General features: G+C 41.2%; 1 protein-coding gene and 1 pseudogene across 1 annotated transcript; both read right to left on the reverse strand.

Annotated features, from left to right (window-relative positions):
* Positions 1-1,880: 1,880 nt before the first annotated feature.
* Positions 1,881-5,742, reverse strand: IL6 (interleukin 6). Its single transcript, XM_069461637.1, is given in 6 exon segments — positions 1,881-2,060; positions 3,307-3,453; positions 4,202-4,315; positions 5,382-5,584; positions 5,587-5,671; positions 5,674-5,742. Coding segments are annotated over 6 exon segments (798 nt in total).
* Positions 5,743-19,524: 13,782 nt separating this feature from the next.
* Positions 19,525-57,961, reverse strand: LOC138376971 (large ribosomal subunit protein eL30 pseudogene; annotated as a pseudogene).
* Positions 57,962-72,089: the final 14,128 nt, after the last annotated feature.

Genomic DNA, 72,089 nt, shown 5'->3' on the forward strand with positions numbered 1-72,089 from the left:
TCTCAGTGCACCCCACATTTCTTTTTTGTAAACCTCATCATACTCACATTCTTTGTTCAATCTCTGTTTTCCCTGCCACAGTATGTACTGCACGAGGACGGGGCCCATTTCTATCTGTTCACCTCTTCATCACAAGCATTCCCTGACTTATATATGGTGCCCAACACATTTTTGTTTAAGGAATGGAATAATTGGTCAACTGCTGTTTCTCTTTATTCTTTGATTTGACCCTAATTTTGGGAAGCCCACTTGTGATGCATGGTTTCTAGAAATCAGAGCATGTGGCTCTTTTCTTGCTCAGCTCCTCTGAGTTCTTGGCCTCCGTGGATTTTCCCTTGCCCAGCAGAACTCCTCCCCTGGAGGAAGAAGTCTCTGGTGGTTAGGGTGGGAGAAAAGCTTTGTTAGAAGACAGAACTTTCATATTGCCGGGGTTGGAAAGGGGAAATCTGTACCAAATTCCCGGTGCTGTGTTGAGATGGGGAAGAGGGGCCATGTTAAGTTGTCCAGATTGCCTCGCACCACCATTCTCGATGGGCGAGTTGAGAGGGGAGATGAAGATCATTGTCAGAGAGAAAGGAAGTGGAGGTATTAATGTATTGACTACTCTTTGCCTTCTCTAGGAGTCTTTAGAATCTAGTTTCTTTCTAATTCTTGCTATTTTTCCTTAAGATGAAGCTACATAAGTACACGGAATTAGCAATTTCTCCTAACACTATATGCCCCTAAGAATTGAGGTGTCTTCTTACATTTGAATAAAGTATACATTTACTTTATTGTATACTTTATTCACTCAACAAATGTTTACTGGGGGCTCCTTTGTTCAGGTTCTGGGCCATGAGCCCAAGATACAAAGATGAACACACTAGTGTCTGCTTTCTTGGGGAACCCACATATTGGCTAGAAAGAAAAATCCATCAATTTTATTTAAGGTGTGATATAATGTGGTAGGTGCTGTGACAGAGATATGTACAATGTTTGAGGAACCCAAAGGAGGGAGGCAGACCTTCTGGTCACTATTTGGAAGCTTGCAAATCTCTGGTGTCTTATAAAAGTGGTTGTATGATCCCAAAGTCTTCGATTGCATCTTTAAACATATTCCCCACATTAACATGTTTTGGGATTTTCAGCATCTCTTTCAGTTCCCTGGGAGGCAATGGGACCTAAAGGTTAAGAGTAGGGGGCCTAGAGGCAGGTGGATATGAGTTTCAAATCTGGGCCCCTGCCCTACCTTCCGGTTGGATGACTTAGGTAAATCACTTACTCTCCCACATCTAGGAAGGAAAATGTGAGTGGTGGGATTAAAGGATGTGATGGATGTCACACACTTAGCATGGTGCCTGCCATGTGGTGGGTGCTCTATCGTAGCTTTCTCCAGGCGATTGAGTATAGCTTTTTTTGGGGTGGTGGCGATGACAAGAAACTTATTTATAGTAAGCTTCACACAATTCACAAAGTCTTAATTGCTGATTCAAAAACTACGATTTAATGGTATCAAAATCATTTAAACATTATTATATAAATACAATATAAATATCTCTTTTAAAAATATGTATAAGTTAGCAATTTATCTGAGGTAAGCCTATACATTCCAAGAGATGATCTGGCTCTGAAACAGAGGATATTCAAACTGCATAGCCACTGTATATTTTCTCAGAACGAAGACATAAAACATTTCAAGTGGCACTTCATAAAAATATAAATATCACTTAGATAAATTAACTTGACTTCACATATTTAAATATCAATAAATTAAAAATAATTAAAATAGTGTCCTAACGCTTATACTTTAGGTTCTTCACAGAGAACAACCTAAGTTATGTGCACAGTGGAGTGGTTTGGGACCGGGGGAAGGAATGCCCATGAGCTACACCAATCTTAGTTTAGTTGTCCCCCCTATTCATCCGAATAGCCCTCAAGGTGAACTGCAGGAATTCCTGAAGGCTGCGCAAGATGATGCTAACCGCCGTGTGCTGCACCCACTCATCCTGGGACTGCAGTTCCTCTACCAGTTTGGCATTTGCCGTTGGGCTAGGGGTGGTTACTGCCTCTGCATTCTTTATCTGAAGGGAAAAGAAAACAAAAAGGATTATTTAAATATTGAACAAATCCTCTGCAGTGGAAGGATGCTCTGGGCTGTGGGAAGGTGTTCAAATTTGGGGTGAATGAGACCCATTGGGGCTGCCTGCCCTGACTCGCCCAGGTCAGGGGAGGTGCTTCTGCTCCAAGCCCACCCTGAGTAGGACCCTTTCATAGCAACTGAATTCTAATCATTCCTTTGCTGCTCTGCCTCCCATTAGACCATAAGCATCTTGAGGGCAACACTGCTATCTTATCTGTCTTCTATTCTGTTATCTGAACCAGTGCCTGGCACATAGTTGGAATTTAGTAGATGAATGAGGAACCCATACTTAAAGGCATTTTAATGGGTTCTTCAGTGGCCTCTAACTCTAACACCTTCCTCCAGTTTCTCTCTCACCATCCATGCAACATCTGTTGAGAGTCCACTGATCTGGTGGTGTGAAGAGAACTGGGGAGCACCTTTCCATAGACCCACCCAAATGGGGGCAAGTAACCGTGGAAGGCCTTACACCTCCGTTTGCATCCCGGAGTGCTGCAGCATGGCCAGGGATATAGGCTTATTAGAAACGCAGATCTAAGGCCCACCCCCAGACCTGCCCAATCAGATTCTGCATCACAAGATCCCCAGGGCATTCCTGTGCACGATAAAGTACTGAGACACTCGGTTTGGCAAGATCAGCACCAGGGTTTCATTCCAGGGCCCTTCTCTGGCACTCTGATTGGCTTTCCCACCCACAGAGCCCCCACAGGGTCTGCCATTTGAATAGGTAGCTGCTGGTGGCCCAGCCTTTAGCCTTTGGCCACTTTTCTGAATTAACTCTCTGGTAAAATGTAGGGAAAAAGAGTTGTAACAACCACAATGAAAAGAATGCCACTTGGCACTAATTAAAATGTTAAAATTATTTTTGTGCTCTCTGTTCTTTGTTATTATGGATCACTGGGTGGGCTTGGATGTGCTTCCTTCTGCCTCTACAAATCTTTTCTTGTTATCTCTTAAGCTGTTAGAAATTGATGTTAAAATCCACCTCCTTTAATATAGTTTTAAATACAGTTACCAATGTCCTTTTGCAGAAGAGAGCCAAAAACAAAAACAAAAGTTTAAACTTTAGGGGACTATTCTTCAGAGCCTTCCATTTACACATAGCCTTGCATCCCTGAATTGTCCAGGCTGCTTCCTTTGAGCCTATCTTCCCCATGCCAAGTGAGGGGAGGAGGGGAAACACTCACCTTTTGCTTCAGGATCTCGATCAGATATTTGACACCCATTTCCAAAGTTCTGGCATCGTTCATATCATCCTCAAACTTGTCCTCGATGTACCCCAGGTATGTGTGATACCCTGCAAGTCCACCAGCGATATTTTGCAAGCAAATGTCCTAAGGGAAAAGATGATGGGAAAATTAGTTATTACTAGGAGATAGAACCAATTTTAATCCTAAGTGAAAGACCAGGGGAAAAAAAAAAAGAATCAATTTTAGAAGTTCAAATTGCTATAATTCAGCATCTTCTCCCTTTGCCTCTCCAGAGAACTTTAAGTACCTCCTAGGCATCACATTTTGGGACATCAGAAAGCATATTTACAATGGTAAATATCTGGACAATTAAAGGCACCACTTAATTAATTTGACCCAAAGCCCAACAGGTGCTCGAATGTGGCAATAGGGATCCTTCCTGGATCCTCTTCCTGCACTCCTGCCCTTGTCAACGTTGGGCTGAAACCTCCTTTTAAGGAATAATCAGGTCAGTGCAGGTTATCTCACTGTGTGGAAGGAGAAGGGTGTGGAGAATTAACTGAGCAAGGATCCTGCCAGGGGAAGTCAGAGAGGAGAAAGGCCCCCCAGACTCCCTTACTCAGGATGAACTAGCTAAACCTGCTGGGGTTTCTAACATTTAGCAGCTGTGAAAATCCCAGCACAGAGGGGCCATCTCAGGCCAAGCCTGTTCAGAGATGAACTGCCTTTGAAAAAGCTTTAGTTGGCATGCTCATGAAATTACATAATAATGTTCTTTACATCTATCCCCTTCTTTGCTGACTGCCTGGATCGATGGGTATAAAGGTACTGTACTGCAAGAGGGAGAATTTTACCTAAGTGATAGCTAAAAGTGAATGCAACGAATTCATACCTGACTGAATCCAGCTTGGAAGCATCCATCTTTGTCTGTCATCTGTGGAAGCTTCAGGTGGTTTCCTGCCAGTGCCTCCTTGGCGTCTCCACATTTGGTACCCTTTTCACACAACTGGGAAAGAATACCAAAATTGTTATCATGTAAGTGCCCCTCAAACAAACACCACTAGAGGGCCAATTCCTGTTCTGCCACGGCCAGGAAAGTCTCTAAGAAAACCGAAGTCAAAACCCACTGGCATCCTGGCAAGCAAAGTCCAGTGAATTTGGGCACACTTCGGTCCAAGTCCAGGCTCACTGTGACTTCAGGTGTGTTACTCATCCTGAGTCTCAGTTTCCTTATCTCCAAATTGGGGATCATTAAAGTTTGCAAGTTTGTTACGAGGATTAGACATACTATTCATATAAAGTGCCTGGCACATAGTGGGTACTTAATAAAGGACAGCAATTTTGATGATAACTGGGTGAATATAATTCAAGCCATTGAATGTTCCAGCTGGAAGGACCTGTGAGATCATCTAGTTCCAACCCCACAGTTTTACAGATGGATCCAGAGGTGGAATTTGCCCAAGATGACAAACCTGGTTTGGCAGAACCAGAACTAGAGTCCCGGCTCCCAATCCCCTCTCCTGTGTTCTTTTCTTTCTACCAAACAGAGCCAAAATATCTTGCATTTAAAGTTGGGAGATGCTTTAACCTACATATGATTTTGCCACTTTGGTGGCCCCTAAAGTATCCACCTTAGCTGGAATGACTTTGGGGAGTTCTAACCACTGAGCTTATGTCACCAAAAAGTATTGCAACTTCCCCAAGAAGCTGAACATTCACTTCAGGTGGCACTTTTCTAATTCTCCTAAAGTCCGAAGAATAAAAATAAGGTTCACAGACCTTATTTTTTGGTTAGGGAAAAGGGAGCTCCTGCCAAGTATGGAGCTGAGAATGGGCCAGGTGGCATGGATTCCAGCCCCATTCTGTGTTTTCCAGAAAGGAAAGGAAACTCCTGAGACCAGCAAGTAGAGGAGATGTACAGAAGACAGTCTAGCCTGTCCCGTTGGCCTCAAGTCTGAAGTGCCCCAGAACCCAGCAAAGACCTCCCAATGCAGCCGCCCTGTCCACACACAGGGGCAAGGAGAACACATGCCCACACCAGCCGTCTTGTCCCCATCGCCAAGGCTACCCACCTGCTCTGTCAGGTCATCGATTTTTCCCAGGAGGTGCTTAATGAGTCCTTCTGTTTGCTCTGGAGTGGTGAGTGATGGCTTGTTTGGGGTAGCATCATCCTGGGTTTCTTCTTCCAGAGGTTCTGGGGTGGGGAATGCAGTAGCCACCACCAGGAGCAGCCCCAGAGAGAAGGCGCCTGTGCAGGAGGGAGGGGAGACTACAGTGAGCCGACGGCACAGCTGGGAGCTCGCCTCTGCTGGCCGCTGGCCAGCCCTGGCGGGGCCACACACCCCTCCCTCGCACAAGCGCTGCCGCAGCCGCAGCCGCCGGCGCTTCCAGGGCTAGGGATTTCCTTCACTTACGTGCGGAGAGGGATTTCATAGCTGGGTTCCTGGAGGGCAGATGGAGCTCTCTTTCGTTCCTGGAGGGCTCAAGGGTAGAATGAGCCTCAGACATCTCCAGTCTTGTATTTATTGGGGCTTGAGACTCTAATTTTGAGCCTCATGGGAAAATCCCACATTTGATAAAACTTTGTTGGAGGGGGGTAGGGGGGTGGGGCCAGAGCGGGTGGGGCTGATTGGAAACCTTATTAAGATTGTGCAACGTAACATCCTTTAGCATCACAAGGAATCATAATTGGGGAAAAAAATGCAGCTTAGGTCATCACTGAGGCTATCTCTAAGTAGTAGTATCACTCTTCCTTTACTTTCTTTCTTTTTTTTTTCTTTTAAGTGACTCAGCACTTTGGCTGTCTTGACAAAGTAAAGCTGAAGGCAAGCACGAAGTTTGACGAGGAGGGGGAAAAAAAGGAAGCTAAAGCTGACTATGTTTAAAAAAAAAAATACTTCAATTACCAGATTAACAGACTAGGATTTAGCATGCCAGTTAATCTGTATTTGTAAAAAACCTAAAATGTTCTGACCTGTTTCTTCAGACCACAGCCCCCCGGCCTGGGGTTACAAAGAAGGTAATACTACCAGTCACCTTAGTGCTTTTATTTCCTGGCTTTTGCTGTGACCAGCTGTTGCAGAGCTGCCTAGCCACCCCAAATCTTGTGCAGTTATTTCTAGGAGTCTCCAGGTGGATTGTGAGACTCCTTTTTGCCACAGTGCCAGGCGTCTGTTGGTTTCCTCCTGGTGGGCTCCAGTCCACATAGGGGAGATCACTACTGCCCTGCTGTCTCCCTTAGTGGCTCTTTGGGGGTCCTCCAAGTGAGGACTTTGGTCTTTATGCCAGAGGGCTCGTGCTGGCCCCACGACCACGTGAGTCCCATCACCACTGCCAGCAACAGGTGGGTTCTGCTCCCCGGGCCACCTGGACGGGCCCTGGGTCTGCTGGAGCTCTCAAGTTACTGAAGCCCACTTCGTTCAGGGCAGAAATGGAGAGAAACACTACTCACCTCTTTGATGGGGATGTTAAAGGAGGACTTTGAGGCATCTTCTAGAGCTTGTGTTCATAGCTCCCTTTCGTCCTGTGACATGATTTGAATTGAAAGGTGGCTGGAAAGAAACTGCTAACACAGGCCAGGCTGTAGCTCTGAATCAGCTTCCCCTCCAATCCTTTCGTATTGGGTCAAGCTTGTACAGAAGCCCTCTTCCCTGAGGATGATGTCTCTTGCAGGAGGGTCCTTAGTAACACGCAAATGGCCTCTAGATCTGGCAGCCCTACCAGTCTTCAGAAACCCAGAGGACTCTGAGGATGGCTAAGGGTGGAAACTAGGACCCTTGCACTGCACCAAAACAGTTATTTACAAAACAGAGTGTTAACATCACTATCAGCTTCTTTGCTTTGCAAAGAGGATCTCTTCAAGATTGCTAAGACAATGACCTCTGATAGGGCGTTTAAAATATGGATGATTTACTCAAGTTTTGTTTTGTGTATAACATTTTTCAGACCTGCCTCTTGTGGAAAGTGAAGTCATCCATTCTTTCACTGATTGTCTAAGCCTAGAGAAGCAGCAGTCCTCTGGGAGTGCTGGGGATTTTTGGTTTGAAAATGCAAATGAGGCTGCTTCTAGCTATTGTAAAGATTTTCATTTTCTACAGCAAAACTGATGAAAGAAAATATCTAATTTTAATCCTGTAAAGTCAAAAAAAGGCTTTAGCACCCTCCAAAACAAAACACACACACACACACACACACACACACACACGCACATACAACCTTCTCAGTCACCTGGCAATATTTTAAAAATCCCTCTAGAAATAATTATTCTTTTGAAAGGAAAAAAAAAGAACAGAAAAGAAAATGAAAATGAGGGAGGGTGGTTGAATGGTTTCACTTTTAGTGCTCTTGGGTCTTAAGCAACTTAGGCACTCCGGAACTGAGTTCTCTTTCCTGCTCCGAATGAAGCCCCCCCTCCCCCCCATCTCCTGGCTCCCGTGTGGTGTGTCAGGCCTTCGTAGTGTGGGATTTTTGCTTTTTCACAAATATCTGTTTTCTAGAAAATATCACTTGGTAAATTTCAAATACCTGAACTTCATGACACAAGACAACATACAGATTTATCTTGTCAAGAACAAGTGTTTTTTAAATAGCAGTACGTGTCCATGAGAAAATGTTGAAACGGAATCTTAGGGCATACAGGGAAAAGTAAGTCTCCTTCCTTTCCTGGCTCCTTTTCCCACAGGTAATGTCTAATCCCCAGTATTTTCAACTAAATCCTCTGTTATTCTAGTCTGGGAGAGGTTTTCTAAGCTACCCAAGTACGCCTTGAAACTGCCTTTTCCAAATTAATAAAGGGGTGCAAGTCGAGAACTATGGTAAGGGCTGGTAGGGGTGGGGAAACTGTGGCCTTGGGGCCACATGTGGCCTTCTGGATCCTCGAATGCAGACTTTTTACTGATTCTAAATTTTACAGAGTAAATCTTTTTAATAAAGGGATTTGTTCTGTGAAGTTTGGATTTGGGGATCTGGAGGGCCACATGTGGCCCCAAGGCCACAGTTTCCCTAGAGACATAGCTAAAAACAATGATAATAACCAGCCACTATCTCCTAGTTAGTTTTCCTATAATTGCTACGCGGGAGTCACATAGCTGATGATCATAAAGATTTCTTAACTTTTCCCATCGATAACATCACCCTGTGAAACCTAAGGCTAGTTTTTGAGATGTCTTCCAGCCCTGAATTCCAGTGGAACAGCTGACCCACCCAGACCAGTGGCCCATACCAAGGAACTGATTCAACTGTCTTGTGACTCCCACCCGAGAACCAACGCAGCAAAGAAGACAATTTCTACACTCCATGGTTCTGCCCCAAACCAAGTCAATTAACAAACCCAATCGCCTAGCCTTTTGCCTACCAAACTATCTTTAAGAACCCTTTCTCCTAAATTTTTGGGGAGGTGGAGTTGAGAAATTCTTCCTATCTCCTCACATGGTGCCTGTGATATTAAACTCTTTCTGTACTGTAAACCCTACTGTCTCCACGTATTGCTTCCTCTTGAGCAGTGGGCAATGCACCTGGTTGGGATGTAACAATCTCTGTATCTACATCGTTGGCTTATGTATGTGTACGCAACACACACACAAATATACACACACTATAATTTTCAGTGGTTTGGTGCCATCAACACAGTTCTCTATGGGAGGGCACATGACGGAGCACAAACACTTGGGTCTTGCAGCTTGGGTTTAAAGCCCAGCTCTAGCACTTGCTAGCGGTTTGACCCTAACTGAGTTACATCAAGGATCTGTTTGTTACACAAAGGATCTGGTCTGTGCCCTTGTTTATTCACCTATAAAACTGGGGTGATAATATTTCTTCTCTTACAGCGCTGTTGTGAAGACTGAATGAGATAGAGTGTGCAAAATCTCTAGCGCACAGTAATCCCACAATAAATGCTAACTCATCCTAACACTCCTTGGCTTAGACCCTTTGCCTCTGAGAACTCCTCCAGCTCTGCTCTGTCAGTTCACCTGATGTCTTGCCTATGAAGGGACTGTGACTGAGCCTGACCACTGTGCCAGTGATGTGGTGTCCCAGTCATCTTCCCTCTGAAGAAATGAGAGTCTGGGTTTTGTTGAAAATGCCTTATGGCACAAAGTAGGGGGCAGGGAGATTTCTTCTTTTTCGAGAACATTAAAATCCCCAAACCAGGTCCCTTGATTTAGATAATTAGCCCAGCTTGTGTCTTGCTCTTTGACCTTTTCGAAGGCTTTCTGCTAAGTTTTTATGTCAGAAGTCCACAGCCTTCCCATACATGGTCATTGTCATTAAACAAACTCCTGAAAATGGCCCTTGAGGGTGGAGGGTCCTGACTTAACCACAGATCTTACACTTTTGGCAGTCAAAAAAGAGCGAGTTGTGTGGGAATGCATGTGTAAAGAGAGGTTGGTGACACTGTCTGCCCCCTGCATGTTGCTAGCATGGATCTTCATTAGTGTCAATGCCTGGGCTGGCATTTGCTTGTGGGAGAAATGGGCTCTCCCTTGCTCCAAAGTGTTAATGCAACATGCCCAATTCCACCATGATAGCATCATTCCTGTGCAGCTCAATTGGTTTTCCACTTGGAGGGCTCATCCCTTGTATTTTTTTTAAGACTCTTTTTAAGGGCAGTTTTAGGTTCACAGCAAAATCAAGAGGAAGGTACAGAGATTTCCCATATACCCCCATCCCAAAATCTTCCCCATATTTTAATATGTATGAATGACCAGGAAGGGCTGTGCTGTCAGCATTTATTAACTAATCTCTTAGTTGCTGGATTGCACCATTGCTGATTTGAAGTGACTGCCAGCTGAGACCAAGAGAGGCAGGACAAATGGGAGTGTGTGGGGAAGGAGAAGGGAAACCAAGGCAGCTCTGCTTCTTTGTCTGCCTTATGTAGGGAGGGCTGGTCCTGTCTGTGTCCCCCAGAATTACTACCTATGATTGCTTTCCTACGTGTTGTTAGAGTCCAGTTCAGAGCCTACTAATACATTCAAGATGAAGGGAAAAAGTGACTTCCATTTGGTACTTAAGCTTGCAGGAGGAGAAGTGTTCTGTACATCTCACCACTCGTGCTTTCTGGCTACATTCTGGGGGTTGGAGATGGATGGGTCTGTGATTTAACAGGATGGAGAGTCTCAAGAAAAAAAGGGAAGTCACTGGGTACTAGGGAACTTGCAGTTGCTGTCAGAATGTAGTTTCACTTGTCACCAAGTCATAAAATGTTTGCAAAATGAAACAGTGGGTGATTTAACACCTTCTTCTGGGACTGCGTCCCACTGAGCAGATACCAGGCCTGAAGGCTCCGGGAAGTATCCTGCTTTGGGAAGAGTGGTGGTTTTACTTGGACAGGCAATATTAGGGACATGTGGAAAGAGCCAGTGGAAATTGTAGGGGAGCCAGGTCTGGTGACCAAAGCTCTTGACAATTCCCAGCCTGGTTCAGTCTCAGTCCTGGCTTTATAGCCTCAGCTCTGATGTCCTGTTGGACATCTTGGTCTGGCCTCGGCTTTTCTCAGGGGGAAGGTATGCTCTGGTTGGACCTTGATGCCGCTGTGCCAGGGAAGGGACTCATCTGCCCTGCTGTGTTTCTGATTAAAAACTGTGTAGAGAGGTCATCTGTTCTGTGCCCTCATCATTTTGCTATGTGCTGAGTTACCTTCCCCCTGCTGAAGTGGAAAATCTCAGGAATATTAGGAGGGAAGTGGCCTCTTTTGGGGCAACAATATAGACTCCCCCTGCTTAGGGACACCCCTGCATCCCCTTCACCCTGGTCTCTAGGCCTGGAAGAGAGTGTCCCGATCTCAAGATGTTGATAAGCAAGTTGCTCTGAAGCTAGTTTGGGGATGTGAAATTGCTTTGCTGATCCTGAGGGAGTCAATTTCCCTGGCTCTCCATGGCTGGGGAGATCCCTCAGGCTGAGTTTCAGTGCTTTGTCTCTTCTCCATCTGTGGGGAAGGCCTTCTATGTTGGTGGCTGCTGGTTCTGCTTTATAACTAGGAACCTTCAATTTGTCAGCTAGGAGCAATAAGTTCATTCATTCTCACGAGTCATTTAAAGCATCTTTGGTTTCTCTGAAGATCTCAGTTCTCTGAGTTCAGTGTCATAGGCAGAAACTAAACATGCAAAGCATTGGTTGGTTTCCTCTCCTCTTTTCTCTCAAAATTAAGGTACTAAGAAATCATTTGAAATCATCACATGTAATAGTAAGACCAGGGGATTCTGCTGGCCTGGCTATGACGTCTTTCACCTCCCTTCCCTGCCCTTTTGGCTAGTTATTTGCTAAAAAGAGAGTGTCTTAATCCATTTGAGCAAAGCCTCATGTGTGTTCTCCTCAGCAAGCTGAATTCATGAAGTTAGGGAAGGCCTCTCTAATCTTCATGGTGGAATAATGTCTATGAAATGCTTTGGACATGTTAAGCACTCTGTAATTCTGAGACATTGGGTTCTATTATCCCTGAAGAAGGACCCACCTGGATTGATTTAAAATGTTACAGAAGAATTCAGATTCAAGTAAGCAGGTTAAAGAATCACAGGTAATTTCGTCAAGCTATTGACTTCTATGTTATATGTAGCTATGCATGTGTATGGGTGTGTGCGGCACAGAGCAGAGTCCTTGACCTGCAGACCTACCATAGACATGGCTCCAGTGGGCGCTGCCTCCTCCATGTGAGGGTGGCCTTAGAGGCCTGTGTACACAGGAAGCCTGGGCTGGCCATCTGCTGTCACTCCCTGTAGCTCCCCCTGTGCTGCTGGGTCACTAGCAGTGGTCCATGTCTGAGCTGCAGTGTTGTGTCCCCCAAAGGCTCTGTGGGATGACTTTCCTAGATCCCTTACCCTGGAGGCCATGTTTCCTATGTGCTACTTTCCTATGAGATGGGGATGGAGGAGAGGTGGGGGAGACGTGGGGACAGGAGGGGGCATGACCTGCTTCGCTAGTCGGCTTGGTAAGTGATCAGGATGTGTGGAAATGGCTTCCTATTCCCAAAGGTTTGTTTGGGGGCTTGGTGCATAAGTGACTGCCATTAAGTGCCTCAGATTCTCCCATCCTTCTTGGACAACCAGCAGAAAGGCTGTCATATATACTCCTTCTCTGTGTTATGTTTGTTCACTGTGGACCCAATAAAGCTATTGAAGATAGCAGGGCAGGGCAAGGCAGGTGTCAGAAGGAGATTTGGTCCTGGGCTGTTTTTGTCTGATACTGTATGGGCACTCTCTTGGCCAGGCTTGTAAAGGCCCTGTTGGCCTTCTGGACTTGACTTGGATTACAGGATTCAGAAGGAAGCTGGCGTTTTATACTGCCAGCAAAAATTTTGGCTGAGTGTAGGATTTCCCTGAATTAGGCTTGTCTTTTTACTGCATTGCTAAAACCTTGGTTTCTTGTGTTTTGCAAGTGTAGCTCTTGGCAGATTTGAGTGTTGAGATGACGACTAACTGGAGGATTCTGGGCAAGGTGCTCTCCCATCTCCGGGCTCGATTAGAGAGATGCTCTCTAAAGTCCCTCCTAGCTCGAGCATTCTGTGTTTCTGTGGATCTTCACTGGCCATACTTAGTAATATAGAGTCTACTAAGAACTTTAGGAATAGGAGTCTCTAAATTGAGAAATAGTTCTTGAAAGCCCAAAAGTCTCATGCTGTCTTCTAGTTCTCACCCAAGGACTAGTTAGTAGACCTGTTTTGGCTGGTCACAGTGCCACCCATTTTGACATGCCCAGGATCTTGGTGGCCTCACACAGGACTAAATTGATTCAGGAGATGCCAGAGCCCAGCATATCAATGCAAGGAAGCAGCAGATTTCTTAGTTATTATACAAGCAGGAACAGATCAGTATTCAAAATTAAGTGTTTTTAACTTAAAAAGAATTATACAAGTAATACATATTCAATGTAGAAAACAGAAAATAGAGATAGGCAAAAAGGAAAAAAATTTTTGAAAATATATAATCTTACCACCCAGCAATAATCATTGTTATGATTATGGTATAATCATTCTAGTCATTTTTCCATGTAGATATATATGTATATATGTGTATATACATGATATATATACATATATATCTATATGAAACAGGAAAATATCATACCCTGCTTTTCTTTTTTATACTTCTTTGTATGCATAACATTCTGTGTAACTCTCTGGATAGAGGTGGGGTAAATAATGGCTATAGATATAACAGTCCAGAGTTCAGAAGGAAAATATCAAGTGAGGTTTATAGGTGATTCTTGCATATGCACACTATTCACATCATAAGGCACGGGGAAGGAGTTTATATTTTAATGGGGATAAGACACATTTAAAATAATCACTGGGTTTCCTGGGAGGTTAACTTCTCAGTTGTTCATGGAGAAGTATAATCTCTAAATCAGTAAGTTGTGCTGGTTGCTGGGCATCATGGAAATGAGTTTTCAGTTCAGCTGAAGCTTGCTTTCATCTGGGTCTAGACATAGACAAGCTCTGGTTGGACTTCACAGTGGGCATCAGTAGCTCATTTTGCTCTTCATTGGTGGCAGTACGTATGGAGAATTGTCATGGATGATGGTGTCATCATCTCTCCTCATCTTGTGTGGTTCATTACCTCTTGTATCTTGAAATTTCTTATCGGGACCTGTTTTTACAAAGCCAGAAAAAAAAATATGTATTTCTTGATAAGAATTTTCCACTCTTGCAACATATCTCTTCTTTCCATCTCTAGTTCTGGCTGTAGCCCTTGGGTGACCTCTCACCTATTGTGATTGTGTTGCTTGTACAAGGGAAACTGTATTTCTTGTGGGAGTAGAAGCAGATAACATCCTTTGATGATAGTCAGGGAAGGTATTTGGGTGTTTGGCCATGGTCTCTCTTGAGGACTCTGAGATTCTGAAATGGGGGACTACTGGATTTTTCAGCATTCTTCCCCCCGACCCCCACCTCCAATCTCTTTAAAAATATAATTGTAAGCACTGATTTGGGATAGTTTGGATGTATTGGGTGAAGTCCTAGGAGGACTCCTGGCCCTTGAATTCTATAACCACAGTATTGTTTTCCTTCTGAGGTACTTTGAGTAATTGAAGATTGATATGTAGGATCAATCAGGTATTTATTGAATGCAAGGTGCTGGGATAGATGCTTTACATACATTAATTCATTCAAACTTCACTCTATGGAGGTGGCTATGTTATCTTCACTTTGTGGATGAGAAACTGAGGGAAGTGAAGGAATAGGAAGCCAAGGAACATGGTTTCAGGACAGTGATACGATGAAAGTATTTAATCTGAGTGAGCAGAAAGAAGACCATGGGGGACTGGAGTTACGGAGGTGGGCTTGAAGGCTGTTGCAATCATCTCAGCGTAAGACCAGATGGAGCCCAGCCATCTGGAGTGTGCAGGAGCTGGCTGGCTCAGGCTCAAGAGAGCCAGTTGTGCCTACTACTTCCCAACTCTGCATTCAGTGACTCCTGATGGTAGCTTGAAATTAGACGAGGTGGAAATATTTATACCACAGAAATTGGCAAACGCTACAAATCAGAGCCTTACCCTCCCTCTGCTCCTCAGCTAGTTTTGAATATTTTCCGCAGATCAGTGGGTCCAAGGAAACAGAGGGATATTTTGAAGGCAAAATCAATTCAATCCAGAGATTAGTTATTCTACTATTTGGGGAGTATAAGGAAAGAATGTATCAAAGGCATTAAAGACCATTTGATCTTGTCTCATTTCAAAGGCAATTTTTTTTTTTTTTTTTTTTTTTTTTTGTTGAGACAGAGTCTCACTTTGTTGCCCAGGCTAGAGTGAGTGCCGTGGCGTCAGCTTAGCTCACAGCAACCTCAGACTCCTCGGCTTAAGCGATCCTACTGCCTCAGCCTCCCGAGTAGCTGGGACTACAGGCATGCGCCACTATGCCCGGCTAATTTTTTCTATATAGATTTTTAGTTGTCCATATAATGTCTTTCTATTTTTAGTAGAGACGGGGTCTCGCTCAGGCTGGTCTTGAACTCCTGACCTTGAGCAATCCACCCGCCTCGGCCTCCCAGAGTGCTAGGATTACAGGCGTGAGCCACCGCGCCCGGCTCAAAGGCAATTTTAAAAAGCATTTTAAGACCAGGTGTGGTGGCTCACGCCTGTAATCCTAGCACTCTGGGAGGCTGAGGCGGGTGGATCGTTTGAGCTCAAGAGTTCGAGACCAGCCTGAGCAAGAGGGAGACCCCCGTCTCTACTAAAAATAGAAAGAAATTATATGGACAACTAAAAATATATATAGAAAAAAATTAGCCGGGCATGGTGGTGCATGCCTGTAGTCCCAGCTACTTGGGAGGCTGAGGCAGGAGGATTGCTTGAGCCCAGGAGTTTGATGTTGCTATGAGCTGACGCCACGGCACTCTAGCCCAGGCATCAGAGTGAGACTCTGTCTCACAAAAAAAAAAAAAAAAAAAAGCATTTTAAGGAAAGAGATTGTTCTCATCAAAGTATGCTGCTTCTATGCCCCCAAATGAAGGCTGCTACTTTTATAAACAGATAGGCACAGGCTACCAGCTGAATTAGGGACAGTTAGGATATGCACAGGAAAAAATTAGATGCCCTTGTGTTTTCCCCAGCCAGGTACTGGATCATGCCTTGGTGGATCCGGGCAGAGGCTGAGCCTAGCTCTTTTGAGGCATGGGCCAAGTTAGGAACTGGAGATTAGTGACTATGGGAATTTGATACAGCAAGACAGTAGCCCAGAAACCTAGGATTTCTGCTTTGTCACTGTCCCACCCCAACCAGAGCTGATGAATAAAGGGGTTGGCTTTGGGCCCCTGAGTGGACAGCATGAGGAGAGCCCTGAAGGGTCCTTAGGGTCTCTAAGGGATTGCTGGTTCTTGGATAATAAGTTTGCTCTTAACTGTACCAGAATGACAGAGAATCACTTTTCTTAATATTATTCTTGGCATGGCACCTTGTGCTGCATCCTCCTTCTGATTCATCTCTGCTACAGTTCTGTTGCGTATTTCTAGGATGTTGCATTAGAAAAACAAACAATGCCATTAAATCCAATCTTCTAACAGTACCTACTGATGACAGGAACTTGGTTGATATTTGGCTATATTACAGCCAAACTTAAGAATATTGAGTAAAATATAAAAATCCCTGATAGAACTTGGTTCCATACATGGCACAGTTCCCAGGCAGGTCACATGGGACTCTATGCTACTTTTTTTTTTTTTTTTTTTTTTCTTTCCAAAGCATGTAAGTCTTTTCCGAACAGTTTCAGCACAGGGTAGAATTACATCTTGCGGATGCCGTGACGTCTCTATGTACTGAACTCCTATCGAGACTCAGATCATGCCTCCATCCTCCCGGAAGCCTCTGTTGATCCATTTCCAGGAATAATGCAGGTTTTCCTCTGGGCTGTCTCAGAGTCATGTACTATACTAATCTGTTTCCAGGCAGTGGTGTGATGGCACAGGCTCTAGAGTCAAACTGCCTGGGTTGAAATACTTGTTCTGTAATTTACAAGCTATGATCCACTGGGAAGTTATGTACCATCTGGGCTTCATTGTTTCCATTTGTAAAATGGGGTTAACAATTATACCTTATGTCATATAGTTGTAGGAACCTATGTAAAGTGCTTGGCACCTGCCTGGCACATTATAGGCTCAATAAACGTGAGCTATTATTATTATTATTTCTTTCTCCACAATTGATTTGAGAGTTTCTTGAGGGCTTCATCTTTCTCATGCCAAGGAATAGCACAGTTTCAAGCACTTGATTAGTGCACAGGCTGAAGAATGAATGAAAGGTGGGGTCTCCTTGCAATTTATGTATTGAAAATAATCATCAAAGATTTAGAAGTAAAGAGCAGCTTAATTTATAAAATTTTCTTTGTATATGCTTTTTAAAAGCCATATAAAATATTAAGCTCATTTGATTTGCAAATTAGAAAGACTATGATACTTTATTCAAAAATTTAAAATATATATATGCTTATTCCATGTCACAGGCAGTATGGTTTACTAGGAAAAGCATGGATTGCAGGGGCGCCCTTGGTTTAAAGCCCAGCTCCATCATTTACTACTTGTGTGGCTTTGGGTGAGGTGCTTCAATGCCCTGTGCCTGAGTTTCCTCATTTGTAAACTGAGGAAAATAAAACCATTTGGGGGTGGTTGTGAGAATTTAATGAAATCATATTCATGAAGCAGTCATTAGTATATACTAAATTGTCAGCTGATGCTAATTGTTGTTGTTTCATTGTTGATATTAGACAGAGGTGGGGGTAAGAGAAAAAAGTGAAGAGAAGAAAAAAGAGAGAAAAGGATCAAAGTAGACAAGCAAGAAGGGGAAAGTTAGCTTAAAAAACCAGAAATGGCCACCAAAAAAAAAAAAAAAAAAGGCCAAATAGATTGGTTCATAGATTTCATTTTGGTTTAAAATGTTATATTTTAAGTTTCTAGTTTTTGCACAGGTAGTACATACCCATGGCACGAAATTCAAAAGGTACCAAAGGGTACTCAGTGAAAAGTAAGTCACTTTTGCCATGCTGGAGCCCTTAGGGGTGACTACTGTTACTGGTTCCTTGTGATTCCTTCTGGAAATATTGCATGCATTTATAAACAAAATATTCATATTTCCCATGAATATTTATTTTTATTCTTCTACATAAGTGGTGGTACACTAACTACACTGTTGTACACTTTGCTTTTTTTTATTGAATGTGTTTTAGCAATTGTTTCTTATCGGGAGATACAGGGTTGCCTCTTCCTTTTTAGCCCTGGCATTTCATTTATTTAACCCATCCCCCACTGATGGAATTTTAGTTTGTTTCCAATCTTTGTTGTTACAGCTAAAGCTACAGTGAATAATCTTGTCCATGTGCAATTTCACACTTGTGAATGTATCAGTGAGATAGTTTCCTAGAAATCAAATTGGTGGCTCAAAGGATATGGGAAATTTTGACAGATAGAGACAGAGGTTGTACCAATTTAATACTCCCTCAAGTGAGGTTGTAAGAACATTCCTCAGACTTTTGTCAGCACATGGTACTCTCAGACTTCCTGATCTTTGCCAGACTGATGAGGAAAAAACATGTATCAGAGTGGTTTTAATTTGCATCTCTCTTATTATAAGTAAGAGGGATATCTGACCAATATCTGGTCAGATATTGAGAACCATTTTTATTTTGTTTTCCACGAACTCTATGTTCCTATCCTTTGTATACTTTTCTGTTGGTTGTTGATCCTTTTCTATTGATTTGAAGGAGCTCTTGATATACTCCAAAAGCAAACTTTTGTTTTTCACATGTATTTTTAGTTTGTTATTTACTTTTCTGCTTCGTTTATAGTGTTTTTTGCCCATGAAGAAAGTTTAGATTTATATGAAACAGACTCTATAGCTTTATTTTATGGGTTCTAGATTTTGTGACGAGCTTAAAAAGGCTTCCCCTCCCCTTGATTCTATGACAGATTTTTATTTTGTTTTGTTTTGTTGTTTGTTTTGTTAGAGATGGGATCTCACTCTATCACCTAGGCTGTGGTGCAGTGGCACAATCACAGTTTATTGCAGCCTTAAAGTCCTGTGCTTGAACAATCCTCCTGCCTCAGCCTTCCGAGTAGCTAGGACTACAGGTGTGTGTCACCGCACCTGGCTATTTTGTAATTTTGTAGATATGAAGTCTCACTATGTTGCCCAGGCTGGTCTCGAACTCTTGGCCTCAAGGGCCCTCATGCCTTGGTCTCCCAAAGTGCTGGGATTACAGGCATGAGCGACTGGGCCTGGCCAAAAAGGCTTATTTAGTCTGCTTTAATATCATAAGAATATTCTTCAAAGTTTTCTTCAAGTGTCTTTAAATATTAGGTTTCAAAATATTGGGCAAATACAGACTATGCTTGTCACACGACAAGAGGAAGTATTCTTGTCACACCCTTCTATAAATGCACCTACACAGAAAAAATGTAGATCTCTCTGGATGCTGGAATAAGCAATACTTCTTTTCCTCTTTGTATTTTTGTTTTCCAGGTTTTCTACATTGATTATGTATTACTTTGGTACTCATAAAAATATTAATTAAATAAAAGTTTATTTTGACATTTTTTAACCTTCTTTTAAGGTATTCTTAGGTTCCTGGATCTCTCCTGATGCTAGTATTGCAGCCTGTTTTGCTTTGGAAACAGTCTGGCTTCCACCCTGAACAGCTGTGGCCCAGTCACAATGACTTATTCCTAATCAATGAATCATTTCAGTCCCAGTCTTACCTTACCTCTAGCCTATCTGACCAATGCTTCCTGCTTGACCTCATCTCTCCTCTCTCTCTGCTGCTCCTTCTTCCTCCTTGTGGACGTGCCTCAGGCCACTGCCCTGGCTGATCCCTGTACAATAATAGGTCACATTTAGGAGAGCTCACCGTGCACCAGGTGATCTAAGTCTACGTATATTGTCTCAATTAGTCCTCACCACAATTTTCTAAAGGAGCCATGATTATCAACTAGATTTTTCAGATGAGATAATGGAGCATTAGAAGAGTTAAGTAACACGCCCAAGAGCACCCAGCTAGAAAAGAGTAGAACAGGGACTCTGTGATCTTAACCACCACGCTACACTAGTCACTCTTTTCTCTGCCTTCCATGGGCCAGCTCATCCTTGCGTGGCTTTACTTACTTACTCCTAAGTTTATGTCCCTAACTCTGATCCCTCAAGTTCTTGCATTCTAGACAGCCTAGTGGACATTTCCACTGGGATGTACCACAGACACCTTAAATTCAGCATGCGTATACCTCCTGAGATTATCTGTCTGGAATGAGGGGGCTATTTTTCATAGTGCCTGGTAGAAAAGGCTGGAAAATGAGAGCACGGGGGACTTTAACTCAGGTATTCTATGAGGTTGGTGCTTTGCTTTCATTAAGTTAGATTCAATTCATCAGCCTACTACAGGCCTTGACCCCTGACCTCAAGGAATTTTTAATGATTCAGCTTGATTTGCATGTCCTTGTTGTTTTAAGGCCAATGAATCCTTTTGGAAGATTGGTTACCTTTTCCGTACAGCCCAAAGTAATTTGCTTATCCTGATGGGAAGGCCCATCCATTTCCTAAAAGTGAACGGGGCTTCCTCTCAGCGAGCAATTAGCATTGAAAGTCTGGATCCGTTTAAATCCCCTGAGATCCTGGGGTTCAATCCATTGGATTTAATAATCACAGAGAACTCAAGGTAGCACATTAGATTTAAAAACAATTGTGTTCCAGTAAGAAGAACAAACTTCAACTGGAAGAGGAATCTTCTGGCTGAAAGATTGGTTTTTATGCCTTTGTAGTTAATAACAATCTCTGTAGGAAAAGCATTATCAATTCCAGTTCTCTAGGATAGGGTTTTTTTTTTTAATTTTTTATTAATTAAAAAAATTATAAAATAATACATGCTAATTGTAACTATAGCAGATTGCCAACCCCTTGAGATGACTGCTGTTAATAGCCTGTACTGCCTCCACACCCTGCCACGAACTCACACAAATGGATACCAACTGGCATGCTAATTATTATACATATATAGGGTTGGGGTGGAGTTATTTATTTATTTTATAGTAATGAAATCATACAATGCATATTACTCTGAAATTTGTTTTTCTCACCTAGCTCTACATGACGAATACCCCATTCAAGTCAATTAATGTAGTTTTCGTTCTTTTAAATAATATGTAATATATTAATAGCACATCCCATGATTTGTCCAACCAATTTCCTTTTGATGGACATCCAAGTTGGTTTTGGTTTTCTACCTCTACAGCCAAGGCTGCAGAAGACATCCTTGTATGTACATTTTTATATAATGAAGCATTTATTTCTTTGCTCTTTCTTTTTTTACTTATTTATTTTTAGAGACAGGGTCTCACTATATTGCCCAGGCTGGTCTCGATCTGGTGGCCTCAAATGATCCTCCTGTCTCAGCCTCCTAAATTGCTGGGATTACAGGCATGAGCCATCACACCCGGCTATTTATTTCTAAAGAGTCCTAATCATCAGGGAAATGCAAATCAAAACCACAATTAAATATCACTTAACTCCAGTGAGAATGGCTTTTATCAAAAAATCCCAAAACAACAAATGTTGGTGTGGATGCAGAGAGATAGGAACACTCATGCACTGCTGGTGGGACTGCAAATTAGTACAACTTATATGGAAAGTAATATGGAGATACCTCAAAGAACTAAAAATAGACCTACCATTTGATCCAGCAATCCCAAAAAGACATTCTATAAAAAAGACACCTGCACTCAAATGTTTATAGCAGCACAATTCACAACTGCAAAAATGTGGAAACAACCCAAGTGTCCATCAATACATGAGTGGACTAATAAAATGTGGTATATGTACTATGGAGTTCTACTCAGCCATAAAAAGATAAACTACCTATTGAATTATCCTGGATAGAGCTGGAGCCCATTCTTCTGAGTGAAGTAGCACAAGAATGGAAAAACAAACACCACATGTACGCACCATTAAATTAGTACTCATTGATCAACACTAATGTGCACACATGGGAAGTAACATTCATAGGGTATCAGGCAGGTGGGAAGGGGCAGGAGGGGATGGGTAGATTCATACCTGATGGGTGTGGAGCACATTGTCTGGGGGATGAGCATGCTTGTCAGGCAGTGCAAAGGCAATTTATGTAACCAAAGCATTTGTACCCCTGTAATATCTGAAATAAAAAAAAGGAAAGAAAAAGGAAAAAAAGAAAATAAGAGCCTTAAAAATAAGATTGCTGTGCTCCAGGGTTGGCTAGTTTCTAAAACTGTATTAATATATGAGCAGAGGAAGGGCAAAGGGAAGTCGTGTACTTCTGCCTGTCAGGTAGTATAGTAGGTACTTTCCATAGGTTGTTTAGTTTCATCTTGGTCTCCTGTCTTTAGTCCTGCACCAATCTCTCCTCTTCATAACCACAGATGAACATGTCAGTCTTTGCTCAAAAGCCATGCATAGTTCCCATCACCTTTAGGGTAAAGGCCAAAGCTACCAACATGGCCCACAAGGCCCTCCACAATTTGGTCTCAGTCCACGTCTTCCCTCTCCCTCTTGCCCCTCTTCTTTTCTCTCTGCATTTCAGTACACCCAAACTATTTGCAATTCCCCACCTTACCAGGCCATTTTAGCCCTCTAGGGCTTTGCTCTGCTTCCTCCCTGTTCTAGTAGTCCTCATCCACCTCTTCCCCTGGCTCTTCTCTCACTCTCACTTAGCACCCACTCAGTGTTTGGCTCTTCCAGAACACCTTTTGCAGGTTGGTTTATGAATTAGTGAGGCTAGATCATATTGTAATGACTTACAACCCACCAGTTTGGTGGCTTAACATAATTTTTTTGCTTGGTCTGTCAAAGTCTGCTGCATGTCTGGGTCATTCTCTTTGGCAGCTCCCATCAAAGACCTGCCTGCCAGAGCTGATGGGGGCTCCCCATGCTGTATGTGTACTGGTCAGAACACCCGGCTTCCTTGGTTGCCATGGCAGGAGAAGAGAAGGTATCGTAGTGGATTGGCCCAGAAGTGACCATGTTAGTCTCATTTTCAGCCCACTGGCCACCCCTGTTGCATGGCCCTGCCTGACTATAAGGGGACAGAAGTGTGATCCTCTCATGAGGCCAGAAGCCTCTACCACAGGGGAGATGCCACCTCTGTCTATGTGTCTACTGGAATTATTTGCATGGCATCAGAATCATGGTTTGTGTGTCTGCTCCAGTACAGTAGGTGCTTCATGACAGGAAAGGATTTTGTTAAAATATCTTATTTATATCTCCAGCATCTGGCACAGTGTTTGGCATACAGTAAATGGCCAAAAAACATTTGCTGAACAAATCCATTCACACAAATCAATACTCTGCGTTTTATAGATGGAGACACGAAATTTCAGAGAGGTCAGTTAACTCACCTGTGACCCCACAGCTAGGAGGTAGCAAAGCCAATTCACACCCAAGTTCATCAGATGCCAAAACTGATACTTTTAGGAAAGGTTCTAGAAGTATCTGGGATGGAAGTAGTTTGCCCATGGGGAATGAATTCAATCTTAGAGACACAGAAATCCTACCAGTCTCTTTAGCACACCAAGTCTGCAATGCCCAGGGTGCATCTGCCCGGGGCCTCCTCTGTGTTCTGTGAACCAGTGTTGAAAACCTAAGCAGAATTTTACCACCCAACGCCTGCAGGTATGGACTTTAAAACCAAGCAAAACAAAGAAAAAAACAGTCCAGGCCAAACCAAAGGATATTCAGGTCATTATCAGAATTCTATCCTCGCTTCATATATTTGAATTTAAATAAAACCCCTACTTTTCATACAACTTGTGTGGCTACAGAATGCTGTAGAATATGCGGTTTGAAATCAAATTTGAGCCTCAGCTACCACATCCCAGGCCTATCACTGGACCTCTCTGGGCCACCCTTTGTCTTATAAAATAACACCGACTATAAGAACACAATTTGGGGTAGACCTTAAGTGCTAACTTTGTGTCCCACTAAGCTCAAAATTCCAATAGATCTTCCGATGATAAGTACCCTACCTTCCTCATGCTCCCATAGTTTGCACTATCTCTTAATCTGCTACAGCACTCTCATATGTATGTTTCTTCTGTGTTGCTATTTAGTGTTTTTAAAAAAACCTTAAAAGACAGAGTACTGGAAGCGGAGTCATTTTGCTCTCTAAAGATATTTTAAAATGAAAATTATTTGCTAAGAGTCCAACAAAAATTCAGTTCAAAATAAATCTCATGTCTATCAATTCTGTTTTCCCTTACCCTGATTTATTTTTATCATAGCATTTACCAGCAGCGGAGATTATATTATTTATCATGTGCGTGTGTGTTTATTGTCTCTCTCTCCCACCAGTATAGAAGCTTCTTGAGGACCCAGACTTTGTTTTATTCATCACTGTATCCCAGTCCCTATGAAAGTACCCGGTACATAATATGTCCTCAAAAAATATTTATGGAACGAATGAATGGACAGATGAATCTTTAATAACTGTAAGCCACTCAGGGAATTGGTTCTGATGTGTGTGATGCAGGAGGTAATCTGATACTGCTGTTTCAATGAGATTTAAATGTGATGGACTCTTGTAACATTCAGATTGTTTGGATTTGGATATGGGACTAAAGAGTTGATCAATGAGCAATAAAATAGAAGACATCATTGTTTCTAGCAAATTATCATTTAGATTTTTCAATGCAGAAATAGGGTATAGATGGGAAGTGGGACTATTTAATTCTGCATTATCAGTGCTTCTGGCGATGCCTATCTAAAACATTTTAACACTTTCTATTACAAAAATAGTCAAGTTTCCCCCCTGCACACCTACTGACCTCAGAGGTAACCTCCGTAAGAGTCCTGGAAGTTTTATACAATATATTTTTGTGTAGTGGGTCACAGATTAACTCACTCCCTGCTCTTGGAGATACAAAGGGCAGTGCCTTGGTTTTGCTCTAACTGGTAGGTTATCTTTTTTCTTACAAGTGCTTCCTCACTGGGCAGCAGGGAAGCCTAGCCCTGCTGGCTAATGGGAGCCCAGTCTCTTCTGCTTTAGACTGTCTCCTTTCACTTTGACACAGCTCCTTTCGAGGAAATGCTGGGTCCTTCAGCACTCTGCTCCTTGGCTTCTCCTCCCCAGGATGGTGGCTTGGGGAAGATATCTGGACACTTACTGGTACCTGCGATGGGAACTTGGATCACACCTTCTCCCTGTGGGTATGTGCCCTTAAAACCTGCAGCTAGTGGACATGAGGCCTGTGCTCCCTCAGCTTGCTCTGACTTGGACTGTCTGTGATTCCCCTGGGGCAGGCCTGGGAGCTCTCAGCATGGTGGTCTCTCCATTTCATCCTCCATACCCTTTCCCTGGAGGCCTCCTTCGTAAGCTGGTCAGCCAAGACTGCCAGGCACCTTCTGTGCCCCTTCCCAGGGTTCAAAGGAGCTTGTGTACACTCCATGCCACCCAGCAGCTAAGGAGTCCTTGACCACTAAATCCAGGCCTTTTTCCTGCCTCATCACACCTCACAGAGGTGCCGGGCACTGCAGGGGCTGTATCTTCCTAGCCAGTGAAATGGAAGAGGAGCAAGAGCCCTTCTGCTTTTGACTTTCCCCTCAACCTCACCCCTCCCCTCTGGGATTTTGGGCTGAGAGGCAGGATTTCCACAGCCCACGTGTCTGACCCTCTGCCAGCCTGCTAGGTTTCTCTTCTTCCTACAGCCCTTCGAGCCTGAGGGTTGGGCTTTTAATTTACTTCTCCTTCCTGTCTACTAGGGACTTCTCCTAGGGCGTATCTTCCTCTGTCCCAACTCTAGTGCTCTGTGTTAGCGCAAGTTCAGGAAGAGAAATAAGTTTGCTGATACAGGAACATAAATTGGGAAATACTTCAAAAAATGACCTGCTGTTACAGGTGCCTATCTTTTATTTAGTTTAACCATCAAAGTTGAGGTTGTACTATATGAAATGCCCTGTTCCTTCTGATTCCATTTAGTATTTCTTGAAGATCTTTCCAGATTCACACACACACACACACACACACACACACACATATATCTACCTTATTCTTTTTCAAAAGCTGCATAGTATTCCATAAAAAGTAATAGAATTTTTTAAGGCTCCTACTGATGGACATTTAGGTCATTTCTAGTTCTTTTATATACAAACAATGATGGAATAAACATTACTATTAATATATACAGTTTTGGGGGGTTTTCTTAGTGTATTTGTGTGAGTATATTCTTCGGCTATATCTCTAGCAATGGGATTTCTGGACCAACTGGAATGTACATTTTAGATTGGCTAAAAAGGTTTTAGCATTTTATCAGTCTCATCTACCAATATGAAGTCACTGTTTTCCCTCAAGATAATGGTTTTTATAATTATGCTAGTGATTAACAGATCCTAAGAATACATTTGGAAGAAAGAGAGGAAGAAATAGAAAGGAAGGAGATGATTCATTTGGCCAATATCAGCACAAGGTGAGAGAGAGGTTCACGGATGTTGGGAACCCTCTAGACGGGGTGGGAATCCCAGCTCTGCCATTTGCTAGTGGTGTGACCTGTTTCCCCATTTATGTGGGCTGTTGTGAAGATAAATCAGATAATACATGTAAAGTATTTAGTATTCCATAAATGCTTACTCTCAGTACTACACACACCTGGTGCTATGCTAGATGTACTGGGCACTGGTGGGAATGTAAAAGGAATTACTAGACTTTCTTCCAGACTAGTTGGAAAAACTTAACAAGCCCATTAGAAACTATCAGGAAAGAGCAAAGACCTTCAAAAGCCCTAAGTGCCATCCAAATCCAGATCTACTTTGGAGATTATTTGTGTGGCTAATTTATGGGTATTACTTATGTGGATAATTTTTAAAAATCAGTCCCAACGAAATGACTTCTTCCTGGGAGTTTGATGCTTTAAAGAACTCTCTTCAATTCCTATGGCTTTTTTGAAAGCATCTCGTAAGTCATATGACATGATATGTCAGCCTCATTTTTCAGAAGTTTACTTACATGTTTGTCATGGTTTCTATAGAGTCAACATCCTGAAATTCTTCTAAAAACTTTGTATATAGCTTCAGGGTAGAGTTGAGGTAGATTTGGTTCTTCCAGTGGGTTTCAAAGGGAAATTTTGTTTGTTTTTAGGATTTTTTATTTTGTAAACCGTCAGAATCCTGTGTGTGTCTCTTTGAAGATGTGGTGGTGTCTGCCCTGGGTCGGTAGAGGAAGTGATGAAATAATGAAACTTCACTGTAGCAGTGTCCAGCTAGGAGACAGAGGGACAGCTGTCTGCTGTTTTCCCCAAACTTGGCCCTGTTGCATCATGACATGTCACTAGTGATGCTGTGGAAATGCTATTTGAGACCTTCTTCATTTTCTCCTCTATTACTCATATTTTACAGTTTTGGGGTGAGTCAGACCTGAATTTGAGCCCTCATTCTGGCTCTTACTACCTGTATGATATTAGGCAACTCTTTTAAATCAATGCTTTTTCATTTTCCAGTGGAGACAAATGTCCATAAATGAGCATGTTAGCAAGCACTTCAGGAGATTCGGATATGGGAGGAACGTGTGAGGGGCCTTTCAGGGAACTGAAATCCGGAGAGGTGAACTGTCTTGCCTAAGACCACGCAACTAATCAGCGGCAAAGTTAAAGTTGATCCCGAGTTTGCTGACTTCTCTAGTGATCCCCTAGTGTTGTCTCCTACCATAAAACAGCTCAAATGTTCTCAGAAAGACACACCCTAGACAGACCCACCTGTCCAGCTCCAAGGTGCACCAGCTCAGCTGCTTCTCCTTCCTGCCAGCTTTCCCAAGGCCAGTCCCTTCTTCCTTAAGCTCTAGTAAAAACCTAGGAGTCTGGCAGGTGCCTTCTTCCCTCTCACCCCATATGTAATCTTTCAGAAATCCTGTCATTTTACCTTGCAAATAATTTTCAGATTTATCAGCTTCTCTCTGCCTCCATTGCCACGACCCCAGTCAATGTTTCCATCATCTTCCACCTGGACCGTAACTTTCTATCTGGTCTCAGAGTGAAGTTTTCACGATGTCAATCTGCTCTCTCTCCATCTGGTTTAAAAACCTTCAATGGCTCCCTATGGCTGTTAGGTTGAAAGTATACATGCACGGTGTGGCCTCCAGTGTCCAGCATGGCCCTGCTCCTCAGTCTTACCTTGCACCATCCTTCTCCCCTCTGTGCTCCTCCTTCCAGCTCCCTGAATGTGTCGGCTCCTCCCTGCCATGGGGCCTTTACACATGATACCCGTTTGCCTAGAACAGTCTTTTCTCTCTTCCTCCTCCTTTGCCCAGACAGCTCCTACTCACCCTTTAGTTCTTAGCTCAATGCTCACTTTCTTAAGAAAACCTTTTTTTAACTGTTTCTAGTTTGTCAGGTTCCTGTTACAGGCACTCCTAGGAACCCCCCTTTTTTCCCTGTATATATGCTTATCACAGTCTGTGATTAATACACTCATTTGTGTAACTACTTGATTAATTTTGGTTTTTCCCATCAAGTTATACGTTCTACAAGAGCAGATAACAGGACTGATTTTGCTCACTACTGTTCCCCCAGCATCTAGAATAGTGCCTGGCACACAGTAAGTCCTTAATAAAAAATTTGTTTGATGAAGGAATGAAGCTTATGTCCAACTCTTCCTCAAGTCTCCCTTGATCTATCTTGTCTGGCCCCAGTCACCCAAGGCCTATCTTTCATACATTTACACTTAGTTGAGCACATGTTATTTTCTCTTTATCATAAGGTAACTCCTATATTCTGTCTTGGCCATATTCATTGATACTTTCTGAGTGTCTCAGATAGGAAATAGCAGGGGCCTCATGACTATAAGAAAGGGAAGTACTTAGTAAATTACCCTTCCTTTCTCTCTTTTACTGAACTGCTGGGGAAATCCCTTTGATCATGAAAACCAGAGACAGAGTCAGGCTGGAGGTTTGCATCAACACTTGAACCCTAAATAACTAGGAAAAGAGAATGGAAATCTATAGCTGTTCATAGCCCATTAAATTCCTTTGCCTGTGAGAATCATAGGATTAGGGCTCTCTGAAATCTTTGGATTGATCTCACGGATTTCATACTATTGTAAATCATGATTGCAAATTGCTTTAAGCTATAACCTTTGCCTAGATAAGATTTAAGACTGGTAGAAGCTTGGGTTGGTAGTGTAGGGCACATCATCAGGTGTGTGTTTAACAGGCCTAACAAACTATTGGCCTGAGGCAGAGATGGGGTGGCGAGGCTCTGAGATCTTCCCTGGGGTACCTGGGAGTGTTCCCAAGAACTGGAGAGTTGGCAGTGTGAAACTAGGGACTGTCCGAGATAAGGCTTGCAGTGCTTTTGCACTTAGTGCTTAGTAAGTGCTAGCAATTCTTGTATTACCGTAGAGAGCAAATGGGCACTTACGCTTTAGTTTGGGGGAGAAATAACGTGCACAGCTCTCCTTTTCTCCAAAGCATAGGTACATTGAAATCTGCCTATATGTTTATTAAGATAATTCAGTGGTCTGTCACAACTGTAGAAAAGGGCACATTTCTTTTGAAATGCAATCCTAAGTAGAAGAATCCATAACATGCTCCCAGTGTTGGCGATTAGGGAGCCCTGAGTACCTTCTGTTGCAAAAGCACTGAATTCCTGCCTGAGCTATGAGAATTTTTTGTGAAACATGTTCCCTGTTGTAACCTTAACTACACTTAATACTCTTTCGTTTTGGACCTCATTACAATGTGTACTTATTTGTTGTTTGTGTCTTTTTGGTTGGTTCGTTTTTAGAAAACAGGAGTGTGTCTTTCCTACTAGACCTTAAGCTCCATGGGAGCAGGAATCTCTATTTTGATGACTTTTGTATCTGTTGGCCCTAGAACCATCTCTAGTATAGGGTAGGTGCTCAGTAAGCATTTACAAGTATGAGTTCGCTTAGTCCTCACAGCAGCCTAGAAGGCAGTCGTCATAATCATCTCCATTTTATAAATGAGGAAACTGAGTAGAGAGAGGTTAAGTAATTTGCTATCACTAGTGGAGCCAGGATTCGAACCGAATCAATTCGGATGGATTAATCGTTACTCTCTTCTGCCACAAATAAATGTTTCTTAAAAGAACGAAGGCTCCATGGGACCAGACTTGGAGTAGCTTTGGCTATGTGATGTATGAGTCACTCAGGAGCACATATTCAGGCTTTCAGTGAGCTGGAAAGTCCTGAAGTCCTGACTACCACGTGTGCCTGTGCTGGGGGGATGAAGTGGAGGAAGCTCAGGGACAGGGGAGGATGATGTGGGAAGCAGAGTAGAAACATATGGTCAGAGGTACCTCAGGAGCCAAGATAGTTTGGCCTGGTCTATTTCATACTACTCTTTTTCTGGAGTTAAGGTCTAGGTTGTTTCTATTTTCTAAGGCAGAATGGCCTAAGTGGGAAGAGTACTGTTTTCAAAGCTCTCTGAAACCAAACATAGAGCTTGTGTGCTTTCCAACTATGTAATTGGCTCTAACCTTCTCTGACACCATTGACAAGCTAGAGCAGGTGATGGGTTCAGGGAAGTTCATGCGGGACTGTGACATGCTCTCTTTCTTAAATATGATTTTACTTTTTTTAACTAAATCTTTAAAATGGTTTTTTTAAACTAAGTTTTCACAAGTTATTCATGCTTATAGCATCTGGAAAAGAAACCAACCAATACAGAGGGTATAAGGTGAAAAGTAAAAAAAAAAAAAAAAACAAAACCTCATCTTCATTTATTTTTCCAGATGTCTTTTTTATCTCTATCAACCTATATATAGTCTAATCTTTTTTTCTCATAAATGGGAATATACTATATTATGTGTTCTGAATGACTTTTTTTTAAAAAATAGATTTATTTGGGGGATTTCTGGGTTATGGTAGCTTGAACACATAATTTTGCTGTAGTCCAAAAACTCCATTAAAACTACAGAAAGGGATTTATTTTTAAGACCAAAATTTATAAGGATGGAGCAAATAGGAGAGGAAGCAAAAGTTCTTAAAAATTTTGGAAGCAGAAAGGCAAGTGGATGAGTGGCAATGGATATAGTAGACCCAGGAAAGCTGAATCCCAAACTGGCCATGGAGAAAGCAGAGAACCACCTGCTCTGATGCAGAATGCTCAAAGGCTCAGCAGTGGATAGCCGCAAGTATGTGTATCCGGGTAGTAAGAAGGGAGCAGATGTGAGTAGCAGGGTTTCTGGACTGTGGATGCAAGGCACAGGTGAAGGCACAGACTCTGTACTGAAAATGGGGGGAATTAATGACCATATACATACTGAAGACTTTTACCCACTTGGCTCACCAAGTTCAGCAGTCAGGCCTTCACCCTCCAGGTAGAGGCTGGAAGAGTACACCCAAGAGAATCTGACCTGTGCACGCAGAAAAACATAAAGATACAGATCCTGAATCACCTAGATCACTCTAGAGTGAAGGTCAAAGTCAGTGGCCCCAGCCTCAAGCTTAAAGCTTCCAATCAGCCCTTCTCCTCTTCTTCTAAACATGAGCAGACCACCAGCTATGTGAGTGAGGGTAGCATCCAACACAGGCAAGTCTGAAATAAACAGAAAAGCAACTTGTACATGTAGAAGAAACCTAACATTAATATCCTCAGGGAAAATATTTCTTCCATGAAAGAAAAACAGGATGCTATAAAAAAGTAATGTTTGTAAAGGATTACCAGGGAGGATGAAAGAAAAGTAATGTTTGGAAACAAAAAGAACCCCTGGATGTTGGAAAGATACCAGAAGTAAAAAATTGAAAAAAGGGGTTGGATAAGAAAATTTCCAGCAAGTAGAGCAAAAGGAAAGAGTTGAAAATAGGGAAGCAAACAGAAGAAAAAAAGAGGATGAATTCTCGAGGTCCAAAAATATAACAGTAAAAGTCCCAGAAAGAAAAAGAGATCAGAGAACATGAAGGAGACAATATTTTTCAGAACTGATGGACATGAATTTTGAGATTAAAGGGTGGCAATGATTGCCTAGTTGATGGATAAAAAATACCTTCAATATAATTGTGAAATTTCACAATTAGGAATAAGGGAGATTCTGTAAGCTCCCAGAGAGAAAAAAGAGGTGATGCACAAGGGATCAGCAACTTCTCTGCAGCAGCGCTGAAAGCTAGAAGATAATAGACAATGCTTTAAAAAATGTGACAGACATTTCCAATCTAGATGTCTATAGCAAGCCAAATGAGAAGGTGGAAAAAAAATACTTTCAGGCAGACAAATCTAAAAAAACCCCAAACTTTAAGTCCTCCTTCTGAGGAAGCTCCTAGAGGATACCTTCCATATAGACGAGTGAATAAGCCAAGCAAGAGGAAAGCATTGAATACAAAAACCAGAAGATCCGTCGCTGTGGAGAAGGGAAGGGAATCTCCTAGAGAGTGTTGAAGGGGGATCCCAGGATGACAATTATGTATCACATGTAGATGGCAATCAGTGCACATTGGAGCATCATGACTCAGGAGACTGGTTGAGTACTGTCATTGCCAAGCCTTTTGCCATTGTACCAGCCTTTTTTAAAAATTATGGTAAGAAACATATAACATAAAATCTAATATCCTAACCACTTTTAATTGCGCTGTTCAGTAGTGCTAAGTATATTCACATTGTTGTGAAACAGATCTCCAGAACTCTTTCATCTTGCAAAACTGAAAGTCTATATCCATTAAATGACAAACTCCCCATTCCCCCTCCTCTTCACTTGGTAACCACAATTCAATTCTACTTTCTGTTTCTATGAATTTGACTACGTTGGATCCCTCACATAAGTGGATTCAGACAGTATTTGTCTTTTGGTGACTGATTTATTTCACTTAGCATAAAGTCCTCAGGTTCATCCATTTTGGAACATGTGACAGATTTTCTTTCATCTTAAGGCTGAATAATATGCCATTGTATGTTTATATCACATTTTGTTAATACATTCATCCACAAATGGACATTAGGTTGCTTCCACCTCTTGGCTATTGTGAATACGCTTATTATAAATATGGGTGTGCAAATATCAGTTTGGGTTCCCGCTTTCAGTTATTTTGAATCTATTTGAAGTGGAATTGCTGGATAATATGGTAGTCCTATTTTTAATTTTGTATGAAACCACCATACTGTTCTGCAGAGTGGTCGCACCATTTACAATCCCACAAACAGTGCAGTATTCTAATTTTTCCATATCTTTGCCAACATTTATTTTCTGTGTTTTTTTTAAATAGTAGCCATGCTAATGAGTGTAAAGTGACATCACATTGTGGTTTTGATTTGCACTCCTTTGCTGATTAGTGATGTTGAGCGCTGTGACTGTTAGCCATTTTTATATCATCTTTGGAAAATGTGTATTCAAGTTCTTTGGCCACTTTTAAATTGGGTTATTTGATTTTTTTCCTGAGTTGTAGAAGTTCTAAATATTAATCCATTATCAGATATATGATTTGCAAATATTTTCTCCCATTCTGTAAGTTGCCTTTTTACTCTGTTGATTGTGTCTTTGATGTATAAAACTTTTAAAACTTTTTAAAATTTGATGTAGTCCCATTTGTCTAATTTTGCTTCTGTTACCTGTGCTTTTGGTGTTCAACAAATCACTGCCAAATACAATGTTATGAAGCTTTCCTCCATATTTTCTTCTGGAAGATTTATTGTTTTGGGTCCTATGTTTAGTCTTTAATTCATTTTGAGTTAGGTTTTGTTTTTTTGTTTTTTTTTGTTTTTTTTTTTTTTTGACAGAGTCTCGCTTTGTTGCCCGGGCTAGAGTGAGTGCCGTGGCGTCCGCCTAGCTCACAGCAACCTCAAACTCCTGGGCTTAAGCAATCCTCCTGCCTCAGCCTCCCGAGTAGCTGGGACTACAGGCATGTGCCACCATGCCCGGCTAATTTTTTCTATATATATTTTAGTTGTCCAGATAATTTCTTTCTATTTTTAGTAGAGACGGGGTCTCGCTCTTGCTCAGGCTGGTCTCGAACTCCTGAGCTCAAACAATCCACCCGCCACGGCCTCCCAGAGTGCTAGGATTACAGGCGTGAGCCACCGCGCCCGGCCTTGAGTTAGTTTTTGTAGATAGAGATAGTGTAAGATAAGGGTCCAATTTCATTTTTTTGCACGTAGATATACTGTTTTCACAGCACTATTTGTTAAAAAGACTATCCTTTTCCCATTGAGTGGCCTTGGCACCCGTGTCAAAGATCATTTGACCATCTATGTGAGAGTTTATTCTGGGCTTTCTATTGCATTCCATTAGTCTATCTATCTGTCTTTATGTCAGTATCATACTATTTTGATTACTGTAGATTTGTAATTGTTTTAAAATCAGGAAGTGTAAGTCCTGAAAATTTGTTCTTTTCCAAAATTGTTTTGGTTATTTGCAGTCCCTTGAGGTTCCATATGAATTTTAGGATGTGTTTTTTCTATTTCTGCAAAAAATATCATTGGGATTTTGATAGGATGCATTGAATCTGTAGATCACTTTGGGTAGTTACGGATATTAGACTAGTCTTTTTAACTGTATGAAACTACTAGTGGATGAGGTTGATCAGAATGAGAGTATAAAGCAAACAAATAGAAGATAGGAGACCACTGGGAATTGATAGATTACCTGATGGGACTGACTAGTGGAACACTATCCTAAAAGGCCATTGAATGGAGTAGAAGAATTAGTATAATAGGTATAAAGATTCTCAAGCTAATAAAAAAATAAGGCAATTATTAAATTCTGGAAAAACAAAACAAGAAGAAACAAGAAAGGAAGCATTATCATAGCATACCACATATACTGTAGCATATACTGTAGTGCTTGGCTGTGATTAATATTTGCATGGACATATAATGTAAATACTGAATATTTAGTTAATCAAAAGAGTGTATGAGACAAAGCCCAGTCTTAGGAGAGCTAGACCTTCACCTATCCATCATAGGAAGTCAATAATGAATCAAAAGACAGCAGTATTCTTTGTTTAGAGCTATGCTATCCAACATGATAGTCACTAGCCACATGTGACTACTGAGCACTAGAAATGTGGCTGGTCCAAACTGAAATATGCTGTTAGTCTGAACTACTCACTGAATTTTGAAGACTTAGTAAAAGAAATGTACAACACCTCATTAAACATTTTCATATTGATTACATGTTGAAATGCTATATTTTGAATATATTAGATTAAATAAAAGATATTATTAAAGTTTGTATTTCCTGTTTCTTTTAATTTTTAAAAATGTGGCTACTAGAAAATTTAAAATTAAATATGTGGCTTGCATTATACTTTTATATTTTGTATTTGCTAAAAAAAAATCATTTAAATAAATAGAATTACATGTTTCCCAGAAACAACAGTTCTGGCATGTGTAAATGCCAGAAGACAGACAGCTATTAACACAATAGTGCGATCTGGATTGTTTTCAGGGAAGGCACTGGAGAACTAGGGAAGGGTGAAATGGAAAATTATGGAATTTTTTAAAGGATTTTAATATCATTTAACCTTAAAAATAAATTCATATATGGGTATTAAATACAATTTAATTAAAATATGTTTACAGACAGTTTTCTAATCTTTTTAAGGAATTATATAATATTCCACAATATGAAGGTACAATAATTGCTGTAATTAGTCCCTCTTTTTGATGGATACTTAAGCTGTATCCAGATTTTTTTTTTTTTTGCTATTTCAAATATAGCTTTAATAAATATCTCTGATCGTAGACCTTTGCATTATTATATCTGCAAGGTAAATATCCAGAAGTGGGCTTTCTGGGGCAAAGATATATGCATTTAAAGATTTGATAGAGCTATCAAATTTCTCTTCTGAGAAATTACACTAGTTTATACTCCCACAAATCATACCTGCTTCTTCACACTTGGATCAATGTTGACTATTATCAGGTTTTTAGCTTCACTCTTTTGTTATTATTCATGAGTGGTGAGAATCTTGTGTATACTTGATTAGCTAGTGTCCTCTATATGTTCATGGCCTTTCTTGTTTTTCTTCTGGGTTGCTGTCTTATAAGAATGGACAGCAGATAATTTCTTGATCAATTCTGAGGGCTACAGTATACATCAAAGTTGTTTGTCCTTCTAAAGGAAGGCCAGTTCTGAAGTGTCTGATGAAGGAGCAGGTGAGAAGAATGTCTATGTTGGCCACATTTTGTATTTGTTTGTCATTTACATAAACAGGACCACACGTGTGTCCCAGAAATAAAAATGACCAACCAATCCTGCTAAAATCGCAGCTAATTATTAGGATGATAAAAAATTATTTTAAGGGAGAAAGTAATTTTATGGCAAGAAACAAACTGATTTTTAGTTTTTAGATCTGTGCTAGCTCTCTCCTGACCCTTGTTCGAACTTCATTCTGAGTTTCTATAATTTGTCTTCAACTCCAACCTTATAAAAGTACTGTCTAATCCAGCCTGAATATTTACACACACACACATATTCCCATTTTTATAAAAAACTAAGAAATTGTTTTCCCTCTCCACACTATTTTTTCCTTTTACTCCCTAGCAGACAATCTTCAGGAGCAGCAACTGCTTTGAAGACAGGGTGTGGACAGCTGAAAATATGCACAGTCTATTGATGCATGCAGATGTTAATAGTTATTACTATTCTGCCGGGGGAAAGAGTCCTTTCTGAGAAAGCAGCAGCTGGGGATAACTTACCTACATATCTTCTCTTCTCCCCAAGCAAGTAGTAAAATAGCTCCATAAAGATAAAGAGGAAAAACATGTGATAGGATGGAGGGGTATGTGATGAATATTTGTAAGGCCAACACAGAAAGGTAATAGCTAAGAATCTAAAAATAAGTTTCTCTCCATTGTTTATACAAACACAGGGCCGGAAAACCCCATATAATGTCACAGAGTATATGTCTTTATCGCTAGGGAGGCTTCCCCTCCACCACTGCAGACAGGGGGTTAGGCATCCTCCTGCTCTTAAATGTGTCTGGGGGAGGGAGGGCTGCATGACCATCTTCAGAAAACCATTCGACAGTTTTTATAAGTTTATATGTAAGCAACTTTATATAATCATTTCTATTAAATGAGCAAGTTTTTGTAACAAAAAAAAAAAAAAAGAAAAAGAAAGAAAACCATTGGAGTGTCAAACCCTCCTGCAAGTCAGAAGGTTCTTGCTTTACTTAGCTGAGATTATTTCCTCTTCTGTGCTATTATGAATATGGAGAGAGACTCAATCACTATCCATAGCCTAATAATCCTTCACAGGCTTTTTATATCACTTCTATCTTCATTCTTCAAACGAAAAGAATATTCCTCTGTGATGTATTTCCCCCCTCTGCATCATTGAATAATTTTAAAGCTCCTTTCTGACACCAAAATTATTCTCCTTTAGTTTTGAAATTTGTGGTAGAACATTCAATTACTCTAACTGGTGGTAGAAATTGAAAGTGATGGTGTTTTGTTGCTGATGAAAGACTTCATTTTTTTTTTTTCCCTCTCTTGTGTCCAACCTCTAACCTCCAGCTCCAGTAACTACAACCTGCTTGCAGGGCTTACAATATAAATTCAACATTTATGACCGCTGGCATTGTGCCAGAAGCTTTCTTCTTAAGGAATCCTCCAAGATAGTATAATCCATTGTGACAACAGCATTTTGTGAAGGTTAGCCAATCTAGACACCAGAAACGTTGATGTGAAGTCAGACAGGGCTCATCCAGACATGTGAAGGAACCTCTAGCTCTAACCTCTGAAGACAACACAAAAGATCACTTGAGACTGAAGGAGCATGTTCCATGGAAGTTGAGCTCAATATAATTTACTACATACTTAACGCTCACATAATTAGGTGTAATACATTATTAATGATTTGCAGTAGGAATGACATCAACTCCTGTTCCTCCGGACCTAAGGCACTGGCGAATCAGGTTCTTACCAAAGATGGTTATGAGAATTGCTTTCCTTTCCTTCTGGTTCAGATCTCACCTCTCACATTGTTGTGTTTATGCTACCCCGTTCTTGGCCCTGCTATTAATAGTCAGTGTGGGGTGGCCGAGTTCTTGAATGAATTATGTCCTTCTTATTGTGTTTTTGAGCTCTTTCAAAGGGTTCTCTAGAATTTTTGCTAACTGCATTGCTAAGGAGCCTTAGTGTCCCATCAAAGGAGTCTGCAATAAGTCAATTGTCACTTGTCACTTAGAAATGGCTTCTCCTCTTATTATTCACACTCTTATTCTGCTCTGCTCTTTTCCTCCAGCAGGCTGACACTCTTTTGTCCATTCCTTGGCTGGAAAAATGCTTCCTGATTTTTTTTTTCTTTTTCCTAAGAATGAGTGTTGTCCCCCCTATTTACAGAACATGCTCAATAGAGAAAATTTGGAAAACACCAAAAAGCACAAGGGAAAAACTACTCATAATTCAACTACCCAGAAGGCACCACTATTATTATTTTTCTATCTGTATCTCCATCTATCTATCTGTCTATCTACCTAATCTTTCTGGGCATTTTAATTTATATTACAAAAGACGTATCATACTGTACTTCCTGTTTTATACATTTTAAAATTTGGCAATATGTTATATTTTTATCTTTCCATATTTTCATGTCAAGAATATAGTCTACCCAGGAGTTTGAGGTTGTAGTGAGAGCCGTGATTGCACTACTGCACTCTGGTCCTGATGACAGAGCGAGAACTTGTCTCAAAAAAAAAAAAAAAGGAATATATTCTACAACATTATTTTTTATTAGCTTAGTAGGTTTTATTAGCTCAATTTTATAAATGTAGATTATTTTCATTTTTTCTGTCATATGTAATATTGCAATGAATTGCAAAGATATCTTTGCACTCACTTGACATTTTCTTCAGAATAAATTCCTAGAAGTGAAATTTAGGGTCAAAGGGCATGCACATTTTAAGAGTTTGGATAAATATTGCCACGTTGCCCTTCATGAAGGTGGTACCAGATTGCTTTCCCACCAGCAGTGTATGAAAGTGTCCATTTCTCAATATTGTGGCCACCATCTGGCACTTAACTTTTAAAAATGTTTGTCAATTTGATAGGTATAATAAAATGGTATCTCAGTGTTTAATATGCTATTTCTTTCCTTATGAGTCTAAATATATTTATGTGCATTTCATGGTCAGATATACTTTTTGGTGATTTGCTTCCTTAAGTTTTTGGTGCTTTGTCCATGTTGTTCATCTTTTTCTCAATTTCTTTGTATTAGTACAGAAACTCCACTAACTCACTGGCAACATGGCAGAGTGGTTATCAGCCAGGAGCCACACTGCCTGGGCCCAAACCCCACTCTTCCTCTTGCTAGCTATATGGCCCTGGTTAAGTTACTTAGCCTTTCTATGCCTCAGTTTTCTCATCTGTAAAATGAAGAGTCATGCCTACCTCAGAGGGTTGTTGTGAAGATTAGATAAGCTAACATATGCAAAGCATTTTAAACACTATATATGCATAACTGCTAAATAAGTGAGTTATATATACTTAAGATACTCTCTATATAGTAAGGATATTGACTCTTTGTCATCTATGCTGCAAAAACTTTCCCCTATTTTTCTTTATTTTGTGTATGGCTTTTTCACCTATAAAACAAAATTTATCAATTTTTTTCTTTATAGTTTCTGCCATGGTGTAATGTATGTAAAGTCTTTCTTATTCTAGTATTATGTAAATACCCTGTTTTCATTCAGGGTTTTGTTTGCTTTTTCATTTAAAAAAAATTTGACTATTCATTCATACCTGCAAGGTCTGAAACAGAGTCTCCCTCTGTCGCCCAGGGCGAGAGTGCCGTGGCGTCATGATAGCTCACTGCAACCTCAACCTCCTGGGCTCAAGCAATCCTCCTGCCTCAGCCTCCCCAGTAGCTGGGACTACAGGCATGCACCACCACACCCAGCTAATTTTTTCTATTTTTAGTAGAGATGGGGTCCCACTCTTGCTCAGGCTGGTCTCGAATTCCTGACCTCAAGTGATCCTCCAGCCTCGGCCTCCCAGAGTGCTAGGATTACAGGTGTGAGCCATGGTGCTCAGCCTAAAAAGAAAATTTGACTATTCAATTGACATGGAATTAATTTTAGTAAATAGATTGAACTTAAGACATCAACATTAAAATTCTATACTATTTTTTAAAAGAAGTCCCAATCCTATTCATTGAATAATCCTCATCTTCCTATTTATTTAAAATTCCACCTTTATTATATGGCTAGTATTTATGCACATTTGTCAGTTTCTGGACTTTCTGTTCCATTTCACTGGGCTCACTATATCTCCTAATACCAGCACCACTGGAATAATTTGGAATAATTTTTTCAAATTTCAGAAAACATTTTTAAAATTCTAATTGGAACTGCATTAAATGTACAAACTATTATGGAATGAATCGACATTTTGTGAGGCTGACTTTTCTCATTCAATAAGTTAATTTATGTCTATTTCTCAGATGTTTTACATATTTCAGTAAAATTTAGGGTTTTTTCCCCACCGAGGTTGATCTTCTTTTAAAAATTGTGGTACAAAACATAAAAAATTTTGATTTTTACAAAATATGCAGGTCCTCTACATTTCCTTTTAGATTAATTTCTATGTATTTTATGTTTTGTTGTGCTTTGGGGATAGAATATTTTTCCATTATATGTAAAATTTGCTGTTATTAAAATTTACATTATAATGAAAGAAAGCCTTTTATATATTTTCTAACTGTTTGTCTTACTAAACTGTCCTATTTGTAATAAAAAATGTTACTTGATATGACTTTTACTAGTAATCATATCATTCAAATATTTCTTGGCTTCTTTTGTGACATTTATACTTTTTTTTCTTGTCTCATCACTTCTCAAACATCTAGAATGTTAAATACTTGCAGTGGGTCTGAACATTCTTGTCTCACTTCGTTTTTTACTGGGAATATTGGCTGTTGATTGGAGGCAACTATTCCATGTTTGGTGATTTGTCACTGAACAAAATCACGAAGACTTTGTCACTTCCCATGTAAAATCATTCCACATCCCTTGTGCATGTAATCAATCAAGGGTGGAGCTGATTACTGTTTTGTGTCCAGTATGACTTAATCTGTATGATTTAATTCTCCTGAATCCTGTGAAGTAGATATTGTTATCCCTATTTTCAGAGGAAGAAACCAAAATTCAGGAGAATATATAAATAGCTTAATCTCCAGTATCACAGCTACCACATGACAGCAGTGACATTTGAGCTAATTTTACTTGATTTTTTTCCCGATGTTTTATAAACTGAAAGAAATAGTGGGAATTGCAAATTTCATTACTCTCTGAAATCCAAAAGGAATATGAAGAAATATAGCTTTAATTCAGTAGCTCTCAAATGTTAATGTTCATAAGAATCACCTGGAGTGCCTTTAAAAATACAGATTGGCCAGGAGTGGTGGCTCATGCCTGTAAGCCCAGTACTTTGGGAGGCCAAGGCAGGAGGATCATTTAAGGCCAGGAGTTGGAGACTAACCTGGGCAACATAGCGAGATCCCATCTCTACAAAAAATGAAATAAAAATACAGATTCTTGAGCCCTACTTTCAGAAATTCCAATTCACAGGGGTTGGGGAGGGGCCTGGAGAGCTATAGTTTTGAAAGAAACAGTCCGCAAATCTCCCTTTCAGAGGAGATTCCCTTTAAGAACAACAGTTTACTGTGTAACTAGGGCTATTACTCCAGTCAACCATAACTCATAACTATTTGGATATAGAAATTCTGCCCAGAGCTAATATAACAAGGCATTCCTGTTAGTTGTTCTAAGGTATTATTCTTATACAGTATACTCCTTCTAGATTAATCACCAGGCCTATTCAGTTAGTTTAAATTGAGGAAGAAGAAAGTCTGCATGAGTTGGAAAAGCAAATCTTTTCTTGAATAAGATTTTGCTGACAGCATCTGTGATGTTGAGTGAATCAGTTTTTAAATGTTTTGCAGGACCCTGCAATTTATGCAAAAGTAATTAAGGAGTTTCTCCAAGTTTTTGTTCTGTGTCTATTACTGCTTCAACTAAGTCCTTATCTGGAATTCTTTCTTTTCCACATGGTGTAAGTGAATGAATTTGGGTGCTTTTAAAAGAAATTAAGTATTTTTTGTTATCAGATTATATTATACAGTGTATAAATCACTACATCTTCAGTTTAATCAGGAAGAAATGCTTTGCATTTAAATCTAGGACACATTTATGATAGTGACATTAAGCAGACATGGACTGAATACATGTGAAAATGACTAACCACTTGATTTTAATAAATTACTTGGTCTTACCTGTGCTATTCTGTACTATGATTTTCCTATTTAAAGAACTGACCTTTACATACATGGTAAGTCAGGTTTACCTTCCCTATACATATCCCACATTTTCAAACATTAAATAAAAGTACTCACAATTTCTAAGATTACGGGTGGGTATTGATTTTATTATAGTTTTTATAAAGTAGCCCCAAGGAGATGCTGACAGTAAAAGTTTTTCACCCTGGTGGGGCCTCATGGAAGGATATTTTCATGTACTTCAACAGACATCTTAAAATGTTAAAAAAAATCTCCAAATACAAGGTATCTTAATTCATACAAGCTGGAAAACAGGCTGCAAAGGAGGCTATGAAATCAACCCCTGGCATAGTGCCCAGTTGTAGAGGGGCTGGAACAACTGAGACTGAGCTCTTTAGGAGATTTCTGGATACTGATGAGTTGACTCGGATGCTATCACAGATAGGTGCCTAGATGGTGCAATTTCAGTTTTCCAAATAGCTATCAGATCTAGTTCCTTGATGCCTAAAGTTCACCCGTAGAGATAACCTTCCCTCATGACACTGCCCTCTTTTCACAATTCCCTGGGGAGATGGTTTAATTAGTCTCTGATTCCTTAATTTATCAGAATGATTTCTGCCCTGATGAGACCAACAAGGAGGAAGGTAGTGAAAGATGAAGAGCTGAAGAGGGGAAAGAGCCCAGAGAACATATGAGAAGACCATGCTGAGCTTGACAAGTTTCTCCCAGCCAGACTCTTGGGAGTTGCTGTCTCCTCTGCTCACCTCTCTTGACTCTGCTATTCTGTGTCCCTTGAAACAGATGGTCATCTATGAGAGCTTATCTGAATTCCTAGAAGAAATTTTTACAGGTCGATTAAGCTTCTGATTCCTGTCTAGGCACATGCAGATTCTGGTTTCCACTGGGGCCACTTAGAAACTTTGAAAAACAACATTCTTTGCAGAGGAGTGAGTGTGATCATGATGATAATGGTGATGGTGGTGATGATGATGCTTCTTGAATCACACTCTGTTTGATACAGTAAAACTTGGCACACTCCACCCATGATAACATGACATCTAATATAATACAATTGCCAATTGGCTTCCGCCCTCATTTCAACCCTATTTCTTGGGGATGGGGGCTCATTATAGTATTTATCTCTTGGGGAGGGACTAGAAAGTGACTTCCTTCTAATCATTTGATACTTGGTCAGTTCATTCATAAGTCATTTGCCTAAATATCTAATAAATACAAATGTTTTTAAATTTTAAAATATTATTTTCCAATAAACCTTTCAGTGTCATAATTCTGTATTTTCCTGCGTTAAAATTTTGGACCCCACTTATTCTACTACGGCATAGTTTAATTTACTTAAAAAAATTGTAACCTGATGTTTTCCTTAGAATTTAGACTCTCCCCTACTATCTTCTTCTTTTCTTTTCTTTCTTCTTTTCATTCATTGAACCCTCATTTCACCCCAGGCATTGTGAGGGGCACTGTCCTTAAGGAACTCCTAGTTGGTGTGGGGAAGTTGGGGGTGTCTAGCTAGTTTGTTAGTGTTGGATAGCACAGAGGTAAACAGAAGGTGACCTAACACCAACAATTCTCCCTTCACTCTCAAGAATATAACACTAACCTTTAACTTTCCATTTTCACGTAATTCCATTTCCCAAGGAGTACCCTATACCCTGTATCAGTTACTTCAATTTTCCCCTTCTCTCTCATCAAAAAACATTTGTGAATCACTTGAGTGGTTTGCTATCATCTCAAGCTGCCATCTCATCCCTTAGCTACTTCCCCAGATGCTTTAAGATCTTTGACATCTAGAACTACTACTCCTGCTCTCTTCTTGGGGACCCTTAGTGACTATGTAGTGGATGCTTCTAATGTTCCATTCTCTTGGAGACCTCAGTTCTAATGATCTTCGCCTCCTTTCCATTGCAGCCTCTCACACCAACAGCCCTACCTTGGACTTTGCCATCTAGCAGGACTACTTCATCTTGGTGACATCCACCCTGAGCTTGGCTTTATCATTCCCTTTTTCATTGCATCAGCTCTTGGATCTCATGGGATTCTCCAATTCCTTCCACTTGCCTGGATTTCCAGTGGATTAGTCCTCTTCTGATTTCATTTTCTTTCCTGGGCAACGTAGACCTTATTGTGTATTCATCTGTTGTGTGTATGTCTGTGTGTGTGTGGGGGGGGGAGAATGGAGAATGTATGCTATATTTAATTTGTTTCAGATGACCTATTTTTATTGATACAGAATTTACATACAGTAAAGCACACAAGTCTTAGATGTTCAGCCTGAAGAACTTTTTACATATGTATTACCTATTTAACCACCACCCAGATCAAGATATAAAACATTTCTATAACCCCATGCAACTCTGTCCAACTCCTTTGCAGTCAATAACTGCCCTCTAGATGTAAACACTATCATATTTTCTAATAGCAGAGATCATATTTTGCCAATTCTATGGATGAAGAAGTCTCTACATCATAGAAATCAAGGCTTAAATAAATTATATGTTCATCATATGATGGCAACTGGGGTTTTAAATGTGTTCCATTAGCTACATGTGCATGTGTGTGCACGCGCGCGCGCACACACACACACACACACACACACGGCTTTTAAAATAAAGGGGGAAAATCCCTTTTCCCATATGTCACTGAGATCTTTGTCTTTTCCTCTGTTGTCTGTCCCTGGAGATTCACCTCTACCACTCTTGATATCATGTGTCCTTTAGCTCAATGTCTTGATATTCACACCCTCCTCCTCTGCCTCTACCCCCCACACATGCAGCTCCAGAAAAGGGAAATAGTCCTGTGTGTCTTTCCCCAACTCTACCCGTACTCACAGAGTAATGCAACTGGGCCAGCGCAAAGACACCTATGCAACCAGTGCCACATAGCTGTAGGGCAAGCATGCTATACCTTGATTTGAGCAGACAAGGAATCATAGTTTGCTGCAATTTTTACTGTGCGTACTACTTTAAGCCCTCAAATATAGCAATGTACAAGATATTATTGGTCCACTTTGTCCACACCTATATTGTATGAAAGAGAAGAAACAATGTGAAGATCCAAAGGAGGAGTCACATTTATCGTTTGTTTCAATGTCTTTGTAGTCTCCATATGACTTCTTTGTGTGTTCCCATGGATCTATCCTGGGCTCTTTTTTCTCCTCCCTCCACTCAGGGAGAGCCCTGGGGAATTCCAGCATCATCTGCTGTGACTTCAGCCACCACATTTCTATGGGTGTGACTGCCACATATGTTCATCCCAACCTAACCTTGGAGGGAGCCCTTGACCCTTCCTGGATATCTCTACTCGTGTGTCCCACGGGCATCTCCAAGTCAACAGGTCCCAAACTGGACTCAGACACGCTTCTCCTCCAAATATGCTCACCCTCCTGTAGTCTATGTGTTGATGAGGTGAAGTCTTCCCTCACCCTCACCAGCAACTTCAGCCTCATGAAATTCTCCTTGAGCTATTCCTTTCTCTCCACTCGCATGGTCACTGCCCAGTTCAGACCCCATCACAGCCTGCCAGGTCTTGCCTCAAATCCTCTCTGTGCATTCTCCTTCATCTGCTCTGTTCCTACTGCTGGGGGGTGAAGATGGAGGTGGGAAGTGTGATCTTTCTGACACAAGATCTGATCATGTCATTCTCTGATTCAAAATACTTCACTCGGGGTGGGGTCGGGTGGGGAGATGTTGGTCAAAGGATACAAAATCCCAGTTAGGTAGGTGGAATAAGTTCAAGAAATCTCTGGTACAATGTGGTGACTATAGTCAGTAACAACATATTGTTTTCTTGAAAATTGCAAAGAGAGTAGATTTTGTGTTCTCACCACAAAAAATGGTAAGTATGTAAGGTAATGCATATGTTAATTAGTTCAATTTAGCCATTCCACAGTGTATACATATTTCAAAACATCATGTACATGATATATACAATTTTTATTTGTCAATTAAAACAAAATTAATTAATTAAACAAAACAAAGCAAAAATCCCAAATTGCTGCAGTGGCTCCCCATTTCAACCTGTTAAGCTGGCATGCAAACCTTTCAAAATCTGGCCCCTGACTACTTGACCAGCCTTATGACCTTGCCACTCTCTCTTCAAACTTTGAGCATCAGTAATGCTGAGCTACCAGACATTAGTACATCTGATATGAACATGCCATATGCTATGCCTTTGTGCTGCTGTTTAATTTTTCTGAAATGCCCTCTTCCTAACTCTTCCTGTCCACCTGGGAAGAGTGGAGCAGCGTCGGTGCTACTTCCTTTGTGAACTCTTCCCTGACTCCCTCTCCCTTAAGCATAGGGTCCTCAGTCTTGCAGACACAAGGAATGAATTCTGCAAACAACATGAGTGATCTTAAAAGCAGCTCCAGGGAGGCAAGTGTCTTTTGGATTATAATTGTCCACACTCTCTATCTCCTATTCATCTATAAATTCCCAAAAGACAGAGCTTTGCACAGGGGAGATACCTAGTGTCCATTTGTTAAATGAATAAATGATTGCATAAATAAAGAAAGAATGTAGCATCATGCTGGGTACTTTGCAAAAGTGAGACACCATTTCTAATCTCCGTAGACTTTGGAAAGAATGATGAAGGCTGGAAGGTAAAAGACCAAGCAATGAATAGCTATTCTTTGGGAAATATTTGCCTTCAGTGAGTGTGTGGTGGGGTAAGAATCCCGGAAACCACCTTCTCTTTCTGATTAATCAGTGGAAACATGACCACCAAGCTGGGACTTCAGGAACTGGGGTGAGGAAGCCTGCTCATAGGGTGAGGCAGCCTGCTCATAGGGTGAGGAATGGTTTTCCAGGAATTTGGGAGTGTTTTTGGAAGAGGCTTCTGTGCTTGAGTAGAACACTGCTAGGAAGGCAGTTACAGCAGACTTGGCCCACACGGTGGCAAGATCAAGAGAAGAGTGAGATAAGCAGGGAGACGCTGAAATAATTCAGGGCCTACCGATTGAGAGGCAGAGCACACAATGCTCACACCAAGTTCATTTCAAGTTTGCTCAGATATTCCCCCTTGGGGATTACATCAAATTCATCTGTCATATCTTAAGGGCTAACCTATTATAATTGCCACCTAATTGATTTCTGGCCTTTCCCAGGGGCCAACGGGGACAGAAGTTAAGTCAGTAAGGAATGCAAGTTATAATATTTGAGACAATTTTGGTAGAGGTCATTTGATGTCATCTCTAAGGTTTTCATTGTTCTCTTCTGGAATGGAGGCAGGTTATAAGTGCACACACATGTTCATAAAGCTTACAAAATTTGCAAACTTCCTGATGGTATCTCCCTCTAATAGCAGAAGTATTTTTATGGTTTCATGCCTTACATTTAAGTCTTTTATCCATCTTGAGTTAATTTTTATATATGGCAAGAGATAGAGGTCCTGTTTCATTCTTCTGCTTGTGGCTATCCAGTTTCCCAGCACCATTTATTGAATAGAACTTCTTTCTCCAGTGTATATTGTTGTCTTTGTCAAAGATCAGTTGGTTATAGGTATATGGTTTTGTATCTGGGTTCTTTATTTTGTTCTGTTGGTCTATGTCTGTACTTTTATACCAGTACCATGCTGTTTTGGTTACTATAGTCTTGTAGTATAATTTGAAGTCTGGTAATGTAACGTCTCCAGATTTGTCCTTTTTGCTTAAGATTGCTTTGGCTGTTTGGGCTCTTTTTTGGTTCCAAATGAACCGTAAAACTATTTTTTCTAGATCTGTGAAATATGACATTGATATTTTGATGGGAATTGTGTTGAATCTGTAAATCACTTTGGGCAGTATGGACATTTTAACAGTGTTGATTATACCAATCTATGAGCATGAAATGTTTTTCCATTTGTTTGTGTCATCTGCAATTTCTTTCAACAGTGTTTTGTAGTCCTTCTTATAGAGATATTTCTCCTCCTTGGTTAAGTATATTCCTAGGCATTTTATTTTCTGCATAGCTATTGTGAACGGCATTGAGCCTTTGATTTGACTCTCAACTTGACTGTTATTAGTATATAGAAATACTACTGATTTGTGTACATTGATTTTGTAACCTGAGATTTTTCTGAATTTATTTATCTATTCTAGTACTCTTTTGGTGGAATCTTTAGGACTTTCTAGGTACAAGATCATATTGTCTGTGAAAAGGGGTAGTTTGACTTCCTTTTTCATGATTTGGATACCCTTTATTTCTTTCTCTTGCCTGATTGCTCTGGCTAGGACTTCCAGTTGAATAGAAGTGGTGACAGTGGGCACCCTTGTCTTGTTTCAGTTTTTAGGGGGAATTCTTTCAGCTTTTCCCCATTCACTGTGATGTTGGCTGTGGGTTTGTCATATATGGCTTTTATTATTTTGAAGTATATTTCTTCTATGCCTAGTTTTTTAAGTGTTGTTATCATGAAAGGGTGATGAATTTTGTCAAATGCTTTTTCTGAATATATTGAGAAGATTATATAGTCTTTGTTTTTGCTTCTGTTTATGTAGTGAATCACTTTTATTGATTTGCATGTGTTGAACCAACCTTGCATCCCTGGTATGAAACCCAGTTGATCATGGTGAATTATCTTTGTAATGTGCTATTGAATTCAGTGTGCTACTTTTAGACATTGGCCTAGGCAAAGAATTTATGACTAAAACCCCAAAGGCAAATATAGCAACAACAAAAATAAATACATGGGACTTGATTAAATTAAAAAGCTTCTTGGTGGGTGTGGTGGCTCACTCCTGTAATCCTAGCACTTTGGGAGGCTGAGACAGGGAGACCAAAAAACTAGCCAGGTGTGGTGACATGCACCTGTAGTCCCAGCTACTTGGGAGGTTGAAGCAGGAGAATTGCTTGAGCCCAGGGGCTTGAGGTTGCAGTGAGCTATGATGATGCTACTTCACTCTAGCATGACAATCAACAGAATAAATAGACAACCTACAGAATGGGGGAAAATATTTGCAAACTATACAACTGGTAAAGAGCTAATATTCAGAATCTACAAAGAACTCAAATAAATCAGCAAGAAAAAATAACTCCTTTAAAAAGTGGGCAAAAAACATGAACAGAAGTTTTTCAAAAGAATATAGACAAATGGCCAAAAAACATATGAAAAAATGCTCAACATAACTAATAAGCAGGGAAATGCAAATTAAAACCACAACAAGATACTACCTTCTCTCTGTCAGAATGATCATTATTAAAAAGTCAAAAAACAATAGATGCTGGTGTGGATGCAGAGAGAAAGGAAATCTTACATACTGTTTGTGGGACTGCAAATTAGCACAACCTCTATGAAAAACAGAAATAAATGTAGACTTACTATTTGACCCAAAGATCCCACTGTGAGTATCTACCCAAAGGAAAAGAAGTCATTTTATCAAAAAGACACCTGCACTAGAATGTTTATTGCAACACAATTCACAACTGCAAAGATGTGGAATTAAACTAAGTGCCCATCAATTCATGAGTGACTTAAGAAAATGTGATATATATATGCCATGGAGTACTACACAGCCATAAAAAGTGATGAAATAATTTATGCAGCAACCTGGGTGGAACTGGAGAATATTATACTAAGCAAAGTGTCTCAGGAATGGAAAAACAAACATTACATGTACTCTCTAATATTTGGGAGCTAATCCATGAACACACATGGGCACAAACAGATGTAAAGGTCATTGGAAATCAAGAAGGGAGGAGGGAAAACTTACCTATTGAGTACACTATTTGGGTGGTGGTCACACTAAAAACCCTGAGTTAAGCATTATAAAAGCTATCCATGTAACAAAAACATTGGTATCCCCTTAATATTTTGAAATAAAAAAAGAAGAAGTAGTTGCAGATTAGAGAGGTTTAAAGACTTGCCTTTGATCACAAAGAAACTTCGGGCAAGTTACTTAGACTTTCTAAGCCTCAGTTTTCTCATCTCTAAAAAGGGGATGATATAGGACTGGATTTTATAGTTATCTCCCCAAATTCTATTGTGCTTATCTTCCACTGTGTAGCAGCTACCTTTAAAAGAAAAGTAGTTCTCAACCTTTGCCGTACTTAACCCCCAAAGGTATTTGAAAATGCATGGGGACATTTCTTGATAGTCACAATGACTGGAGGGGGAAATTCCTGACATTTAGTGGGATAGAGCCACACTTGTTCCTGGACTAAGCCTGATGGGCCTAAGTTAATCTGGATAACCCCTGCCCTTTGCCATGGTGCGGGATGGATGTATTCTTTCCCTCTTAAGGTGGAAAACTGTGAAGGAGCCATAGGATAAGTAGTAAAGAAACATTAGCAAGTGGTATCACTGGTGGTAGAAGAAGTCTGGCCCTTAATCATACTCTCCCTTGTGTTGTTTCCTACTGTTTCTGATAGTTTCATTTTATACACTCCAACTGGACTAGAAGCTCTTTGAGAAAGAGATCACATCTTAAAATTCTTTTTTTTTTCCTCTCATAGCATCAAGTCCAGTGCTTTATGCATAAAATCTCAATAAAATACTGCTGAGTTGAATTAAATCGGTTTGGAGGTTAGGATCTTGCCCAGAAGTGTGGGTTTAGAAGAAAATTTCTAGTTCCTACAAACACTGGTGGATTGAGCAGCCAAAATACAGTTGGGTTGGATGAGTAATTTCTTGGAATCTCAGGGTTTGAAGGGCTCCTATAAGTTCTGGGACATGTCACCTGTCCACCTGTGCCGCAGTTCTGGGTACCATCTTTTTAAAGGGTCATAGTGATTTTCAGGGACAGAAAACCGCCCCATTCACCCAAAAGGTTTTTGAAAATATGGTGGAGGGCATTTTGGGTTGTCACAGGAGTAGGGGGCCACTGATGGCTCTTAGTGGGCAGGGGTCTTGGCATTTAAATGATCTCAAAGCATAGGAAATTCCTTCAAAATTAAGAATTGTCCCATTACAAATGCTCATAGCAGTCCCTTTGACAAACACGGGAAAACTGGAGCTCATTCATGGAAGAGTGACCAAGGGATAAGTCACTAGTACTTTATATATGAAACATATTTCAATACAATGTAGAGAGGTACTTTATTCTTCTTGAAGCCTTATTTTCCCCCATAAATATTAACAGTTAACAGAAAATTTCTAAACATATGTCTGAACATATGTTTGTATGTTTTAAAATTTGTAAATAAAAGAAATTATATTGTCTAATGTCCTGCAACTTGCTTTTCCACTTTATAATATTCTTTGGATATATTTATAAATCATCAAGTGTGATGATGATAAAAATAATAATTGCTAATATTTATTTGGCACTAACTATAAACCAGGCGTTGCCTAGTTGCTTTCTATATAATAACTCATTCAATTCTCACAACAGCCCTTTGAGATTTGTCCTGTTGTTAGCCTCTGGAGCGTATTGACCCGAGGGTGCCCCCCAAAATGATATCTGCCTCTTGGGGTCCACATCCTTGTATAATCCCCTTCCCTTGAGTGTGGATAGGACCTGTGACTTTGTTCTAACTAATAGAATAGGCAAAGGTGATGAGTGTCACTCCCATGATTATACAAGTCATTATACAAGTCTCTGTCTTGCTAGCCGACTAGCTTTAGAGACTATGCTGACTCAGTGGTGTGACTATGTTGCTTAGAACTGAAGGTGCCTTATAGAAGCTGAGGACAAGCTCTAGGGGCTGAGGGTGGCCTTAAGCTGACAACCAGCATGAAGCTGGGTCCCTCAGTCCTGCAGACACAAGGAAGTGAATTCTGCGAACAACTTGAGTGCGCTTGAAAGCAGATTCTTCTCCAGCTTGAAAGCAGTCTTCCTCCAGATGAGAAGACACCCCCAGCTGACACCTTGATTACAGTTATGTGGAACCCGGGGCAGAGGGCCCAGCTAAGTCCTGCCTGTACTCCTGACTCACAGAAACAGTGAGATAATAAATATGTACTGCTTTAAGCCTCTAAATGTGTGGCAATTTGTCATATAGCATAGGAAACTGATTCAGCCCCATTTCACAGATGAGCAGAAGAGAGAGAAACTAAACAGCTTGGCTGAGGTCATGCAGTGGCAAAGCTGGCGTATGAACCATGGCTTCAGAGTTCATAGTCTTTAGTCTCTCTGCTTGTCTACCTCTACACAGACCTACCTCTCTCTTTTAAACAGCTGGAAGGTCTCACATCATAGGCATATACAGTCAGCCTTCGTATCTGTGGGTTCTGCACCAGTGAATTCAACCAACCATAGATCAATAATGCTCAGAAAAAAATGGATGGTTGTGTCTGTACTGAACATGCACAGACTTTTTTTCTTATTATTCCCTAAACAATACAGTATAACATCTATTTACATAGCATTTACATTGTATTAGGTATTATAAGTAATCTAGAGATGATTTAAAGTATGTGGGAGGATGTGCATAGGTTATATGCAAATACGACATCATTTTATATAAGGAACTTGATCATCCTAGGATTTGTGGTCCTGGAACCAGGCTCCCATGAATATTGAGGGATGAGTTACTATAATTTATTTTTTCATATTTCTACTGATAGACAGTTAGACTATTTCCTATTTGTTTCTTCATGTATTTAGATATTTATGTACATTTATTGTATATTTATGTATTATGAACTTATATTGCCCAACTTTTATGCATATATGTTTAGAACAATTTTTAGCAGTAGAATTGATGGACTGAAAGTTATTTGCATTTAAAATTTTGATAGAATGGCCAGTTTTTCTCCAAAGAGTTCACACCAATAGGAAGGAACTTCCTGCCATAACTGCCCAAAAATGGAATGGAGGAGATTTGGGGGCTAAAGATGGCAGATTGAGCACATCTTTTTAGTTCTTTCTCCCTCCACAAACCACTAAAACTAAACAAAAGATTGTTTTTATAGGGCACAAACCCTCAAGGATAGGAGAATGAGAGGGGAAGCCCGTTGTGAAAGTGATAGCAGATGGACAAGGTTAATTGTGGTAATTGACTTAACAGATTTAGGAAAGGTGAGCGTTAAGCTTATAGTAGGAAAAGTTGTGAATTCTTTGATATTAACGTCAAGTCCCTCAAAGGCATTGGAATGGGCAGCACCAGCTACCTATGGATCAGAGTGAAGGGGAAGGCCTAAAATTGGGTGACGGATAGAAAAATTCAGAAGTAGTTATAGAGTCCTGAACCCCTGCCTCCAACAATTCAGTGATGCTAGATCATTGCTACATCCCCACTCCAACCTTAGCAGAAGCCTGGAGTTTTTTCCCTTTGGAGACAATAAAACATAGTTTTAGGACAGAGGATTCAAGCATAGATGAGGTCAGTGGCAGAGGTATTATCTGAAAACACCCCTGGGCTCTTAGACTTCTGTCATCCAGGACTCCAACTTTCAAAGAGAACAGAAGAGTATACTCTGGCATACCTGACCAGCTCAAGAAGAAACACTTGATGTTTCTAAAGTTGGAGGTTCCCTAACAAATAACTCAGCTAGATTATCTTATGGTGTAACCCAAATTGGACAGGCCACGTTCAAAGGTCAGAGCTTCCAATTAGCTTTTTAATCCCTTTATTAAAGAGCAGACAACCAAGGATTATCGGATCACTGTGAACAGCCTCAAATGAAAGATCAAGACCAAAACAGTCAAATACATACCTGAAATACCTGGAGAAAGCTAACCTGGGGAGCGGGGGGAGATTATGCAAGGAGAAGGAACCTTCAAGGAAAATAATTATTAATATTTTTAGAGATAGAAAATAAAATATTTTAACTGAAAAATGAAAATAGGGAGCTAGAACACACAACTAATAGAACAAAAAGAAACTCTTAGGAATTAATAACAACATAAAAAATGAATATTTGAATAGAAGAGTTGGAAGAGAATGTTGAAGAATCATTTCAGAAATTAGAATAGAAAGAAAAGAGTTAGAAAACAGGAGAGAAAAAGTAATATAAAATAATTAGAAGTTCATTCCAGGAAATACAGTATTTGAAGAGTGTTTGAAAGAGGAAACAGAGAAAACTAAAGGGAAGAAATTATCAACAAAGTAATTCAAGTGCATTTCCCAGAATTGGAAGACATGATTTCCTGACTGAAATTGCCTATTGAACACCTACTACGATATAAGAAAACAGACCTACACCCAAGACCACATTGTGAAATTTCAGAACACTTAAGGAGATCTTAAAAGCTTCAAGGAGGACAAGACAGGTCATATACAAAGAACCAACTATCAGAATGACTGTAGACTTGTCAACAGTGACGCTAAAAGCTAGAATACAATTTTGAATCAAGTATAAGGTAGAAAAAAGACAAATTTAGTCTGGAAAAGCTTCAAAAATTTACCTTCCACACAACCTTTCTCAAGAAGCTACTCTTTAGCATGACTAGAACAATGGAGAAAACCAAAAAACAGAAGGACAGGAGATATAGGAAATGGGAGAAAAGTGAAGGGAATCTCCAGGTGTTGGTAAAGGGAAGTTCCCAGATGGCAGCTCTGTGCAAGGCTTGCGGGGTAACCAGTCCACGTTAGAATAAGCCAGGAGGCTCTGAAAGAGGGTTGTTCAAAGAGGTGAAATGGCTAGAATATCACTGACTGAATGTCTTGAGAAGAAATTCAGACATTTGGCAGAAAATTAGGGGTTTGAACTAACTACTGATAAATACATAGAAAACCAAGCAAAGGCAAAAAGTAAGACGTTTTATTCATTTCAGGGGAAACACAGAGTTGTACAGGAAATAAAAATAATCATGGTTTACATCATGACTGAGCTTTAAATAACATTTATGTAGTATGATAACGTGAACACAAGGTACTGATCTAACCAAAATCACTGCATAAACTATATTGGAATAATAAAGAAATGTAGAGGATGTGTATGTATATTGGGGGTGGGGAAAGAAAGAACAAAATCTTCATCAAACATTATGTGTAGTTAATGGAGAAAGCCTAGTACTGAAAAGTCAAGAAATAGTAATACAAGCATGTTATTTTGAAATATAGACGTATATCTTTCTAAAAGGATGACTTAAAAAAATTAAAAGTGGGGCCGGGCGTGGTGGCTCACGCCTGTAATCCTAGCACTCTGGGAGGCCGAGGCGGGTGGATTGCTCAAGGTCAGGAGTTCGAGACCAGCCTGAGCAAGAGTGAGACCCCCGTCTCTACTAAAAATAGAAAGAAATTATATGGACAACTAAAAATATATATAGAAAAAATTAGCCGGGCATGGTGGCGCATGCCTGTAGTCCTAGCTACTTGGGAGGCTGAGGCAGGAGGATCGCTTAAGCCCAGGAGTTTGAGGTTGCTGTGAGCTAGGCTGACGCCACGGCACTCACTCTAGCCCGGGCAACAGAGTGAGACTCTGTCTCAAAAAAAAAAAAAAAAAAAAAAAGTGGATGCCTGAAGGGAAGGACTTTTGTTTTTCTTAATGAATCTTATAGGACTATTCAAACTCCTTCAACTGTGTGCATGTGTAACTCTGACCAAAAAAAAAAAAAAAAAATAAATAAATAAAAAAGCGTGCCGTTGGGTGTGTTGTCTCTGGAATGTTTGAGAAGAGCTTTTACGAGGGTGCAGTGAAGGTGATCCAAGTGTCCTCAGGGTGACTAGATGAAATCTCTTTAGAGTTTCTTCCACCCCTGGAGCTTGATGAGCTTATGATTTTCAGTAATGGGACTATTTCCAAAGTAGTTGATTTCTCATGGAATTCTGGAAAAGTTCTTCCTTAAATTAAAATGTAGCTCCAAATAATCTCTACTGTTGGTCCTAGTTTTACTCCTTGGGACATGAAAAACAAGTTCAATCCCTTTTCTTTATCATCCCCCTTCAAGCATGATGAGACTGTCATCAGCAAAAAACTATTCCTATTTCTCACACCCACCTTCGTGGTTTTTAGTCTCCTCATATCCTATTCAACTTCCTGTGATTACATCCCACTTCTGAAGTGTGTGTGTGTGTGTGTGAGTGTGTGCGCGCGTGTGCGAGTGCCCAAAACGGAACAGAATATTCCAGCTGTGGCCTGACCACAGGACATCTCCTTCTTGGCTATAAAGCTTGTCTGTTAAGAGCAGAGACTCTAGAGGCAACCAGCCTGGGTTTAGAGCCAACTTTGACACTTCCTAGCTGTGGGACTTGGAGTGAGTTATACAACCTCAGTGCCCACCAGATTCTTTGTTTATACAGTGGAGACAATGCCAATATTTTCCTAATGGGATTGTAGTGAGGATTAAACAATATGATACATGCCCAGCACTTAAAACAGTGAATGACACATAGTAGGTGTTTAATGAATGTTAGCTATTAATTTCTTTCCTAGAATTTTCTATCAAAGTAGCTCAAGAAACCCATTTTTATATATATATATATATATATATATATATATATATATTTTTTTTTTTTTTTTTCTTTTAGCTAGGGTCCAAGTCCCAGAGCACCAACGCAGCGGCCTCTCCACGAACCAGGACCTCCCATTAATATTTTTGACAGCTTGTTTCAATTAATCAATAATGCCATCAAATGACAAACATCAGATGACAAAAATCTGTTGAGTGCCCACTCTGTGGGGAAGATTCTGGCAAAGAGGGGAATAAAACTAGCCCCTTATCTGAAGGAATTGATAGTGCATCACCATGTTGACTCATTGCAAGAACTAAAATCCTTTATACTGGTTTTTCCATTTTGAAAAAAATATAACATATTTTAAGAAAATCAATCATTTTATCAATGGTGTACATGCGCATCATTTAAAAAATTGAATAGTATTAAAAAGTTTATAACAAAACACAGTGGTCCCCTGCATCCCTCCTCACACTCTTACACTGTCCCTTCCTAGAGGCAACCACTTTTGATTCTTTTGGCCGTTTCTTCTAGTGTATACATCTCAGTACTTCAAGGTGATATGCGTAGAACTGTGACTTTTAGACATAATTACCTATTGTGATAGATGAGCATCTAAATCTTACACCACCCTCCCCTTTGTTCTCGTGCCCACCTCCCAAGGTAATACAATTTTTGATTAAATAAACTTTTGTGTTTACATAACTTGTTTATACAAATATAATTTCCAGTTGAGCATTGTGGACTATGGTTGCATCTTTTCTTCTTGTTTTTCCAGATATAGTTGCCTCTTCCCCCCATTTGCTTAATTTTCTTTGTATCCACCTTCTAACAGACAGGCCAACATTAGGTGGTCTATCCCTCCCTTTTTGTCTCTTCAGTAGAGCCTACACCCCACCCCTATCCCTTTTCTCCTTTCCAGGTTGAGGGCTCTCCAGGATGTTGCAGAGCTGTCATCTTGAGACTTTCCTTCACTATCAACCTTGGAATTCCCTATGTTTTCTCCCAAGTTAGATCCCTCATCTCTTTCTCTTTTTTGGTTTACTCTCTTGTTTTGGCAGAGAACATCCTCCAGTACTCAGGTTAAAAAGGATCTTCCCGGCCAGCCGTGGTGCTTCATGCCTATAATCTCAGTACTTTGAGAGGCCAAGGCAGGAAGGTTGCTTGAGGCCAGGAGTTCAAGACTGAGGAACATATTGAGACCCTGTCTTTACAAATTATTTTTTTAAAAAATCAGCTGGGTGGGATGATGCGTACCTGTAGTCCCAGCTACTTGGGAGGCTGAGGCAGGAGGATCACCTGAGTCCAGGAGTTTGAGGTCAAATTATATCTTTGTTTGTTTTTAAAGCAACCTCTGGCAGGCTTTAATAAAGAAAAATTTTGTGTGATTTGCTTTTTGCCAGTCTGTCCTGGTGTGCTTCTAATGATATCAGAATCGCTGGGATTAATGATAGCCAGCGTGCATACTCTGTAATATTTTCCTCACACTGTGTTCAATTCAATACTATTGCCACTGCAGTGATGGACACCAGTTTTGGCCAACATGTCATAGTACTTTATTTCAGATTTCCCCAAAGCTGGGTAGTTGTTGGCAAGGATAACCGATTTTGCTTTGCCATGTCTGACTATCTTCAGAGTCTGCTTGTACCCCAGCACATACTTTCCACTTTTCATAACGAGTTAAAGGCTAGTGTTGATCAACTCCAGTGACTTTTTGGTCTTCTTTGTGGCTACCATCTTGCTGCCTTAGGTGTGAGGTGACCTCCAACCAAGAGCAGCCACCAAGTTGGCCCAGGAGCCAGAAAGCTGCTTGAAGTATTTTATTGATGATTTCCTCCCCTTGGTTTTCTGTTCATTCTTTTGGAAACTCTTGTTAATCAGGTATTGGAACTCCTGGATTGGTTCTCTAATTTCTTCATTTTTTCTTTCCTGTTTTTCCCTCTGTCATTTTACTCTCCTTTCTAGGAGAATACTTCAACTCTATTTTCTGATCCTTCTTTTAAGTTTTTCTTTATTACCAACATGTTTATTAATTTCTAATACATCTTTTTTTTTGTAACCTTAACGTTCCTTTTTATAGTTTCCTATTCTTGTTTCAAAGGTATATCGTTACCTCTTATCTTCCTGAGGGTATTCATAATACTTTTTAAGTTTTAATCACTGTGTATTTTGTTGCCTCTGAGTAGCTTCTATTTATTTGTTTTGTTCTCCAGTTCTCTTGTCCTGGGCTTTCCTTGGATATTTGGTAACCCTCGGATGTCTGCTCAGGATTAGAGTAGAGGACTAAAAAGCTGATTGGATATGCTCAGCTCCAGACAGGCCTTGTTGACTTTGAGCTTCACTGTTGGGTAAGCTGGAGCTTGTTTGTTTTAGAAATTTTTGATTCAGCCTTTTCTGGTTTGTTTTTCTTTTCTTTTTCTTTTTTTTTTTTTTTCCTTAGGCTAATCAGATTCCCCAGAAACAAACATTTCTTGTTTCCTTCCAAGTTTACAAGTATGCTGTTGGTGTTTTGGTAGCCAAATGGGGAAATAGGGCTGGGGGCCTCACCATTTTTTGGTCACCAAATGCTCTGGTTGGTGGTACTGTTCTCAAATCAACCACTGTGCCAGTTGACCTCCAGTCTGGAAAGAGTTCCTTCAAAGAATAAAAATGCTTCTTCTGGGGAAGAAGAAATACTTAGTGATGGCTGAGGAGGGGACAGAAGGCTCTGATTGCTTTTCAAACAGCCTTCACCCGGCTTTTCTTAGGTTGTTTTTTTTTTTTTTTTGTCTTAACCTTCAGTTTCAGAAGTACTATTTGGGACTAGCCACTATTGAGTTTTTTGAGGAATCTGCACTGTACATTTTGTTGGTTTTCTGTTTTTGCCATCATTGGCTTAGAACCCAACATTGTATGGTGTGCTAAATTACATCAGCTTTAACTGCATTCGAGCTGCATTGTACACACAGGATTCCATCTTTCTGTTTCTTGCTTGCTCTCACTCGCACTCTCGTTCATGCTCTCTTTCTCTCATTGTGTTTTCTTTATTCTCTCTTTCTGGATGTTGGCCCTCCTGGATTGATCCTCTATATATTAATATTTAAAAAAATCTTCTTTCTCTTTTCAATTTCTTTGTCTTTTTCTTATAATTCCTGGGAGATTTCTTCAAATTTATCATTTAACCCTTCTATTGAGCTTTTAATCTCTACTATCACATTTAGAATTCCCAAGAGCTCTCACAAAACAATAGTGACTTATTTCAAAAATATATCTTCTTTTATCTCTCTATGGAAATTAATATTAGCTTAAAACATTTTTTTACTTCTTGTTTATTTCTTTTGAATTTCTTCTCTATATTAGTTTCTTTTGGTCTGTTTCTTTCAAAGGTGTGGCTTTCCTGAAATGTCTTGGTCACTTATTTGTTTATTTCTTTATTTACTTTTTTTCCATTGGAAGAACTTTAAATGTCAGTATGTTCAGGGAGTGGGGTTTCCCTTGGGATATTCAGTTTCCCCAGGGAAAGTTGTCTAATCTCTTGCCTGGAGGATGTAAAGTTGTCTAATCTCTTGCCTTCCAAGTATTCTGAAGCTAAGCCCTGAAAAAGATTGGCAATGGGGCAATATCGGTGTGCGTGCATGTGTGTGCCTGTGCACGAGTGTTCTCTCATCCGGTTCCACCCTTTCCCCTAATCCTGTTTTTTGTTGGTATTTCACTCTGCACTCTTGTGGCTGGAGTCCTGTAAGCAGTCTCCCTTGGCTGCTTAGCATTTTTTAAAATTTCTTTTTGTATTGTTATTGAAATAGGTTTGAGGGAAGTAAACACAAATCTTCAAATAAAACTAGTAGTCCCACCTTTGTATTTATTCATACCTACTCTGGCCAAGACATGTCTTTTCCCTGAATTTGTGAAACTGCTTATGTGGAACCTCACTCCCCTGCATCTTGTTTAATTGGACAAAGCATATTGGAATTCTAATGCTGTCATTTAATATAAAACTGAGAGTATTTCGATGCTGGCTATCAAAAACCTTGGCTTCCTCAGGATTCAGGAACGTGGCACAATATACCAACAGCAGGATAGCTGTGGACAAGAGAAAGAAGATTGATTTAAGGAGCAAGCATGCATGCTATGTGAGTGTAGGGGACAAAGGCACATGGATTTGGTGGGACCTGAACTGACGTGTATGCTGAACTAACACAGCACGAGCTCGTCCTCGACATGGGGCCCCGGCACTGTGCACCTCTGGGAAGCTGTGCTGATTCGTGCTTGTTTTTGCATTTGCTTTTGCAGATGGCCAGTTGTCCCCTTCTGCTGGGGCAGGGTTTCTTGAGAAAGCCCAGGTGGTACAGCATGTTCTTCTTGAAGGCTTGCATGCAAGTCGTATTCTAACAAGAGGTCAGCACCTAATTAAGATAGAGTGGCCAATGGTAAATCTGACAATTCAAACTAGGCAAACGTCATTGCCATTATGTTTGAGTAGGAATAGAATTTTACTAAAAAGCTTAAAAACAAAAAGCTAAAAGAAAAAATGGTTTCCAAGCTGTATTTGGACATTTAGTGTAAACTACTTTTTTTTTTTTTCTTTTAGGCTGGTCAAGTGAAGCAGTGGGGAAACTACTCTTTAAAACTGTTCTATAAATCACATTAAAGCATACAGGGGGTTTTCATGAATTCAGACTGGCTATCATCCTGATAGTTCAAAATGACCCATATTTTTAAGCAGGTTCTAAGGTTTGAACAGCCCTCGGATGCTTTAATGGAGCATGAGGAGTTTGCTTCCTGTTCTCCTCCAGAGCCCAGGGAGCTGGTCTGACGTCAGAGCCAAGCTTGCCCCTCTGGTCAAGGCTGCCATTGAGGCCGGGCGTGGTGGCTCACGCCTGTAATCCTAGCACTCTGGGAGGCCGAGGCGGGTGGATCGCTCGAGGTCAGGAGTTTGAGACCAGCCTGAGCAAGAGTGAGACCCCGTCTCTACTAAAAATAGAAAGAAATTATATGGACAACTAAAATATATATATACAAAAAATGAGCCGGGCATGGTGGCACATGCCTGTAGTCCCAGCTACTCGGGAGGCTGAGGCAGTAGGATCGCTTGAGCTCAGGAGTTTGAGGTTGCTGTGAGCTAGGCTGACGCCACGGCACTCACTCTAGCCCGGGCAACAGAGTGAGACTCTGTCTCAAAAAAAAAAAAAAAAAAAAAAAAAAAAAAAAAAAAAAAAAAAAAAAAAAAAAGGCTGCCATTGAGTCCTTAGCTCTCTGTCCCTTCTCCTCCATGTGCCCACCAGTCTCCATCTATAGGGCAGGAGGGAAGGGAAAGTCAACTTGTCCTGGACTTGGATGTATGACAAAACATTTGCTAAGAGAACGACTTTCACTTGGGGGTACGGTACTCCTCCTGACCCAGAAGTAGCGTAGATGGAACGTGGAGTTTTTGTAACAGTTTCTAAGAAGCTAACTTTGTAAATGTTCCATAGATTGTTTTTCTTTGTGGCAATGACGTTTATAGAATTCATTTTCTGTTTTTAATTTATCTGTGTTGTGATTTAGACTTAAGGCAGTCATAAAATCCTCAATTGTATTGCAAAATTCAACTGTGACATCATCATTTGCTAATTTATGTTTTCTAGACATAGGAATAAAATTTACTCCCAATAATACTATTGCAATTTTTAAAATGTCCTTAGAACCTTTACCTTTTAAATAAAGGGTAAGAATAACATCAGAAGCCCTGTTAATATATAATTTCCTTCTCAGAAGACATGAACCTTTAATTTCTATCATGATGAGAACAGAGTTCCTTTCTAGAAGTATTGGTGGGATGTGAGATGCAAAAAATTGAACCCTGCTTCTAAGCAGCTGAGCCAAAATGAGTTGGGGTTCAGGGCAGACTTAGCACAGTCAGACGTACAACTTTCAGAGGTTCCCTAGTTGTGGAGTCTTCTTGGGGCTGCAGAGAGGGAGGAGTACAGTGGCAAGGATTCTACGGCTTGTGAAATGCTGTGCTTACTTATCTTTCTTTTTGTAATCATTTATCATGGAAAATTTCAAGCATACACAAAAATAGAGACTCAGATAAGGAACCACCACTGTAAAACTTTATTTTTAATCTAACACCTTCAACCTAGTATGGGAAAAAACAAAGTTGCAAGTATAAGAAATCCTTACAAACACAGTGGATCTTAAAAACCTCAGCAAGAGCATATCTCTTTGCTGCTCAGGTCCACTCCTTCTCCGATGAATACCAGCATAATACAAATGCCTTTTTTTAAAACAATAAAAAGCTTTCGAAATTTTGACAGTGATATGTTTCCCTTGGAGACACACTGATTTGATAGTGCTTGGGTCAGTCTCCTGGGAATGAGCCTGGGGCCTCTGACCCGCTAGATCCACTGTCCTAAGTCAGGTGTAAAAGGAGATAATAGCAATGAACACAGCAGGAGAGGCAGGTGCTAAATAGGCACAGTCACAAGTCCAGAATGGCCTGGGGACAGCTATCAGATAAGTTACATGCGTGATCCAGGGGTTAAAAGATGCTGGTGACCTGTGATACCTGAGGGCAGGTAAAGCTGCAGTCCAAAGCTTTGTGCTCTGGGTCTGGGAATCCCTGCTCACCTTTCAGGCCCTTATTACAGCTGTTGCAGGTGTGCGCTCCAGGGAGCAGAGGCTGCACATTCCTTTTTCAGAGGAATGTCACCATTTAACCGACTACATGGAAAGCCCTAAAACCACCCAGGGCCTTCCAAAAATAGATGGACTTAGTCAGTAGTGACATTTACAGGGTTTTTTTCCCCCCCTGCCTCCCCCCTTTCTGAGGAATGGCAAAAGTTTTTCTTCTTTGTATTTAGTAAACTTATCTCCCTTGAGGATTTTTACCCTGAAAGAAAGACATGGTTAAATTCTATACTGTATTTACTGGATTTTGTTGCAAAAACCCCCAAAACCCAAAAACTCAAAACCGGAAACAAAACCAAAACACGAAATCATTACAGCCCATATGGGAAGGCGCTTCACGTATGTTGACAATGGAGAGGGCTGAAATGGAAGCTGTTAATTAGAAACATTTGGGGTGAATTAGTGGTAAGCTGAAAGGAATGGCTCCTCTGAGTAGTAAAAGTCCGAGATTTCTCAGCCCTTCATTTGGATAGTAAGTGCTTTCTGTGCAGTAGGAACCAAGGAAATGTTGTTATAAAAACCACAAAATTCTTTTCTAACCACAGTGGTGGGTATCATGACTGTCCAGGACGCACACCTGCTTTGTAGACCGGAATGTAATCATGTGTCTGGCGACAGGATGTGCTAGTTGAGAAAGAAACCCAGTGACAGAGCGCCAGTAACCAAGGGTGAGGCCGGGCTGCCCATTCATTGATCCATCCTTTCATTTGTTCAGTCATTCATTCATCCATTCAAATCATTCATTCATCCATTCATCTCTTCCTTCTTTCCCACTCACTGTAGGGCCTTGGGCCAGCTCTCTTGACTGCTCCCCTTCTGTTGAGTTACCTCCTCCTCTTCCTTCAGAACTCAGCCAAGCTTCACTTCGTGGGAGAAGCCTCCCCACAAAGGCCCCTTCCTACCCCGGCCCCTCCACCTCCACCTCACAGGGGGATCATTTCTTACTGAACCACAGCTGCAGTCTATCATAGACACTCAGTACATGTCTGTTGCATGAATGAGCAAGCTAATCCATTCGTCCATGCGATTTTTGTTTTGTCTCTTCACTAGGCAAGAATTTACTAAACAATAGCTTATAGGCAGGTAGGCCAGGGCTGGGAGGAGAGCAGCCTTTTGCACCTGAGAACCCAAAACAAGTCAGGCCTCACTTTCTTCAAAACCTAAGGGAGCTGAAAGTGAGGTGGTAGATTTCAGCCTGGGTCTAGGAGGGAGGTTCATGGAACTAACCAGAAAAGACAGAGAGATAGGAAACAGTGGAAACTCTGTTTACACTTGTGCTGAGCTCATGTGACTCTTAGAATCTGAAGTGTTATATTCCTGGTAAGGAAGCTGCAGGCAAGAGAGATTAAGTGATTTATCTTAAAGTCACAGAACGGGTGCACTTGCTTCCCCGAGATTTCTTTCAAGTGAGGGTTGAACTATAGAGATCTGGAGTATGTTTTGGTGCCTTGGATTTGAAGAGGACAAGTGATTTACAGAGAAGTGAAAAGACTTAGAGTGTGGATCCCAGAGGAAACGTCTGAAAGAGAAAAAGCCCTGTGACGCCTTGGAGTCACAGGGCTTTTCTACCCTAGGACAGTGGTTCCAAAGGAGAGTGCCCGCAATCCTATCAAGAGGGCATTTGGGGAGGGGGGTTCTGCCCTCAGCAGGTGATTTCATAACTGCTGAGTTTTACCAAAAAGGCAAACTTTTCTCAAGGCACTATAGAAAGTTCTGGATAGTTGTCACTTGTTCTATTTAACTCAGATGTTTTATTAATAGGCCATCAACTTCGTATTTTCGAAATAACTGCACCTCAAACTTGCAGGATTTTAGCCATTTCACGTACACGAGCTTACTTGGCCCCATGACACTCCTGTGAAGAAGTTAAGGCTCAGAGAGCTTGGTGGTTCGCTGGAGAGTCCATCAGGAGGTTACTGCAGGGGCAGGGTGTTGAGCCTTGGTCCTTGGCTCAGCTCCTATACTGTGTCCTGTGGACCATAGGTGGCTCATGGGAAAGGCAATGTTTGAAAACACTCAAATTTCATTTTTTTTTTGCAGCTTTATTGAGATAAATTGACAAAAATTGTATATATTCAAGGTATACAAAATGATTTGAGAGATATATACATATCATAAAATGCTGCAATCAAGTTAATTAACACATTCATCACCTCACATAGTTACCATTGGATTTGTGTTTGTGTGTGTGTGTGCATGTGTGTGTGGTGAGGATACTTAAGATCTAAGCAAATTGGTACACAATACAGTGCTATTAACTATAGTTCTAGTTACCATACTGTACCTTAGATCCCCAGAACCTATTCATTTTATAACTGAAAACTTGTACCCTTTGACCAACACCAAATTTCATTTTCAATACTCAATCCGTGTGTCCTCCTTCTCAGAGGCATGTTATGCTACCCTGAAACTTTTCTTCTTACCACGTGCTGCAGCAAGAGGTGACAGAGTGAGCAGCAACCTATGAGGGCAATGATCACCAGCGACTGCACAGCGTCTGCGAGGTGGCAGGCCCTCAAGCGCTTCATATACCTTAGTACAGTCAATCTCACAGTAAATCCGTGCCAGAGGGACTATAACGATTCCCATTTTCCAGATGTGGAAACGGAGGCACAGAGAGGTAAAGACAATTAATGTCTCACAGCGGGTTTAGTGTCTGAGATCTACTTAACCACCACACCAAACTGACTTTTTTACCTAAAACATTCGTTTCAGTTAAGCCTTTTGAGTACAAGGGGAAGGAAGGCCTCTGCGTTGCATTGTGGAAAATATTCTGGAAACTCGAGGGTTCAGAAACATTACTTTTCTTCTAAAGTAATTTTCTAGCAAAGTACACTTCTTGAATAATCAGCCCGCGTGCCCAGCACAACACGCACAGCTACTAAAGGGTGTGCAAAGCGGCCAGTCTCCCTCCACCCCTGTTTCCCCGCGGCTGCAGCCCTGCGTCCGGCAGCAAATGCTGCGACCAGTTTCCTGCGTTGACCTGCCGTTTGGGGTGGGGGAGGGGAGAGCCCCGCGAGGGCCGCAGTCGGAGGCGGCGCGGGCCGCGGGTGGCGCAGCGGGAGGGCCGGGCTTCCGAGGAAGCAGTGGCGATTTTCGGAACTCCCTGGACAGAGCACCCCGCTCATCGGCCCCCCAACATGCACACATTTTTGAGGTTTGGTGGGAGTCCAGGGGGGCCGAGGTGGTGCTTGCAGGGGCTGTTTCTCGGAGTATTTTGGAAGATGTCGCGCACTGCTCGGGCGCCCCTCGGTCGCTGCCAGCCAGGATAAGGGGGAGAGGCTCCTTCCCCGCGCACCTCAGACCACTGGGCAGGGTCGGCGCCCCCGGGCTCCCGGGCGCGGGCCGGGGGAGGTGGCGCGGGGCGGTGTTAGCGGCAGCGCCTCGCAGGCTGTGGGCGCTCGGGAGCCGGGGAGGAGCTGCACACAGACACATAGGGGGCGAACATGGTTGCTGTGCACGGAACATTCTCTTGTGCGTCTTCATTGTCTGTGCACTCCTTGCCCGGATTGGCCTTTTTTCTTTCCTTTTCCTGTCCCGTTCCTGCTTATCCTTTGAACTCGGGCAGGCAATTCCCTCCCTAAAGCCCGACTCCTCCTCCGTCAGCCCCGGCCCCTCCGCATCTGCCATACCTCACTGATATTAAATATCATTTGCTGAGGAGTCAGCCCGAGGCCAGAAACTTCTGTGCTAAGGGCTGATTTTGCTCGGCACTGTAGTTCCAGTGCCTGGCTTTCAGTAAATTTATTGAGGACGCGTGGAGTTCCCACGGGATGCTCTGAACTACCCCAGACGCACCGTTTATCATGTAAAAGATGGGTCATCTAAGGCTCTAATGGCAAGCTTGGTAAACTTAGTGAAATAATGATAGAGCTATAATGGAGAAACTTTTGGCTTGAGAGCAGGGCTAAAATTTCTGTTAAACTCCCGGCAATTTTAAGAGTGCGCATTTATGAAACTGGCACTGAAAAGTGACCTGAATTAACACATCGCCATAACCATTTAATTATCTTAGGTATCCACCAAAGTACCGTCTGTATTACTTAAGCTCGGACCGTCAAAAAAAATTACCCAATTGAGAAATCTCGTCCTGTTCCCGTGAGGGAAATGTGAGAGTCTGTCGAGATGACCTGAATGAAGAAAGACTCCATATTATTGTAGTTTTCCCTCTCTTGCTATTTTTCCTTATTCCAATGCTTTTCTCCATTCTGGACGTGGTGCTTTGAACAATTCAACTTGGAGGAAAGATTGGGATATAGAGAATGGGCCCATGTGGGGGAGAAAAGTAAATGCCTTATCATTTCTAACTGACAGAGGGGAAATTGATCATAATTGGTATACTTTTGGCATGTAAACCCTTTCTGTATCCCTAGAAGACTGTCAAGGACATGGGGAAAAAATCTGAATTCTCTGAGTAGCTGACGCTTTGTACAGTTCGAACTAAATGCACTAAATTTGTGTTTAAAGATTGCAAGTGTGCACATGATGGTGCAAGCTGAAGGTTTTAGGCTGTGTAAAACGGGTAATTTCCCCCTTTGGAGGGCAAGGGGACCGGAATGGGAGGGGTGGGTGGGGAATCAATGTGTAGGACAAACGTTTGAATTTTAAGTGCAGTCTTCTTAGTCATCACTTTCGTTTCTGTCTTCTACAGAAATCTGACACAGCTAGAAAGCAAGGAATATACTAAGGGTTGCATCAGATGTTGAAGAGGAACTGATTAAACCATGGGATAAAAGTAACTTAAGGGAGATGACTGGTCATTTGAAGGCAGCAGCCTTTTGGGGAAAAACTAACATAGGTTCCAGAGGCCAACTTGTCCCCCTTGTTAGCAGTGCTGGCCCCATGTTATTATTAATAATAGAAGGAGGAGTGGATGTGTTTTGATGCTATTCTTCTTCCTCTCAGCACAGATTTACCAGAGTGGCCTGTAAATGAATTTCCATGCCTTTTTAGGATGTTTCCCTGTATAGAAGGTTCTAGATTCACTCTGTGGAATTCTGTCTACAATAGAGTTGATATGGTTAGAATTTTGCCTTAATTCTGATGGGCAAGTGGTTTACTTTTATTCATTCTTAAATCAGCAGACATTACCTTACAATGTTACTTGGTGCTATATGTAACCTAGGGAGAAAGGAAGTAAATGGTGTGGTCTTGGAGAGCTCAGAGGGGAGAAACAACACAATTATAACTCATATTCATGCAGCACTTTAAAATTTATAAGTCACTTTTTACTACCTTATTGCATTAGTTGTCTCTGAAAGCACTTTGGGGACGTTTTATATCCCCGTTTTACAAATGAGGGCAATGAAGCTTGGAGAGGTTAAGGGACTCCCCCAGATCACACTGCAGTAAATGGCAGAATCTGAACCTACAAATAGTATTCTGACTTTAAAACTGCATCAGATCTGATTCAAAAGTGGTGATTACTGTTCAAAATCTGTAAAAGAGCATGCTGATGCGGCTGCATGAATGATCAGAGTGGAGCGGGGCTCTTCAGAGGCCCTATCTTGGGGGAGGATGCAGTGTGTGTGGATTAGTGAAAAGAATCAAAGGACTCCTGCTGTGGGTAGAAGGATGGAAAGTGCCATGGGAGGAGAACAAGGGCAGGAATGAGGTTGACATGTGGGTCGGGGAAAGGAGACAGACCTTCCTAACCAGAAGAACCATGGTGGGAAGTAATGAGACGTAATTCTAGAACATGGTGGGGGATGTGTCTGTAAGGGCTAGGGCAATAGTAACACCTGGAATTTTCTTTCCATTGCCTCAGGAAGCCCACAGTGGAGGGGCTCCTAAGAACATGTTCTGCATGGGTAGAAAAGGGGGTTGCCAAATGAGTTATATATAGAACTTGTGCAAGGGAAGTTCTTATGCAAAATGACTAAACACGCTGCATTGCTCTGCCTGGTTATTTATGAACGTTGCTTATGTGCAGAAGCTGATGGGAGTACAGACATTGTCTAAGAGATTGCTCAGAGAATGAAATGAGAATAAAGTGGTTATAAAAGACAAAAGGCTTCTAGATTACCCACATCAGTTGATGATAATCTGTCACTCTGTCATAGTGAAGACAGTTTAAGCCACATTCCCATCAGTGCTTCCTATACCTAGTGCTGACACATTGGAACTTGAGGGAGACTAGGTGATCTAGCCTTACTCAAGGGAGGGACAGGCAGCCTGGGGAGAGAGGGAAGTAAGACCTGATATAGACCTGGGTGATATCTATAGTTATGTAACTTCCTAGCCACAAATCACTTATTAAACCACTGGATTCATAAGACTAAGATCACTGTGCATTTGGCTCACTCCAGTTACGTTGGGATCTGGGACCCATGGGGGTAGGGGTGGCAGCTGGTCATGTCAGAGGGAGTCCTCTGCACAGCATCACAGGCACAGGGGGAGAAGCTGAACTTGATTGAGAGCTCATAGGAGACAACCCCTAGAACCCACAGCAATAAAGTGGGGAAGACTCAGCCTGATGCAGGCTGGGTTGCAGAAATTTTCTTTTCTTCTTCTGAAACTTCCAGGTAGGTCCCAGGGAATGCACGATGGAAAGAAACATTCTGTGAGTTAGTGCCCAGCTAGCTGCACCCAGATTCTTTTTTTTTTTTTTTTTTTTTTTGAGACAGAGTCTCACTCTGTTGCCTGGGCTAGAGTGAGTGCCGTGGCGTCAGCCAAGCTCACAGCAACCTCAAACTCCTGAGCTCAAGGGATCCTACTGCCTCAGCCTCCCGAGTAGCTGGGACTACAGGCATGTGCCACCATGCCCAGCTAATTTTTTCTATATATATTTTTAGTTGTCCAGATATTTTTTTTCTATTTTTAGTAGAGACGGGGTCTCGCTCTTGCTCAGGCTGGTCTCGAACTCCTGACCTTGAGCGATCCACCCGCCTCAGCCTCCCAGAGTGCTAGGATTACAGGCGTGAGCCACCGCGCCCAGCCTGCACCCAGATTCTTATCCAGAGGGTTATTTGCCTAAATTCTAGCACAGGGTTTACAATTTGCCGATCCATGTTGGTTAAGAGCATAGGCTCTAGAATCCGGGAGTGTGCAAGTTTACTAAAGGGCTTGAGTTTCCTCTGTAAAATAGGGTAATAGTAATACTGATAAAATCGTGGTGAGGATCAAATGAGCTAATACATGTATTGCAGTTTGAGTTCCTTGGGACACGATGGAGGTTTGCAAACAGGAAGGTTATTGGAAGTCCTCTTGGTATCAATACTGTTGGGAAAGTGAAGATAGCATTATTGGGCACAGGGAGAAGGTGAGTTCTGATGCAGTTGTAAGAAAGGCCTCACTAATCCCTTGGGTGCCTATGTGGCTGCAATAGTCCTTCACAGTTATCCTGAATTGAGACAAGGGGGTCAGTCTTCTATCGCCACATGAGTCAGTCATTAGGGATAAGCTGTCCCCAGGATGGGAATGTGGTCCTGGGCAAAAAAACTTGTCTGCTAGTAGAGGGCAATGCCTGGAAAGAGATTCAGCTAATAGCTGTTAGCCGCCAACACTCCTAGCAGGTGGGGAAATGAGTGCTTGAGCCTTGAGGGGGTGATAGACCTGGGTGATGCACTGCAAATTCACTGAAATCCATGCTTTGCACCTTAGAGTCACTTTTTTCCTATAATAAGTGCTGGGAACAGCTCTTTCAAATTCTGATGGGCTTCTTCTGGGGAAACGTACAAGAGGAAGGTGAATGGAATGACCTGGAGCCCTCACCACAGCAGCTACTATTGTGGCTGCAACTGATACTTATTGTCTTCCTCCTCTGCTATCCATTCTAGCTTCCCCTTCTTTTTATCTAGTCCAAGTAGTTTACCTGGTGGATGCAAAACTAGGCTGTGATGGCTGTACTTATCCATTTCCCACCAAGAGACACCAAAGCAGATTACCTGGGTGCCAAATATAGTCTTCCCTGCTCCCGCTCTGCACAAGCAGCTTTCTCACTTCCTGGTGATCAGAGCCAATTACTCATGCCAGGAGGCTGACTCCTTTCCTTATCTGCTGTTCTCTTAATCTGAGGAGTGTGAAGTAACTGGGTGGCAGCCACACCTTATCATTTATTGAGAAACTTACTGTGTCCCCTCGTGGAAGCAGGCCACCAACAATGGTGCAAGCCACTGAAATCTTTGTAGGGTTTACCTCCCACCATCTGAATGGCATGTGACTTACCAAGGCCTCCAACATACTTGTCACATCTTGCTCCTTGGGTCCAAAATAGCATAATGTCATCAGTAAAGTGAACCGATATGATGTTCTGTGGCATGCCTGGATGACCCAGGTTTCTTAGAATTGTATTTGGATGGAGAGTGGAGTTAACACAGCCCTGGAGCAAGACTGTAAATGTTTATACTATTGTCTATCCCAAGTGAAGGAGAACTGTTTCTGATCTTCAGAGATTGGAAAGAATGCATTTGTCTGATCCATGGTTGCAAACTATGTACCTGAGGCAATGTAAATCTGTTCTAGTAAAAATGTCACATGTGGCAAAGCATTTGCAATGGGGGCCGGTGCTCAGTTGAGTTTTCACCAGTTCACATTCATCCTCCAGGATCCATCTGGCTTTGGTGGAAGTTAGACTGGTGAATTAAATAGGAACGTGATGGGGATCACCACCCCTGCATCCATAGATCTGTTATTCTCTTTGGGCTGTGATACTGTGTTTGATTTACTATCATGGCTAGGGTGGGGAAAGGCAATTTCAATGGCTTCCACTTAGCTTTCCCACTGTGATATGTGGGGGCTCTATCATTAACCAAGAATGTCCATTCAGGAACAGGGAAAATGACTGCTTGGTGAGTCCAGGGAACCAGCGTGCTCACTGTGAGCCAGACCTGAGCCAGCATTCCATTTATTAATTTACCTCCATAACCACCATTCTCATGGGGTTGGGGTAGGGAGTATGATGTTGCTTTGAATCCCTGGGTATCAGTGCCAACCTCTGTGCTATGTCCAACCATTCTCAAAATGTTTGGGATTTCCCCCTTTCTCAGCATATGATTACCTGAGAAAATGACCATAGATTCCTTAAGAGAAGGATGCAGGTAATCACTACTATAATATATATATTTACCCTGGTGTTACAGGGGCCTCCCTTCTAAAGGACTTGCTTCCTTTAGTCAAGGTTCTGATTTTGTCCTTTAGTCAGTGTTCTGAGTTCCAGGTCAGAACACTGGCTCAGATCCAGAAGTTGGGCTGTCCCTAGCTTCTTCATTACCCATCC

This window comes from Eulemur rufifrons, chromosome 29, assembly GCF_041146395.1.
Source record: "Eulemur rufifrons isolate Redbay chromosome 29, OSU_ERuf_1, whole genome shotgun sequence".
Taxonomy (NCBI): Eukaryota; Metazoa; Chordata; class Mammalia; order Primates; family Lemuridae; genus Eulemur; species Eulemur rufifrons.